The sequence below is a fragment of the Saccostrea echinata genome, unplaced genomic scaffold (assembly GCF_033153115.1).
Source record: "Saccostrea echinata isolate AGI-Se365-2 ecotype Australia unplaced genomic scaffold, CSIRO_AGI_Sech_v1 ptg000044l, whole genome shotgun sequence".
Classification (NCBI taxonomy): Eukaryota; Metazoa; Mollusca; class Bivalvia; order Ostreida; family Ostreidae; genus Saccostrea; species Saccostrea echinata.
In genome coordinates, this window is record NW_026889793.1 from 1,596,590 (window position 1) to 1,668,678 (window position 72,089).

The following is a 72,089-nucleotide window of genomic DNA, read 5'->3' on the forward strand; positions in this document are numbered from 1 at the left end:
TCACCATATACCGGTGAAGGGCTTCAAATTAAAACCTCTACTCGGCACTCAGGGCCATTGAGCAGTTAGGGTTCTTGGCCTCGGTTTTTAAGGTCTCATCTGAAAGACCTGCACATTTCACTCCAAAGTGACGTGCGCTTGGCGTAGGAGGAGTTGCTACCTATTTTAATTTTTTTTTATCGACTTACAGTACTGACCAGACACAATCTTACAGAAAGCAAACCCAAAGCGCACCCCGGGTTTGCTCTCTGGGATCACTTGGGCTGACCCCCAGCGAACCCGGAGCGCACCCAAAGCGCACCCGTAGGGGACCTAGAGCAGACCCGGAGCGAAAGCAGAAAGCCAAACCCCAAATTCAGTAGCCGTCCCAGAAAGCAAACGCGCGTTTGGTGTTGCGTAACAAAGCTGTTAATCAGGATTAGCGATTAACCAATCAGCGCGTAGACCAATCAACATGCCAAACAGGTCTGTCAATCAGGATAAGTGATAAATTGCTTTGACCAATCAGTGCATCGACTAATCAACATACCATATTGACTGGGTATATTTTCATATTTTTTTCTTATTTTTATTTCTAAAATCCATTCATACATTATATAGTTTAATTCTCCAGGTAGCATGTTACATGTATATTTACATATTTATTTATTTTCTTTATTTTTTATTTTTAAAATCCATTAATATACAAATATACATTGCGTAAATTTATCAGACAATACTTTAATGCATAAAAGAAAAAAAGAAGATAATAATGATTATTACAGTTGTTACTAAAAAAAAAAAAAAGAAAAGAAAATAACTGCATAGCCTTCGACAAATTTAAGAATTTCATTATCTCAAGATACAGTACAAGAACATATGCGTGCTTTCATTTTATTAAGTTATTTTTAATATTTCAATTTACATGTACTTTTACATTTATCCTGATCAACATCAAAATAAGCGATCTTCTTAATCGAGCAAGAAAAAAAAAAGTAAATGTACATTGTACAGTATAAATGAACATGTAAGTCAAATCGTAAATTAGAAAAAAAGAATCTCATTTTTTTTAACTACTATATTATTTTGATTTATCTTTTACCAAAAAATAATGTTAAGCTCGATTTAAATACATGTATATAGGGAGATATTCTCTTGTCAATTGCAAAATCATACATACAGACCTTATGTTTATGAATTTTTGTAAAAACTCACGGCAAAGGGGCGGCAATCGCCGCCCCAATAATTTTGCAAAAAAAGAAAAGAAAAAAAAATTACATGAGAAATACAAAATTCGTAATGGAAAATCTGTGGTCGATGGAGCGGTAAAAATAACGTTGATATGTGGCCAATGGAGCGGCGAGGTGTGAAAGCTATTGTTTACACAGACGCAAATTGTGTTGTACATGTAATACCTGTGCCTGGCGTATGTAAACATTGACCATAGTATCCATCGCACGACATGAAAGTTTGCTACAAATTCTCCCTCATGCCCACAGCTAGCAATGTTTTTGGAAATTCTATTTTTTGGAGGGCGGGGGGGGGGGGGGGGGGTTAGGGGATTCTATATAAGTTTCCGATTTTTTTTTCTCAAATACTGAAATTTGCCCGAGATCGACCTAACAGCAACAAAAAGTGTGTGTGAAAAGGGGTTGGGGTTGTAGGGGGAGGGGAGGGGGGAGGGGATGGCAGCGTCTATATAAATAAATATTCACGTATCGAAACTTAAGCAAAAAAACTATTCTCAGAAAAAGTAGAGAAATCGGGCAAATATTGCACCCCCCTCCTCCTTTCTGACACCTTCTCCCGCGTATAACAGGCCTGTTCATTGTATAATGTATTTGTCGTGTCATACATATTTCTGCATTTCAAAAATGGAGGGATTATAATGAAGGATTAATCACCCTGTTCATTTCAAATTTTATAATTATGCATTATACAATGAATACATTGTACATTATAAACAATGAATATTATACAATAATAGACAATTGTATGTATTGTAATCATTTCCTCGTCATAAACCCTTCGAAGTTCTTTCTATGCCGTCTCGGGGAAGAAAATCACTAGGTCCTAGCTTTTAAAATATTCTGCTTTTGTTTTATTTATTAAAGTACATGTAACTTAAAACACAAAAAAACACTTTTTGTTGCATGTTTAATTGTTCTTTTTAAATTAGAAAATACCTTTAGGCCATTGACTTAATAAATGAAAAAAAAAATATCAAGACTTTGGCCGAAATTTTAATTATTAAGTTTATGTCGCAAAAAGTTTGCTAGCCCCCCCCCCTTTTTTTTCGATCCAGTGCGCCTCCCCAATATCAAGTACAGGTACTTGCCGACGCCCCTGCAACTTGCAAGTCAGTCCAAAAACCTCAAAAGTGCTTATCACTTCTTTCACGTAGAAGCATATACACAGGTGTACATTTACACGAACCTCTTACATGTAAAATGTACTATAATCGCATGTAATTTTCGAAATACTTTATTCAAAAAAAAAAAAAAAAAAAAAAAAAAAATAGACGCGTACGTTTTCTACTTGTTCATGAAAAGTACACGAATAATATCAACATTAGTAAATTGAACTTCAAGATACCTTTATACGAAAACGTACATGCATTTTTTTTTCATTACATACAGGTACCTGTATTTGAATTTTTTAATTGTCAAAATTGTTTAATTTTAACACTTATAATGATTGCATCCCGGATTTTTTAATTGTTTAATCCACTCTCGCTCAAAGTGACAATTATACGTTGAATGTACGGTGGAATTCTCGAACATTTATCAATGTTCTCCATATTGTAACTTCTATGTACATATATATGTATCGATCGCCATAAAAACAACAATGATCGATTTAACTACTGTGTTTGGAATATACAATGGGAGGTGCTTACTGGCGGCAAGATTAAAACGGGGTCTGCTTCACGCATGAGTGAGTAAAGCGAACCCGGAAAGCGAACGCTGGGTTCGCTCTAGTGGACCCTGAGCTGACCCCGATCGAAAGCAGAGCGAACCCGAAGCACACCCAGGGCGCACCTAGAGCGGTCCCAAAAATTCTGAAGACTGACCCGAAACGGACCCCGAGCGAACCCAGGAAGCGAACCCGGGGTTTCGCTTCGGGTTCGCTCTGGTGTTAGGTTGTGTCCGGTCGATACTGTAGGTCAGTCGCGGCCGAGATTCGAACACACGACCTTCCGATCACGGAGCGAGCGCTCTACCGACTGAGCTACCATGACGGTCTCGTGTATAATGAAAAAAATATGAAAATTATAAATGAGAAAGTTCAGAATAGAAATGCGAGAAAGCAGAAAAACAACTCGCCAGTATTGTCAGTACGTGCTAAATGATGTGTGCAGACCAAACAAATTGAACATATACGTTAAAACGTAACCACTAATAATAACAGAGTTCGTATCCTGTTACAAACACAGGTGCTTGACTTGATGTTAAGAAGGATGTCGTTGTCATTGAATTCTTAAAATATTCATGTACATTCGAATCATTAAATGAAAGTTATTTTTTAATAAAAATAGACATTTTAAAATTATAAACAATGCATCTCTGTATCCAGACCCCTTTAAGACACGAAAAAAGCGAGATATTCAAGTTGCAAGTGAATGCAGAGGTAATATAATTAATTAATTAAATAAATAAATTTATGTACATGTATTTCTAATTCTTTATATATTTTGCATTAAAAGTAAATAATATTTATATTATTATTCTCTTTTTAACAATTTTTTTGCCTTTATTTCTTTCAGACTACTTTGTATTCTGGATAAAGTCCATTCATACCTACTGTGGTTCTGACAATGAAAACGACCCAGAACCCATTGTTCAGATTGTAGCGACACATTGGGAAGATGAAAACAGAAAGTTTCAGGTAAAAAAATATGTAGCTAATAAAACCGTTTTGTCAATTAAACGAATTCGAAATGCGCGAAAAATTTTACCAAGTTCGTTGCTGAATTTTATTTTCTATAGGATTATTCAGCGGTAAAGCTTAAGCTCATTCAATTTAGTTTGATTATATCAAGGATTAATCACCCTGTTTATTATATTTACATTAAATACGACCAGCATTGGTATTGAAAGCTGGTCGTAGAGACGTATTATATGATCATTTTAAAATTTGTTGTCCACTCGAATACATATATTTGTAAATCAAGATCCCTTATTGTTTGCTATTTGTGAAGACATTTCTTTTTCAATCAAATACATATTTATTGCGAATTCCATATTTTATGTATGGAATTTCCCGAAATAGCACCAGGAGACTGTTATATAGAAGGAAAATGGCTGATCTTTACATAAAATAAATCGGCTTTTCGTAATAAATTCCAAATAATGTCTCTAGAGAGAGAATATGCACATATATACTTAAAGTAAAATATTGATTTCTCATTGCAGAATAAAAATGACTTCATGGAGAGTCTGCGACGCCAGTTTAATGAATCATCTAAACTACCACAGTACATCAGGACAGATAACTGTCACAGCGTACAGTTTGATTCTCCTCTGAATGATTTAGAGAGATGTTTCTTCCTATAGCTTCCTATCAACGATGGGAAGAAAACATTCCAAAAGAATGGTCTTTTTTTGGAATAGAATGTAATCAGAGAAAACTTTCAGAAAGAATCATTAAGATTTCAGAAATAAAAACAACATATCCAGAGACTACAATCAATGGAGAGAAAAGTTCTGATAAAAGAGTGAAGGGAAAAGATGATATGTTACGATATTATCACGATGCCGGAAAAGTTCTACATTTTCATGAAAATGGTTTGAATCAAGACGTAATTATTGACGTGCAATGGTTTATTGATGCCTTCAAACATATCATCACTGACGAGCTTCATTTTAAAGGTATTCCGGTGGCTCAGGGGGACTGGGATGAATATTACAAAACTGGAAATCTGCGAGACCGACTTCTGATAGAGATCTGGAAATATAAAGATAAAGAGTTACTTGGAAACCTTATGAAAGAAAACAAAAGATTCCATATTATATTGAGGGTTTTTGAGAAAGATACACGATATCTACAACATCATAAAAAATCACTTCTCAGTTTTATGCAAAGACTTGGTTTGCTAGTTATTGGTAAAGAATCCTACTATGTTCCGTGCATGAATCGAAAAGAAGTGGAAGAAGAACTTTCAAACCTGATTAACAATTCGGAAAGTAAATCATCGATCATTGTTTATCAATTTGAATTTTTGCCATTTTTCTTGTATTTTAGCCTTGTGGTAGCATGTATGCAAGAAAAGGATTGGAAAGTATGTGAAAATAATGGTACATCTTGCCTCTTCAGAGACGCTGCTTTGTTTTCATACATGTAGTACTACATTGTCTTATCTGTCACAGAAGATTCCACACAGCTTCAAGTATTTCATCCTATGCCGGGATGTACTTTGAAAAGGGTAAACACATGTAGCATTCAAGAAAGAATAGAGGGGATTTTAAATAACTTGATGGGAGCCTTTCACAAAAAATTACACTTCGTAAGAGGCTTTAGATGTCGAATGAACAAAGACAAAACGATTGCTATTGATATCAGGGGACATTTCTTACAAGAAAAAGACATTCCAAAAAAAGACCGTAAATTATGTGTCCTTTGCATTCGATTTCTGATCGGCATATCATAAATACCACCGAGTTTACTAGATATTGGAAATTGTAGAGAAAATTATATCTCCATTGATTAATTGAAGAGCAGACCATTTTCACTTATTGTAATTAAAGTTTTCAAAGTTCATAATTATTGTAAGAGATATCCTCACAGACGTTTTCTCATTATACATGTAGTATACGTAAGAATGGGACAATGTTACAAATGTGAATTAGGTATTCATTAGTTCACGAAAACCAACTCTTGGAAGAATATTAGATTAAGACCTAGGATTCTAAAAACGTGCTTTAGTTAATTGTAAAATATTTTGCAGAGAATCTATATTTTGCTTCAACCATACTTCTCGCAAGTACCAAAACTAGTCAAAATCCTTATTTGTCGTTCAGCTAATCAAAAAGTCTGTTTCAATATGTAGAATGTGTATAGAAGATATAAATAAGTAATTGTGTAATTCATGATAAAAAAAAGTTTCTTTTAGATTTTATTAAAAATGTGATTTGGATTAATAAATGTAGCATAATGGAAATCTACAGGGAATTAAACATGAAAATGAATATCATTTTTTGTTAAAATAAAATACAGTAAATCACTTTTTATTCCGAGAACTTTTTTCGCGTAATTACGCGAGACGGTTTGCTCGCGAAAATTTCGTTCTTTGGTAATATAGGATATTTACAGAAATAACCAGCATTCGTGATTTTTTTTTTAATTCCAAATACCTATCTGGCGAAAATAAGGTGTTGCGAAAATTTTGCGATCTACGCAATAAGAATTGCAAAAACCGAAACTTTCTGAGAAAATAAATATTTACTTTGAAAGCATTAATAGGTGCATTAGGCCGAAGTACGTACATTTATTATAATAAGGTTCATTTAGAGAGCTTCTCTGTTATCTTGTCAGAAAAAAAAGAGAAAACAAATTTATTGTTCTTACCTTCAGATTTGTTCTTCATTGGTTTAAGGAAGTACACATTCATAGGTATATGAGGAATAATACAAATTTCTTATATATACAATTGTACGCTTTTTTTTTTTTTACAATTAAAAATATTATACTCAGTGTAGATGGATAAGATGAATTGAGCAAATAAAGTTTATCATTATACTAATTACATAATATGTTTACATGAAATTTGAAATATTTCATCCATGAGCATTACAAGAATATTACATGTTTTGGGAATAACATGTGAAATTGATACTCCGCGAAAATCATTGTTAACCAAAGCGAAGTCGAGGTCAACATTCTGGCCTGCAGTTTGTCGTATTTGATCAAGAGGATCGAACTCTAAGAGGATCTTACCCTAAAGAATCATAGATATGACGTCAATGACATATTTCATCTTGTATAATTTATTATATATTTTTTTTAATCCCATTCATTACAGCGCGGATAACTCAGTAATGACGCAAGGGCAATACAAGTAAGACAAAATAAGGCTATAAATAGTTCTCATTAGTCATTTTTTTGTATTATTTCATCATTTCAGACTTAATATTTTCACATGTTTATTGTTTAAACGCTTCTTGTTTTAATTTTGTTAAGAACAATATCCTTATTTCCATTTTATTTCATTATACGTTTTATTTTTTGCCAAGAAAAAAATGTTATAGTTGAAAAGTTAAAGTATGTTTATGGGTTAAAATATGAGAAATACTCAGAGGTCCGTTGCATGAAAAGTGTATCATAAACCTACTTTTTTGAAAGTGAAAGATAGCACCACACTCATAGATCTGTGTATAGCAGGTGATTTTACCTTCCAATCAGTGTTTTTTTTTCGCCATCTGCGTGAAAGTCTTCTTTAAAGTCGCATTGATATTCCTGCAATTCTACATTAATATGTCTTGTTTTATGTCATTTTTGTTCTAATGTTTTAATTCATATAAAGTCTAAAATGGTAAATTGGATTTATTGTTATTGATAAAAGAAATATGTAAGATTTTAATGAAATATATGGAGATAACAGTATTCAAGCTCAAAAGTTAATTAAACAATACAAATTTTGGAGCAGAGCAAACACAGACCTCTAAAACATCAGAGGTGGGATCAGGTGCCATGGAAGAATGAGCATCTCCTTCCGACCGGTCACACCCGCCGTGTGCTCCTTGTCATGATCGGGAAATGATGGAAAAATCCGTCGACAATTCAGTGTGTAAATAATGGCTTAACAATCAGTTTGAAAAACGTCAGTCATCATTTGACTTGATGATAAATTGTATGGGCTGAGAAGGTCCTTGTATTGACCTTAGACTTTCGAAATAACCATTGTTAATTTACAATACTTCGTCGATATATCTAAATGTCGAGTTGAAGGCCACAGCAAATGTTTTTTTTTTTTTCAACATATAATAATTTGAACAAATCCTGCTTCATATGAATACATATATAGGTGTGCTAATAATGAGGCGCAATTGGTACCCATGGGAATTCCAATAGATTGTTGGAAGACCCGGTCTTCCAAAACCACATAGATATTGTCGATCAGAAACTCGATCATCTTTTTAATGTTAACTTCGGAGTACTTGTGTGTACAATCAGAATGTTTGTAACAAAATAATTTTGCAAATGACCAATGACGAGGTAAGTAAATTTACGAGTTCCATTTTTATTGAAAAAGCAGCTGTCAACGATGTCAGAAAGTCTGGACTTTAATCTATCGTGGGAAATTGTTGTATATAAATTTGAGAAGCCATAAGTGTTTATGTTGTTGATTTTTGTAAAATTTTGTGAATTCATATTCCTTGGAATTTTTAAATATCCACATCTGATTTACACCACATTTTGAATATATTGTTGCACAATACTCCTGAAGTTTCTCCTTCAGTACTGTTAATAACAAAAAATTGCTCTGAAATTTTTGAAAATGTATTTTTGATGTTATGGAGGAACAAAAAGGTGCATTAAATATAATTATCGTTAAGCAAAATAACTGATATACTCTAAATATAGTGAATAAATATTTTGACATTAACGTGTTTTCTTTTGTTTTAAAGATATTAGGTTCTGTAAATTGGGATGTTATAGAGTATTTTTTTCGTGATAAATTTTGAATAAGGTGTTAATATTTTGTTTTTTTTTACTTTGGTTCATTTAGTTATTTTTTTCCGAATTACCAATAAAAACAAAAAGAGTGCAACAATATATGAATACGAATTTTGATATTCCTGGTGTGCTTTAAATGCTGCATTAAGATTTATAAAGTTGACAGGTGTACATCCCATTGCAAAAAATGAAAATCTTCAACTTTTGTGTACATGGTGACTTTGCGGATCACTGTAACATACAAATGCTTTACTGAACAAAGCAATCAATCAATCGCTTTGCTGATCATGGTAACCAATCATATACTCGCTCTGTGTTCTTTCACATCTCAAAGAAGGGAGAAAAGAATCGCAGTGTGGGAAAGATGAAATCAACGCGATAATAGGAGACAACATAAACCAAAATTGTTTTAAAGATTCTGCTTCTATTATTGATAGTCATGGCGTCTTTGAAAACTGAGCTTTTCACTTTGTGAATGCATTGTCCGGGTACATGTATTTTCTTTACAGCCATGAATGTTATGGCGGACTCATGTCCCCTTCATGTATGGTGTTTTTTTTTTTAGTTTTGTTATTATTTATTAGAAAATTATGAATATCCAATTAGATATCTGTCGAATGTACAGAAATGTTTAAATACGTTCTCTGTTGAAGCATTTTTAGCTAACCTGAGTCGAAGGCCTTGAAGATTTTTTAAATCAAATTTTTTCCGTTGTCTGTCGTTGTCGCTGTTGTTCTCGTTGCCTTTGTCGTCGTTAGCTTTTTACAATTTCATCATCCTAAGAATGACTGAATCAATTTTAACCAAACTTTGCACTGATTACCCTTGGTTAAAGTGAATTTACTGTATGAGTACTTGAAATAGCGGTCTTCATATTTTAACGGCTTTGGCGCTGACAACGATGTGCTAATTCATGAATACCACTAATAAATCATTTATAAATACAATGTATGGCACGTCTGTGTGTGGTGTTAATTCATGAATAGCCAACAATTCAATACCCAGTGATTGCGCTAAATTTTGAAGACGCCAAGTTATGTACACATACAGTATATTGTTGAAAAGAAGGGCCAAACCCTCTTACTAGTGGATAATTCGTGAAAATTCGGTGGCATCATATGATAATCTTCCTCTCTAGAACCGCTAGAACAGAAAAAAAGATAAAACTTATGCGAAAGCTTTATTACACAATGAAAAATTGAATTTGTCGTTATCATGGCCCTCGGATGTAGGACGGGGCCACAACAGGGAGTCAAATTTTTACATAGGAATATATAGAAAATATATTTAAAAAATCTTCTCAAGAATGTCAAAGCCATTATTAGTCATAATAATGTAGAAGTATCTTCCTATAGTGAAGATTAAAATTTGTTCAAAGCATGACCCTAGGGGCTAGGACGGGGCACAACAGTGGATAAAAGTTTTATATAGGAATATATAGGAAAATCTTTAAAAAATATTCATCCCAAGCACGGCTTAGATATTATTACTCATATTGAAACAGAAGTATCCTCAGGTAGTTTCGATTCAAGCTTGTTTAAATTTTGTCTCCTGAGGTTGGGCAGGGCCAAAACAGGGGATAAAAGTTTTACATAGGGATATTTAGGAAAAAATCTTTTAATTAAAATTATTCTTTTCATGAAGAGCAGAGCAATGATTAGTCATATTCATATAGAAATATTCTCAGGTAATTAAGTTACAAGATTTTTTTTAAATGGTGACCCCTGGGGGTAGAGTGGAACCACAACAGGAATTTTTTTACAGATAGAAATTTATTTAAAAATTTTCTTCTCACGAACAGTAAAATCATGATCAGTCCCATTTATATGGAATCATCCTCAGTTAGTGTAGATTAAGGGGAATTTAAACATGCCTTTTACTTACATTCTTCACTTTGCTGTAGAACAAAGGGAGGCAACTCTGCAATAGAAAAGTTCGAAATATCAAATAATAATAATAATAATAATAATTTTAAAAAATGCATTTTATACACTTTCAATGTTCAACACAGAAAAAAACATACCATGGCTGTATCCCACATATAATCAATCCTGGGATAATTCTGAAGTTGACTACTAAGAACAAAAAAGGGGGTTTAGAGAAGGTAAGAACTACGAACGCTAAATCTCGATTCCCGCCTACATTTTAAACACATTCAAAAAATTCAATAAAAATGGCAATTTGGCCATTTAAACTTATTTGAATGCAAAAAAGAGTTCATTAGTAATTGATTAATAATTTTTAAACAGTGTCAAAAAGATACTTGCTCTTATTTTACAAGTCTTTTAATATAGAGGGGTTTAGAAAAAATTATTCATTGAAATCAGGCTTTTAACATCATCAAAATTTTTCAAGTACGCATTGAATTGCATAAATGACCCTTTAATCTTTCCGTATATTTAACTTATGTTGAATTCAACATATATGATTGATAAAGTTAATTTTCATCTGTTATCTCATTCGAAATTGGTAATAAATTAACTAATTTGCATGGGTTTTTTTTTTGTCTGTAGACATACGTTCCCCCAACGGAAACAAAAACAAAAACAAAACAAAACTTTGGTATGAATTTGTGAAAAACAATTTATAATACATGTAAAAAAAAAGAATTTTTGTTTCACACGGGGGGTGGGGAGGGATCTTTAAAAATAATTCTTTTTTCTTGATTTCTATAGTGAAAGGCACACTTTTCATCAAAACTGTATAGGTATTTCTCTTTGTTTTCCCAAATAAGTTATTTTTTATGAAAATATACATAAGTATCTACATAAATATAAAAAAAAATCATTCAAATACGATATTTTTTTGACTTGGAGGTAGGCGGCAGCACAATATTATCGTTCGCAGTTCTTTAAATGCATATAAATTATACCTGCGAAGTTGAGCACTATTTTTGCATAGGATACATCTAAGTTCCTGGAAACATCTTTCTTGTCCACAAAGATGATTTTGTCTGATATACAACCACAGACAATTATGTTGAAGATGTCGTAAGAGTGGAGGAGGTCAGTAGAACTAAGCATCCCAAATGAAATGTTGAGCACCTTACTCGCCTCCCCTGTCTTGGACAATCACAGATCAGTGCCAGCAATCAGACAGCAAATGTTCAATTCCAAAAGCTGAAAGGAAAAGGGAAAGTTTTATTGACCGTACACCAGTTTGGCGATAGATCATGCTGATAGATGCTGATAGATGAAAGCAGTAAAAAAATGCAAAATGGTACAAACTTAAGAGACGACTGAATTTATACCTTTAGTGAAGGCTACTGTACAGCGATATATTGTTGACAGCTTTATCATATGTTTTCTGAATACTCGTTTTGTTGCCTGAATTATAATGTTCTAAGTGCCAAAATGTTCAAAAATGAGTTATGCAAATCGTTTGAATCAGCTCGCTGAGATCTATCTACATATGAAATTCCTTTGTTCCTATGGACAAAAATAAAGAAGATATTAAAAATATTTTTCTTTCTATCTCCATTTGATGCAAAAAATTTTAGAATGCTCTATTTTCATACATTTGTAACGCCCAATCATAATGCTTACGATTAGTCACGTCATCTTATCAGTTGAAAAATTGATGAGGAGGGGGATGTCATTGTGAAAGTAATTAAACTTATTCACATTAACTGTTTAAAAATACCATAAGAAATAAAGAAGTATATTTTTTTAATTTAATGTGAGGACTTTATAAAAACTTGATTAGTGAAGCATTGGATGACTGTCACCTGAGTATCACGAGATGCAGAAGCTATTACCATTTAAGTACCACAAGAACTGGACATCTAGTATCACAAAATTAGCTTTGAGAGAATTATGCAGCCTGATTCCTAGACTTTCAGGCATATCGTATAATAAATTTAAAAACATCAATAACTTAGCCCCAACCTGGGGCATGATTTCTGGATATAGGTGACACAAATTTTAAAATTGTAGAAATGGAGAAATACTGTTTAAAATACACACTTTATGACCAATGGCTCCAGACTGGGCCCAAATGCTGGGTCAATTAAACATGAATTTTACAGTTTTGGTTATGGTTCAGATGTGTAACGTTTGCCTTAAACATGTACATGAGTAAAGAAAATTTTTTCATTGTGTAATGCATTTTCAATTAACGTCCAATTTAGTCCCACCCTGGGGTCTGAACCAGGGATTAACATTTTTTAGAAGGCTAAGTATTTATTATAAACATGTAAAAAAAAAATTGCCTGTTTATGCCTATCATATAATATATATTTTTAATATATGCCAATGTATGACCACCATAAGGCCTGAAAACATGGACCCAGGTGACTTGGTTTCTACACCTTTGGTAAAAGATTGAGTATGAATTATAATTGAGTAAATCATTTGCCTGGTAGATGTCAATTGAAACAGAGGAAAGGTTTTGAAGATGCCTTAAAAATTTTCTCCTTCCTTCATTCCTATCATGAAAATTCGCAATTTTATAATTTTTTTTCAATTGATGATATATACGAATGCAACAAAATTGCTTGAATTTGGTATAGTTTATCTGAAGAAAAACTGAAAATGTTTAACAGTTTACGTTGGAGGAAATAAAAACAGCACTTCACACTTGAGAGTCACAGGTGACTTAATTTTTTTTTTTTGGTTGAACATTCAGAACTTATCCATTTTTAAATTACTTTTTAGGCTAGCGCTTTAAAGAAAATCCAGATATTTTTTTTCTTTCTTTCCTTTTGTTACCATTTCTATTGTTAAGCGTTTTTTTTTAAAATGAAAAACATCAAAGAATCAATTTAATTTATTGTCAAAAATTCAATAAATTGCATTAGAAACATTTTCTTTACTATTTTCATATCAATATTAGGTTCAAGAATTAAAACATTTCATCAATTTTCTTCAATGATAAACGTTCTATCTCCATTAGCATTTTCATTTTAAATAAAGTGCACAAAAATGTTTGATAAAATGTTCTATCAGCATTTTTTATGTATTTTTTTTTTTTATATTTGTGCTCAAATTTACTAAACATTAATTTCATTTTGCCGTAGTTTAGCACATTTTAGGTATTTATGCCTTATCTGAAGGTCCTAAGGGCTAGGAAAAAAAGGATATTGGTCCCGGAACTTTAACTTCAATTTCCCAAAATTTTGCAAAATCCACTTAGAACATTATAATTCTTAGACGACGATTTGTCTCTGCTAATGATTGAATTTGTTCACTTCTGACTGGCAACTGGTCTGATTTTTTTTTAAAAAAAGACTCCCATTGTAAGTGATCCCACCACATCTGAAAATGAGCCTCTGAAAAAAAATCAACTTTTTAAGCATTTTTAAATTTAATTCACATTCATAATTGTTAAATAATTGTTAGCCAACTAGAATTACAGACATAAAGTAACAACAATTTTGAGGAATGATGCATATCTCTCCCACTAAGTTGTCTGAATTACATGGAGTACGTGTACATGTACCCCTTCCCCAGAATCGCAGTCATTTACACTTTCAGAGAAATCCACTGGCAAACTCTTTATTACCAATGTTTCCTGCGATAATTTATTACATAACCATTTATGGCATATATGACCCGTATGGTTGGTTCCAGTAATATTGCAGGTAAATATACGATAACCAATTTCGGTTGTTCCAGTAGCACTGCAGGTAAATATATAGGCACCCGTATGGATGGTTCCAGTAATGTTCACAAGATGAAACACTTCCTTTAAGTTTGGCTTAATGGTGGCTTATAGGTCCTTAATGATGGTTTAATGGTTGTCTTTAAGTCACCATTAAGCACCTTTAAGCTACATTTAAGTAATAAATACACCACCATTAAGTAACCATTAAGCCATCTCAAAGCCCTTAATGGATGCTTAAAGGTAGCTTAATGGTGGCTTAATGGTGGCTTATAGGTGCTTAATGGTAGCTTCTAGACAATCATTAAGTCACCATTAAGCCACCATTAAGCCAGACTTATAGGTGCTTAATGTCCAAACTCCATTAAGCTACCATTAAACCACCTTTAAGCCACCATTAAGTCACCATTACGCAGTTGATAAAACTGCTTTTACGGGTTAAATATTATTTTTATAATGATTTCTTCACAAAAATTATAAATGTCGAGTTTATACATTTGTTAATTCAGCGAAAATAATGTAAAAGAAAGAAAATTAAAAAAAAAAAAAATAAATGAAAAAAAAAAAGCACTCCCAACAGGATTCGATCCTACGACCTTTAGATTGGAGGGCGAACGCTTTAATTACTGAGCTATCGAAGCTGTTGAAACTGAAGTGAAATATAAAACCTTTATTTTTAACAAAACTTGTTTGGAATGTACATGTATTTTTTTTCTGATGTTTATATTTATTAATCAATAATACGAATAATTATATTTATATATATGTATATATTTTAGAAATAAAAATTTTGATAAAGTTTTATTTTACGTTAATATTTCTTAACCTTGGACCGGATTTCGGTGTGATGGTGTGAAACAACTTTTTGATTTTAAGTAACTGAATTCCTCGTTCTGTTATTCGCCGATTTATAAGCATGAAAAGATTGAAATTCCACAGATATAACAAAATTTTGTTATTAAAAAGGAATATATCATCGAAAGAGAACGATTGGGGAAAAAAAAACAGATTATAGTTCTTTTAATATGCTGCGGATATTTACGATTTTTGACAATCTTTGCGTAACAATTAAGTTATAAAATATTTTTGTTACATATCTTCAGTTTTAATTCTTTTTATATCATTATGGGTATCAAAATAATTGTCTTTTTGTGTACAATCATAATTTCTAATTTGTTATATGCTTGCGTTAATTTTAAGTTTTGTAAAAAATAGATCATCAAAATCTATCACTGTACGTTCCCGTGTATAGTTTCCTGTTAATTGACCGGGGACTGGTGGGGACCCCTAATTAAGGTCTATTGTCTAACTAGTCGATATACTGTACACTGATTATTTTACCCCGCTTCTCAATGTGTATAAATCTGGTCGGATACCCTGTTTAATCTGATCGGCTGTTCTTCTGAAAATTGATTTTGAAATAACAATCAGTGAAGACCGACTATATTTTGATCAATTCTTACTTCTGCATTATTTTAAATAAATTCTTACTTCTGCATTATTTTAAATAAATTCTTACTTCTGCATTATTTTAAATAAATTCTTCTGCAGTATTTTAAAAGAAAGGGAAAAATAATGGCACTTAACCACGAATTAATTCAAATTATTCATGAATTAATTCAAAGATTGGCAATATAATCTATACCTATATTTTTTTTTATATCTTAAACTTTTCTCTACCCAAAGAAAAATTAAGAGACAGAGATATTCCAGAAGAAAATGACTCTAATTACATTTCCTATGAATTCGGCAGTGGAACGTGGCTCTCCAAACACAAAAGAAAAATATGTGATTTTTTTTATAAAAATTAATATATATTTTTTATTTATGGATAAAAATAATTTTAAAACAAGTATTCGAACAAACTGATTTTAGGGAGCGAAAATTTTAAGGCATCTGATGAAGCTGTTCTCAGTTCCCGAGTTTAACCGCATTGACAAAGATGTTAGAAATAGCGAGAAAAAAATTATGAATTGAATAAGTATTTGCGGAAATGATACTGAAACAACTTCAAACTTAACAAGTTAGTTTAAAGACTTGATACTGGATGCGTTAAGGTGGTTTAATTAAGTTTGGACATTAAGTCACCATTAAGCTGCAGCTTAAAGGTGGCTTAATGGTAGCTTATTGAAGTTTGGACATTAAGCACCTAGAAGCTGCAGCTTAATGGTGGCTTAATGGTGGCTTAAAGGAATTAACTTCTATAAGCCACCATTAAGCTACCATTAAGCCACCATTAAGCGATTGCTTAAAGATGGTCTTTCGTCCTGTGGTTGCAGGTAAATGAACGGTGAATGTATGGGTGGTCCCAGTGGTACTGCAGGTAGATATAACAGTCATCTGTATGGTTGGTTCCAGTGGTATTGCGGGTAAATTTGCCACAGTATAAATAATCAGCTAAAATAAAGATTTCAACCTTTGTGAATTATAAGATTTACTTAATATCTAATAAAAAATATTTTTTCAACATATTAGGAACATGTGGAAAAAACAGATAAAGTAAAACATGCTTATAACGAACACGCTTATAATGAATTGACGCTTATAGCGAAATGATTTTTCGTTCCCTGTGACTTCATAATAAATTGTTAACTTAACAGATATAACGAACCCTTGTAAGGGAACCTGACAATTGATGAGTTACCGTTTAATTTTGTTTGTTCCCCTTTGATGACTTGAAGAATTATGACTTTGAACTAAGGACTTTAATTTTTAAACGGAACCAGACTACATATGCTGGTAGGGGACTAAAATTGCTGATGAAATAGTCCTCAGAATGTTTCCTTATTTTTAGAGAGTTTGACGTATACCAAAGAGACCATGGATAATATACGCTGTCCTCACCTTTATTGTCCTGTACCAGCAATTACATTGTATATGGTATACCCGAGTCTCTATTATTAGCTCGTCTGAGGCAAGAGCTGAAAGAGCTATGATTTGGCCATTTGTGCTTTGTAGCATTTGCATTAACGTTGGCTTAATATCTCCTTGAACTTTTAGCTAATTTTATCAAATTTTTCACAGAGTGTCCTTGGGCCAAGGGCTTTCATATTTATTGGAAATTCCTTTCCACAGGGGGAGATAAGTAGGGAAATATTGATAAAAAGGTATTTTGAATAAAAATATGAGAAGCACTTGGCAGCTAAGCTCAAATCCTACACATTAATGTGAGGATATATTCTAGATTAAAAATTGCGTTTACGTGTTTTCGTGTTTTGTTTATCAGAATTCCCATTACAATGTAAGAAGGGATTGTATTTAAAAATTCATGAAATTTTCACCTAATAAGAAGACAGCATCACTAAGTGATGGTATCATTTCAATTTAAATTGAGAATCTTATTTGGAAAGCAAGGTCAAGTCAAGGTCATTGTGTTTTTCCTCGACATTAATGATAAAAAATTTCTGTTGCCTATCATGTTTTGCCCATTTCCACTTAAAAGTGTTATCTGTTTATCTTTTGGCATAAAGAGATAATGCCACAAGATCGTTCAGTTAACACTATCAGACTGAGATAATCTCTTTTACTAGATATACCAGCTGACCCGAATTTCTTCTAATTTTGTAAGTTTTTAAGGAATCTTCTTTATTTTTTTATCTTTCTTACATTCAACTTTTTCTTATATTCACATCTTCTAAAGACTTCATAAATCGATATACAGTATCAACCAGACCCAACCAGACAGATAGCAGTCCCAGAACAGTCCAGGGACTGCTTTCTGGGACTGCTAAAGCAGTCACAAAGCAGTCCCACAGCGGTCCCAGCACTGTCCCACAGCAGTCCCTTTGACCTACTTTACAAAAAAGTGAATAATGCCAACATACATCATTGAGATTTAAGAGGTAAGTCTTTGCTATTTAGCATGTGCATTGATTGTCATAAAACATCATGAAAAATACCAGTGTAACAATTCACTGGACCCTGACCTTTGACCGACTTGCAAAAAACACCCCGGACAGTTTAATTTATCTTAAGTCTTTTGAATTTTGAGAGGCGGGGTGTTGCTAATTAGCATTTATACATATCTATGAGCTCATGATACTGTACTTTGAAACTGTATGATATTCAGCTACCACACAAACTGATATTTAAATACTATGAAAATTCATCGGGATCGGTATCACGCAGTGGATCGTGTAGACTGTCAATTGTAGTAAAGACTTTGAAACACGTATTAATACATGTAAAATGATATGTAATTATTTATAATAATTCAATTCAATTATTCATCTTAGGGTTGGGAATAACATTTTTATTTGTAAGATTCTCTCGCAGTCTTAAACTATGCCTGGATGCTTTTTTCTGTATGAACTATTATGCTAGTAGCAAATAAATAGTTAAAAGTAACTACTCTTAGATTTATTCACATCTTTAACGAAGCTACAAAGCAAGAGACAAATGCGTTCCTTGGAACAATCTAGTTATACATGCACCTGTCTTAATATTGCCTGACTGTACTTTATGACATAAAAACCTGTACATCAGCACTGAATAAAATCTACTTCAAGACAATTAATTTTACGGACAGACAGACGGACAGTATAATTCAAATTTTTCTTCCTTTTCTATGAAATTGATATTTTCTCTGTGAAAATCAGTTTTCCATACAAACTTATTGCAAATTCCAAATTATGAATTCCTTAAGCTTTTTTAATACATTCATTATTATACGGTCAGATTTCCATCATTGATCTTCAACCTCCTATCATTTTAAACATTGACTCATAGAATTTTCTACGACCGGACGAAAATAATGCTTAATAGTATACCTTTCCAAAAAAAGCACAGATTAAGCATAGGGTAGATTGGAGCATCAATTTCAAAATTTTGATGGTCTTGTCACTCCACTACTAATTGAATTAAGCTTGTAGAAAATAGGGCACCATAAAGGAGTAGGGAAGCTGCTTCGGGAATATATCTAATAGTTTCCGTTAAATTGAGAACTAGTTCTTGTTTTGATTAATCGTCTTTATCAATGTTTGTGATCAATTTTATTGCCGTGTACTTTGTGCAACATTATGCATTGAAATATTGATCGAATCAGATACTGTACTTGTTGCAGCAACACCCATTCATTGTTGATCAAGGCAAATGAATGATACAGAGATATATTGCAAAACTCAACTAAATGCATCGTACCTATCGACTGAATTGCTTTAAACTTACCTACACTCATATCTGCAAAAAAAAAAAAAAAAAAAAAAAAAAAAAAAAAAAAAAAAGATTAGCTAAAAACGATATCAATCAATGTTTATTAAACCAAACTTATTTAACGATATGCACTCTATCTTGTTTTTAGATCGATAGAGGTCAACAACGCAAAATTTTCTAAATATTATTTAAGGAGAAGATAAATAGATGATGTATAGTATGGCATGTCAAACGTTGCAATATTTGATATTTTCTATTTGTATTTTTTTTCCCCATTTGCATTGTATAATTAATTTTCCATTTGTACCGTATAATTTGTATTCTATAAATTTCTATCATTATTTTGTAATGTTCAATTTTGGTTTAACATGTTTAATTTTTCATTGGTATTGTATGATTTTTTTGTATTATATAATATTCCATTTCTACTTTATAACTACCAGGTGTATTGTATATTTTTTTTTATTTGTTTCGTATATTTTTTTTATTTCCATTCAAAGATTTTCTATCTGTATTGTAAAATTTTCTATTTGTAATGTTATTGTTTCATTTGTACATGTATTGTATATTTTTCCACTTTTATTCTATAATTTTTAATTTCTATTGTATGAGTTTTACTTGTATTCTTTAATTTTCCATTTGTATTTTTCAAATTTTCAATTTGTATTTTCATTTTTTTTTTAATTTATTTTGTGTAATTTTCCTTTGTATTCCATAATTTTCCATTTATATTGTATAATTTTCCATGTGTATTGTATAATTATTTCGTCTTTATTGTACAATTTTTATTTGAATCAATTATTTCTTTTTATTTGTATTCTATAATTTTCCATTTGTAATTTATTTTGTCTGTCAGGAAAATTATACAATACAAATGGAAAATAAAAGAATACAATTGGAAAATTATAGAATACAAATGAAAAAAATACATCATAGAATTCACTGGAAAACTATACAATACAAATGAAAAATTATACAAAACAAATGAAAAGAAAAATATGCTATACAAATTGAAAATATCAAACACAAATAGAAAATTATAGAATACAAATAAAAATCATACAATACAAATAAAAATCATACAATACAAATTTAAAACATACATTTGAAATAGAAAATTAAAATACAAATGGAGATGATCAAATATAGCCACGTTTGACATGCCAAAGTATAGAAAATGATTTTTTTTTCTAGACATAGATAAACTTTGTGAATACAAATGTTATCAAAGATAATAAAAATAATTACAAAATAATTGGAAAGCCGTGAAGTGTGAAATAATTTACGTGTATGTTGGTAAGTCGGATAAGGCTGAAGATTATTTTTATTAAATGTAAGCTAGTTTCATGTGTTGGTCAATCTTTGTAATTCAATCAAAACAATGTTTCTAGCATGATTGTCAAAGAAAATGAAGGAATTTTAATTGCATACCTGCATATAATTCTTATCGTGGACAAAACGAAATATAATAGTAGTTGCAAATTTTTGACCAATCGAACAAAATGTAATTGGCTTGGAAATGCAGATTAAATGTAATTGAGACTAATTTGTTTTCTAAAAACAAATGGCGTTCTAGAAGTAGCTAATTCAAATAATTTGAGATGAGCATAAAAAGAAAAGTGTTATATAGAATATTATACATAATAATAATAATAATAATAATAACTAGATGAGATCTCGTTGCGAGCAACGAGTAGGTCTTCCGTCCGATTTTTCGATGAGATGAGATATGACTTTGACTATAATCTTTGTTAAAAGATAATAATATATAGACTTCCCTATTTAGATTTCATTCTTTTGATTGATATAACATTATCAAAGAGCTATAAATGACATGCTTTTGGCCCTTCTGAGCCCCTAGTTTGAGGGTTCAGCCCCTTTTTCTTGATATCAATCGAAAGGTCTTGTGATTTTGAAGACTTTTTGTTCAACAACTATTCAGAGATTTCTTTTCGTTGTGGAGATATGCTGAATGGAAATATTTAGGGACCACCCCTCCTGGTCCTTAATGGGGCCGTTTGACATAAATTGAAAGGGTGCATATTGTTTAGAACATTATTCTGACCATCTTTTGTTCAGTATTGCTTATCAAAATATTCTCTTTTTTCGAGATATAAAGCATCAAAGATTTAGCATTCTGGCCCCTTGTAACTCCTTATTACGTAACATATGATCACAATTTTAAAACATATAGTTGTAAATCGTTAAGATGACCATTTTTGCTTCAGTAAGTTGTAACAAAATATTGATCGTTCAAGAGTTATACATGAAAGACTATTGGCCCCTCTTAGTCCCTAATTTGAGGGATCAGCCCCTTTTCCTTTTTGTTCAACAACTATTCAGAAATCTATTTTCGTTTTCGAGATACGATGTATTGAAATATTTAGGGGCCAGCCCTTCAAGTCCTTAATGGGGCCGTTTTGCAAAAATTGAAAGGTTTCATCTTCTTTAGAACATTATTCTGAACATCTTTTGTTCAATATTGCTTTTCAAAATATTCCGCCTTTTTTAGATATAAAGCGTCAAAGATTTAGCATTCTGGCCCTTTATTACGTAACATATGATCAAAATATTAAAACATATAGTTGCAAATCGATAAGACGAACATTTTTGCTTCAGTAATTTATTACAAAATATTGATCGTTCAAGAGTTATACATGAAAGACTTTTGGCCCCTCTGAGCCCCTAATTTAAGGGATCAGCCTTTTTTCTTGAAATCAAATGAAAGATCTTGTGATTTTGAAGACTTTTTGTTCAACAACTATTCAGAGATTTCTTTTCGTTGTGGAGATATGCTGATTGAAAATATTTAGGGGCCACCACTCCAAGTCCTTAATGGGGACGTTTCACAAAAACTGAAAGGGAACATATTGTTTAGAACATTATTCTGAACATCTTTTGTTCAGTATTGCTTATCAAAATATTCTCCCTTTTCGAGATATAAAGCATCAAAGATTTAGCATTCTGGCCCCTTGTAACTCCTTATTATGTAACATATGATCACAATTTTAAAACATATAGTTGCAAATCGTTGAGATGACCATTTTTGCTTCAGTAAGTTGTAACAAAATATTGATCGTTCAAGAGTTATACATGAAAGACTATTGGCCCCTCTTAGTCCCTAATTTGAGGGATCAGCCCCTTTTTTTGATATCAAATGAAAGATCTTGTGATTTTGAAGACTTTGTTCAACAACTATTCAGAAATCTATCTTCGTTTTCGAGATATGATGAATTGAAATATTTAGGGGTCAGCCCTTCAAGTCCTTAATGGGGCCGTTTTGCAAAAATTGAAAGGTTGCATATTGTTTAGAACATTATTCTGAACATCTTTTGTTCAATATTGCTTTTCAAAATATTCCCCTTTTTGAGATATAAAGCGTCAAAGATTTAGAATTCTGGCCCCTTTTGGCCCCTTATTACGTAACATATGATCAAAATTTTAAAACATATAGTTGCAAATCGATAAGATGAACATTTTTGCTTCAGTAATTTATTACAAAATATTGATTGTTCAAGAGTTACACATAAAAGTCTTTTGGTCCCTCTGAGCCCCTAATTTAAGGGATCAGCCCTTTTTTCTTGATATCAAATGAAAGATCTTGTGATTTTGAAGACTTTTTGTTCAACAACTATTCAGAAATCTATTTTCGTTTTCGAGATATGCTGAATTGAAATATTTAGGGGCCAGCCCTTCAAGTCCTTAATGGGGCTCTTTTGCAAAAATGGAAAGGTTGCATATCGTTTAGAACATTATTCTGAACATCTTTTGTTCAATATTGCTTTTCAAAATATTCCCCCTTTTTGAGATATAAAGCGTCAAAGATTTAGAATTCTGGCCCCTTTTGGCCCCTTATTACGTAACATATGATCACAATTTTAAAACATACAGTTGCAAATTGATAAGATGAACATTTTTGCTTCAGTAATTTATTACAAAATATTGATCGTTCAAGAGTTATACTTAAAAGACTTTTGGCCCTTCTGAGACCCTAATTTGAGGGATCAGCCCTTTTTTCTCGATATCAAATGAAAGGTCTTATCATTTTACACATCTTTTGTACTACATGTTTTAACAAAATATTTACAGGTAAAAAGATATAAAAGAAAACGTGTCAAATTTTGCGAGATGTTTGTGAGCCTATTTTTCGAGCCCAGGTGAGCTTCAACGCCATTTCAGCTGGAAAGATATAGATGCCCAATTGCACATCTACAATCTTTCCTCTATCTTCACTGAAAATCTTAACTCTATAGCTTTAGTCTTTTAGGAGGAGTTTCCAGGACAAGCCGACCCTCTGAAAATCAGAAAATCGTCCATATCTCACGACCGGAAGTGACGTCATCAAAAAACAAAAAAACCTATCAAGATCAATTGAATATCTTTTACATCTGAAAGTTTGGTATAAAACGGCCCAGCCGTTTCTGAGAAATCGCGTGCACAAAATCGGTTGGAAGAAAAATAATAATAATAATAATAATAATAATAGGGAAAAAGAAACCGAACGAAAACAATAAGGTCTTCCGTTGGAGACGGAAGACCTTAATAATAATAATAAACGTTGGGTCATTAATTTATTAAATTTTATTAAGAACTATACGTACATTAATCTCATTTTTTTTTTCTTAAAAAAATCCCGTCACATAAATTCCCACTACAATTTCCTTATTTTTGATTGGTTGTCTTTATCAATGATAGTGATCAACTTATTGCTCGTACTTTGCGCTACACCATGTACATGTATTACGTGCTGATCTGAACGCGGAGACTAAGAATATCAACCAAATGCATCATATCAATCATTAAAATCTCACCGACACGCATGCCTACTGAAGGGGGAAGGTAAAGGGTACTCATTTTTTTCCCCAGAATTTCTTAAGAATTAAAATTCAACAATGTGAATGTATGGCATGTGTTTTGGCCTTTTACAAAGGAAACTTCTTTTGATGTTTTTTTTGTAATTAAGCGAGTATACCTGTAAAATTCTTGGCTCGATTTCAGGGTTTATCAATCTAACTAATAAAGGAGTACTTTATCTCAAATTCTTTCTACGTATATTGTTTTTAAGCCTCTATAAAATTCTGTGCAAACAATTTTTTTCAAAATTACTGTAGTACAAGTAATTGCTTTTCAAAAAAGCTTGCCTGACTAAATCAATCAATATCTATGGAACGTATAAGCAAAGGAAGTGCTAAACGTTCTCGTCATCAAAGAGCTACATAGCTGCGATACTTCATTACAAGATTACAAGATGTACAATTGACTTCAAATGTTATAACCAAACATTACAGATTAACGAATATGAAAGACATGCCACTGTTTGGTCATTTATTTTTTTAGCCTCAGGGCTGACTAGTTACGTTGGGATGAAACTGCAAGTGCACTTGCGTAGATTGGAATTCTGGGGAAAATAGTTTGACGAGTCGTTCTAAAGAAATTTATATTATTCTCTTACCAGAGGGCGCGCTTCTTCATGAACACTTTCTGGTAAATGACAGATTGATGAGACGGCCTCTATTTATAGACTGGTCTGTTCTCCGTCGTTCTCGACGACAAAGTAAATAATGAACAGTTTTAAGTAGGATAATTATCTTGAAGTGTTTGAGACAAAAATGTATCAATACTGCTCTAGACCGAGAAGGATAGCGAGGGCGGGGTACAAATATATGAGTCTATATGAATTTGATCACAAATCTCATCTAAAGGTACTTCGTATATATGGTTTACATACATGGTGTAGGCTAATTTAGGTGTGACGAAATTAGAGCCAACATTTAGAATTTTTTTTGAAAATTTTGACCCTAGTACATGTATTATAGTAGTACTATTTTGAAATTCTCTAATTGAAAAAAAATGCTCGGATTAGATCTTTCAAATGTAATGTCAGAAATAGTTACACGCTAATGTATAAAGTAAACATAGATGATAAGTCACATTTCAATTCCATAAAAGATTTTCTTTGTTTTTTTTTTCTTTTCAGTAGGTTGATTTTGGAAATACGATCTTTAAATCCAAGTTAAACTCATTTCTGAGGCAAATTTCTTACATGAGCTTATGAACAACCTTAGAAAACTTCGTACATTAAGTTACAGTTCAGGGTGAAGAAAAAAAAATGACCAAACGCATATTTATCAACCCACACTAAAAATACAGGAAATGAAAATAGATTTCTATGTCTCAGCATATATCTTCAGATACTGTCTAATTAACTGTCAAATATCTCGTTGTTATCTCAATTAACAAAAAAGTTATGCCTAAAAATGATGCTAAAATTGTCAGGAGTGCAACATCTTTTTTGTGACATTTTGATATATCAATATTTTGTGGAGAGCTGTGAAATAAATAGTATTGCTTTATGTTGAAAATAAAGACTTTCCTGATAATATTCAAAGTATTGAGCTTTAAACGTGGACTGTAGTCACTTTAGTTTAATCAAATTGTGGTCAAGGCTGATGTTTAAAAAATGTTATACCATGTCAGGAGTGCAACAAAAACATCTAGTGTTGCCAAAAAACAATTCTGAAAGAAAATTAAGACAAAAAAGAATTTTCGAAGTGTAAAACAATAACTGATATGAATTTTAAAGCTTAAAAATGTTATTTAAATCACAAGAAGCATTAATGATAGTCAAGTATATGTGCTAGCCCAAAAATGTCAGCAGTGCAACATTTTATATTTTGCTCCCAAGCATGAAAAAAAAAAACTATCATCATTATATGATTATTGGATTTTTATTTTGGAAAACAAGGACACAAAGAACATTTTTACCAAATAGATTTATCAATTACAGGATATGTCTGTGCTTCAGATCTATATTTCTATGGCCAGGAGTGCAACACATTTTTTAAAAGATTCAAGTTGTCTGACGAAAACAGTTCTATTCATGCTGAGAAGTATTCATTAATTAATAATGATCTTTTTGTTAAATCAATACAAAATTATTGACAGTTTTATTACTAAAATTCTTCCTTTTTCAATTTTTTCAATTGAGATGTGTTTGTATCTTTTGCGATTTTTTAAATGAACGTTAAAAATAAACACACTAAAAATTGTCATAAAATTCAAGTAATTCCTCCTCAACTTCACTGAAACAACAGAACAAATTCTTTCACTTCACAATTCTTTTTTAAAGGCCCCAATGCTTTTGGTCAGGATTGTAACAAATATGTTAGAATTATAAATCATCCAATAAGAATAAAAATACTCAGGGTCATTGAGCAGTGAGGGATCTTTTTCGTGTCAGCACCTACTGCGACTCGGTACCTCGGTTTTCACAGTCTCAGCCGAAGGACCGGTCTCCACGGCCCACAGTGGGATTCGAACCGGTGACATAAGGATCAATAGCTTTCTCCGGGACTCTAGAGCAGACGCTCTATCCACTGCGCCATGCGGGCGACTAATCCCATAGTGAAAATACTCATATTACAGTAAAACGTCATTGATTCAATACGGTAAAAACTTCAATACTATGATTCACGAAAGGTATGATAATTAACTATTGTAAATTATTGTTCACTATAGTTTTTAAGGTAGCTCGCGGTTTTCTTGAGGTCACTATAGGATTGGACGTAGAAAACCTAATGTGTTTACAATATCAAACTACAAACAGCTACAAAGCATCTTTAGCAGTATAAAATAAAAAATTCATTGAAGCTAGTATGTGTTCAGTACAAATATTAATTTACATGTAATCAAAAATAAATAACGTATTAAGGTATTCAATGTATAATGACTCTCTTTTGTGCCTAATAAATGAATGGTCCGATATTTTTAATCATGGGAGCATTTTTAAGGTGTTATTAAATAAAAATACTCCACCGAAGGAATTTACAAAATTTTGATTATTATCAAATAAATTTCACCTTGAATTTTACATTGAAGTCTATGGGCAGTGCAGGTTTTGTTAAGGTTTTATTAAGTTATTGTAAAAAGTAATTTGAATTTCATACAGATCTCTTGATGGAAATATGCATAAACTCTCTATTTATTAAAATATGAAATAAAATAAATCATATACCACAGATATTTTGACAAAATTAAAATTTTCTTTTTTTTCGTCAAGGGCAGATAACTCTTTAAAAACTTTTAAGGTGCAAAATGGCCAGCTTCTTCCATAGTATCTGTCATATGAATTTTGTTCATTTCCCTTTCATCCTTATCTAGCAATGCATTTTTAACTAGTTTAAAATGTCTAAAAATGGTTCAGAATCCATTCATTATACACTGAATACCTTAATAAATTTAGAGCTTTCTTTATGGTGGGAAATGCGAAGTTAAATAAATTCTATTTTTTCAAAGTACATGTGAAATGCAATACCGGTACGAGTTTATATTCACTGTTTTATCTTTAATCATATCAATTGCAATTCATGATACTTTCTTACATTTATAATCAAAAAACTGGCACATTTTGAAACAGATTAAAATAATTTAGAATCGGTTTGCACATACAATGGAACCGATTTCACGCTATTTTTTTTTTTTTTTTTTTTTTTTTTTTTTTTTTACATATACAATGTATTTGTTTTCCAATTATCTCCGCATTGCTTGAAATTTTTGGAAAAAATTTTCTTCACTATGTTTCATAAAATATTAGTTGAAAATATTACCACGCCGTTGGCAATCTATACAATTTATGTATTATCAATCAACAAAAAATGAATTATCGAATTGCATGTTTTATTTGAACTTACTTTGTGAACAAACGTATTTTTAGTTGCAAGAAATTGAGCTAGAAGACATATAAATATTTTTTACGGAATGATATTCTATATGATCTTCAAATTAACCGCGTTAAATATAATAAAATTTGTATGCTTCGTTTTAAAATTTTAAACTGCGTTTACCGGCGTAAAAAGAGCATTTTACTATATACTTAATTGAAATAGCGTCACCTGTGTTCTGAGCAACATGGTGCATCTGAAATACAATTACAACATAACCCCGCAGAAGAATAAAAAAAAAGAAAGAAAAAAAAAAGAAACAATAGGATCTAGCTGACAATATTTCAGTTTGTGTTTTTAGACAGACAGTAAACCCGCCAGCTAGCTTAAATGTCACAAAATTCAGAGTCTTACATGCATACATACTGCGTTTCATTTGCTATCACAAAGATAGTACTTTCTTTTATCTTTCCATTATGTACATGTACTGAATATACATGTGCTAAAATATAGAAATCTAACCAAATATTTTATATCCGGGAAAACCTTTGGAGAACTAGAGAGCAGCGATGAGTATCAAAGATCTCTCCGTGTTCAGCTGTGTGATACAGTCCCTACGTCTTGTAAAAAATATAAGAATTCAAGATATCGAAGTGCTGACGGCTTATGCAATAATCTCTGCAATCCAACATGGGGTATGGCACTGCAGGCCCATGCGCGGTATTTAAACCCATCTATGATGATGGTAAGAATGAAATTTGATAACCATTTTCTTATCGTATTTGTCATAAAAGCAGAATATTAATTGATAAGACAATATTACGATTTGCATTTTTTTTTTTTTTGTTACAAAAATCGACATTTTATTTGAGACCAAAGATTGAAATGTTGACCATAGCTAATTTATTGAATTTGAAAAGGATATGACAGTCCGCGTCAAAGAGGTAGAAATGGAGGTACACTTTCCAGTCTAACAGAGATCAATAACAAAGTATTGGCCGGGGATATGTTGACACCTCCAGACAGCAAGCGGAATTTGATGTTGTTCACCTTCGGCCAATTTATAGACCACGACTTGACTTTCACGCCCATTGTTATTGGTAAATAATGAGATATTACTCTTAATTCTCAAATTTACTGATCTTCCAGTAAATTTTGATTCTGACCCATACTTGTCATTCAGAAAAAATGTTATTCTGTTCTTCATATTAAATCAGATCAAATTTGAAATGCATGAAAAAAATATTTTACAATTTACACTGGGGAATATCGTTGCAGTTTATTTTTTCTCATCTAAAAAAGTAGAAAGATTTGAATTGTCTGAACCTGTGTACGTTTCATTTATGGTAATTGATTTTATAGGAGAAAATGGAAGTCCTCTTGATTGTTGTGGAGTTGATGCTTCGGAGTAAGTTGGTTCGATAAACTTTGTTCACATAAAACTATTGCAAAACACACACATACACACTGGGACAGAGAAAACAAAAAGAAGGAAGCATTAAATTGACTGAATGGTGCAGGTTTATACGGTTTTTCGACTTGACAAAAAATCATCATTACTTGTTGATGCTGTTCATTCTATTTTTTATTTTTTTTTTGCTTTGGGAAACAAAACCATCTATCAGTTTATTTTATACTTCTATTGATCATCGACATTGTTGTACTATACTCAGGAGACCGTTCCTTCGGCATCTTGTTAATGTAGATTTTTATACTTGGATATCTCAAAGTAAACTATAAATTTTATTTCCTTTTATAGCTCTGAGTGTTATGTGATAGAAATTCCAACAGACGATGCTCGATTTCCAAGCAGAATATGTATGGATTTTTCTCGATCAATACCGACTCCACATGACAAAGGCTGCAGCATAGGTACTTAACTGAGATTAAAAAGTTTTATAAATTTAAAGAAATATCCTTAGGAATAGCTGCAATAGCCATACAACCCATGATATTGTTATACTGAATAATTAAAAAGAGAAAAGAATAACGGCATTTACAATATGTGTATTGATTATAGATATTTTCTGAACCTTTGTAAAATAACTTATTGTTTCTGCATTCCTTATAGGCCCTAGGCAACAGGTGAACCGACTATCTTCCTTTATTGATGCAGGAATGTTATATGGAGACTCTAAACGATTTAATGAAAATCTTAATGGACATGTTGGTATGATATTATTGAAAAATCAAAACATAACTTTCCTTTAACGTTAAACTTGAAAATATCAGCATGAATGTTTTGGGCAACATAATTGACCTAGAAGGAATTTTATATTATTGATATTTTAATTATATGATGTCATTTCCTGCCGTCAGGAACCATGAGGACGTCATCAGGTGACATACTTCCTCCTGGAGGAGCCTGTCAGACATCTCAAATAGAAGATTTCTGTCAACTGGCCGGTAATGAATTGAAACGGATCTTTATTCAGTTTCTAAAGGGATGATTTTCATAAGATCCATCATAGCCTTGATATTGTGATGCATCTAAAAATATTTACATCCCATGAATATTTTCTCCTTTATTACTAAAGAAAACCATTGCCGTTTATCAGTTCATGAACAACACTAGGCATAGCACCTATACAGATTTCTTGATCAGTGGCTGTTCCATCAATGAAACGTACTTTGACGTACATATCAATAATACAATAATTAATCTTTTTAATCCTACTTTAAATGATTATTTGTATAGATATAAATATAAACAATAAAATGTCTTTCTTTGGTTGTTAGTACGGGAATTAACGTCGCAGCTATTGCAGAAAAAAATTTACATAACCCGCTTACGCGGGTTATGTATTTTTTCTGCAACAGCTGCGACATTAATTCCCGTACTAACAACCAAAGAAAGCATTTTATTGTTTAATTAAAATAAATCTTTAACTGGTTGTGTGTTTTCAACGGATACTTCAAATAACCAGCCCTACTTCAAATAATTAAATGTTATTTCCTATGAAATAACTCCTGCATAAAAAAACAGTGCTCTCACTTCATTTCATGATATTGTATGAAAAGTATCAGGGAACATGTTATTTCATATAACAGTGAACTTTCTTTAACTAAATGTATATAATTTCTAGGTGACGAACGATCAAATGAATTCCCTTCTTTGGGTGGTCTCCATGCCGTATTCCTTCGCCTTCAAAATATCATAGCAAACAAATTACGACAAATAACTGGACTATCTAGTCAAGATGTGTTTTTGGAGACCAAGAAGATTATGGGCGCCTTTATGCAACAAGTGACGTACAGGGAGTACCTTCCAGCCATTTTAGGAAAAGATACTAGGAAAAAATTGTCTCTGAACCTTCGACAAAAAGGTTATTGGAATAGATATGATCCTAAGGTGAACCCCACTGTTAAGAACGTCATTGCTACTGCAGCACTTCGATATGGACACTCACAGGTAACTTATAGTTGAGATAACTTCATGATTCCTTCGAGAATAATATATATAAACGTGTTTGCAATTGCGTCCTGCACGATGTGGAATGCACCATTTTTTTGTTTTAATCAAAGTTCCTTCTTATTAAATAATGTCTGAAATTCCGAATAAAGATGTCTAGTCTTTTCTTTATGTTTATTTATTGTTATTATTTTTAAAATATTTTTATTTTTGAGGTTGTGCAAGAAAATACGAACAACTAAATTTTTCCAGTTTGCAGATTCCCCCAGAGCTAGGCTATATGACGAGGATGTTTGCCACATCTAGAGTATTTAAATCGGAAGATGTCTTCATGGATCCCCAAGGACAAAACATTCCAGATTTGGCGCGATTTTTATTAGCCACGCCCTCAAGAAAGATTGATAGGTAAATAACCTTACTTCACTTTAACTCTTATGCACACGTTTAGGATTGATAAACAATAATAACAAATAATGAAACAATGTATTAAGACTTTTTTGAGATATTAACATTTTGTTTATCAAAATTATCAGATTACGTAAATGAACAAATATCCTATCTTTGAAACATAAATTTTAATTCAAAGCTCTACAAAAGTTCATAAATAATCATGCTTGAACACATCGGAGACATGGATTCTAGAGTCAACCGTTTTTACTTCCCTTTCAGACAAATTGAAAATGCCGCCAGAAATGAATTATTTCGTGATATAAATGGAGTAACGTTTGACTTAATGTCATTCAACGTTCAAAGAGGGCGGGACCACGGTTTACCTGCCTACAATGAATGGCGGAAGTGGTGTAAACTTCCGGTAGCAAACACTTTTTCCGAATTACAAGATCATAATTCTGACACGATTGCAAGATTGCAAAATGTTTTTGAGTATGTGTTTCTATATATTTATAACGATGTCCAGTCAAATCTATTTGTTAAGAATAATAGTGCATTTTGAATATTTGAGTTAGAACATCAAATAAACTACAGCTTCTGGAAAGAGAAAAAGAAGAACTCTTCACTTCTCTTCAGGAAATATGTCTATTGAAATGTTCATAAGAATGTTGGTGTTTCTTTTTGCAGCCACGTTGATGACATCGATGTGTTCGTTGGAGGTATTTCAGAAATACCTCGCGCAGACGCAGTTGTAGGTCCACTTTTCGAATGTTTACTAGGATGGCAGTTCAGAGACCTAAGGTTTGGGGACAGATATTGGTACGAAAAGAGGGGGATAGAGGGATTCTCTAGAGGTATACACAAGTATTTTATTTGGGATAAATGTTAGATAGGGCCGAATAAGACTACTAAATTAATCTTTGCTAAATGATTAAATACGGTTTCCTGTATATTAATTAATATATCGTGGATACAGTTGCAACGTGAACTCTTGGAGGTTACCATATCTTGCATGTACAATGTAAATATCCCACAGCTACACAGAAAAAGATGGAACAATGTTTACATGTGCTTTTAGGAAATAGAAAAAATATAATGCACTGTTACACCCAAAATGTATGGTCTCAACTTGATAAACATTTTTAAACCAAGTTAAACTTTTGAAGTTTTCGTGCGTTTATAAATCCTATTAGTGTTTTGCTCATTTACTTGTAAATATGTCAGTTAACAAATAAGTAAACTGCATGTCAAAGCAAATATACAGCTAAATATTTGACAAACATGATTTTTGATAGGTCAACTCAGAGAAATAAGAAAAATGACGTTATCTAAGATTCTTTGTGAGACGCTGAATCTGGATACAATTCAGGAAGAAGTTTTCAACCTCGTAGGATCAAAGTAAGTATCAGGGGTTGATCCCACTACTGCATTTATATACGTAAAATTGATCAAATGAACACTGGTGTAGTGCAAATACACCAAGAAGGCGCGTTTGTGTATTAGAAAACTTAAGATTCATAATAGATAATTTAGTTTCTGATTTTGATAAATTCACCAATTTCATACATATTTACAACATATGTAATGAACTTCGGAGGAGGGCTAGCGGGGGTAGGGAGTGGGGTTAAAGATTAACTTACCGTCTGGTATTGAATAGCTTTGAGTCACTTTGAAACCAGCTTCATTTGTATTTCTTGAGGTATTGACAAATAAGTTGATGTAACAGGAATTTTAACAAGCTCGATCGAAGTCAGCCTTTTGTAAATTCTAGGGTCGATATAATGATCCTACAGTGGCTGCAACGTTATTGTTGACAAACCAATCGTGTAGAATCGTTCGTGTAACGTGCGTGATCGTTCGTGTAACGTGCTAGATCGTGCGTGTATCAGACTCAATCGTGCGTTAAGAAACGTGTAAATTTCGTTTTTTAAGTTTTTTATGGGAATGTTATTTGTTATACAAGCATTTCGAATGTCTGATTTTTTTCAATCCAAATAAAATGAGTGAAACACGATTTACATAATTGAAAGCAGAACGAACTATTTATCGCTTGGTAATAAGCAATATAGTAAGTCGTACAACATTATGTTCTCGTCAAATCGCGTGATTTTTTTGTGATACACCGTACTGAGATGTTTAAATATTTTTTTTTCTCTGATGTTAATTACATGTATGTTTACTGCTAATTGTGGTCAAGATATTTTTAAAATCAATAGATCAAAAATAGATATTTTTACAAATAAATAAATAAACAATTCTCAACTCTTACATAAATATTTAGTCGGCGAATGTACTGTACATGTACACGAGATGAATGCAGGGGTTTCGTTCTCTGGAGCTTACTTTGGACTATTTTTATAATTTCTGCAAATAAAAGATTTTTTAAATAATTGTTGATTTTAGAGATTCACAAATGGAAACATGGATATAACATATAATTTAATTCATTTCATGCCATGTTTTTCAAACTTATCGCTTTCTGGATATTATGAAATCCAATTCAATCAAAACTCACGGTCCACCTACATGTACATGTACATTTTCTAATAGAACGAAAAAAATATCAGTTTTCTTAAGTTGGAGAATTACGTAAATAATTATTTGTTATCTAAAAAAATTAATAAAGTCTTACATGTATTTAGTTCCAGAAATATCCATTTCTATTTTTTTTTTCAAAGTCGATGTAATAATATCAATAATTATTTGAAATCTAAAATAAGTATTAAGCCTTATTTCGTTTTGAAATAGCCATTCCTAAAGAATTTGAACTATTTTGCGTAAAGAATCGTGCGTTTGCGTTAGCAATCGTGTAAGATCGTGTAACGTGTAGAATCGTGTGCGTGAGGGATCGTTCGTGTAACAGGTTTCATCGTACATGTACCTTAATCGTGCGGAATCGTTCGTGTAACGTGATCGTTCGTGTAAGTTGTCAACAATAACGTTGCAGCCACTGTATTTGAAATACAACCTATCGCTGTGTCGTATTTTGACTAAAAAAAGATTTATAAAAACGTTCTTGAGTAAAGTTTAATTTTTGTTAGAGATATTTCATTCCAATTCTTAGGCCTTTTAATTTTAAACTACATGTAACAGCAGATTACTCCCTCCTAATAAGTTTAACAACGGATCACTCCGTCATCCTTAACAATGCAAAGTGCTCAGTGCGGGATGCTTTTAAAATCCTCCTTGGCAGCTTATCCCACCTCTGGAATTTCCAGGGATCCGTATTTTTCCCCTGTTCACTGATTTGTATTGTTTTTAGGTTTTTTGAGATCGATCACAGTTCTTTATCTTCGCCTATTTTACTTCTTAACGCAACATTCATTTACCAATCCAAACTACAACAGACTATATTAAATTAGATTAAAAGGATCTTTAATAATATTATTAAGTTTTTCTTGTATATCTATGCATACTTTTACAAAATTAACAAAATTTTTACTTTTTTGCAGAAATCCCCTTGTTAAGTGTTCTTCATTGCCCTTTATAGACCTTTCAGAGTGGAAGAAATCCCCCTTTCCCTTCATTTACTGGAGAAAATTTCTGAGTTCAGTGGGACTTTATAATTAACATCCACAAGAACCTGTACTGAATGACGAGAAGCAGGCTTAGACTTCTTGAGTTGAATCAAAATTTTTATTGTGAATAAATAGAAATGACTTGGTTTTTTTTTTTTTTATATTTTCATACATATAATTTTGCAGCATATCCTTATTGGTTATATCAGATAATATATACATGTGTATTTATATTTTATATTGAGCAAAATAATATGCATTTTTTCTTACTTTTATGCATATCAATCTGTTGAATTAGGGAATCCTTCATAGCAACATCATATAAATGTAAGGGCCAAATGTAATAACTACAAACGAATGTGTTTAAATAATTCCATGACATTTGTTTACTTAATTCGTTCAGATTCGTTCAGATAACTTGAATTTGGCATTGCATAATGACTCCAACAAACAGTTTCTAGGAAAAGTATGACATTGTTTCAAGATTATTATAACTTTTTTTTTAAAATTCATTGATTATCATTTTTAAATAATAAATAGTGAAACAATTGCCTTGTCTTTTTGTCATTTTTCTACTGTCTTTTTTTATAAGTGTGTCAGAATAAGGTACTGTCTGAATCAATTCAGCATGTCAACATATCTTACCTGTTTAAATCATTCCAGCGTGTCAACATAATGTGCCTGTCTTATCACTTCAGGGTGTCTAGCTAACATATCCGTTTGAGACAAACCAGCTGCAGCGCGTCAACATAACGAACTCTAAAGCAGTTAAGCGTGTCAACATAGCATATCTTTCTAAATCACTCCAGCGTGTAAACACAACTTGCCTCTCTGACTCGCCTCGATCGTGTCACCAAACTTTGATTCACTTGCGTCTGGGTTTTGATTATAGACAGGATTTCTTATAAAAGTTTATCATAGATAAACTTATTGCACAGCTATTGATTATTTCCAAATTGTAAGCAAACAAATATATGGATAATGGAACAGATATATAGAGAGAGACAATTTTCCAATACACTTGTGCAAAAATTCCGCAAAGAAAGTGATTATGCCCTACATCATTCAGTACACTTCAATTTAAGCCTTACGTTTTTTATTTTATTTGCAATCTCTGAGAAAGATCTTGAACGTAATATAAATTATATCTTTGGTCGTATTTTAACTACATGTAGTATATTTCTACAAATTTTTAGGCCTTGTTCTTATAATATTTTGAATACAGATTACTCCGTTTACCAAGACAATACAAAGTGCTCACAATTTATTTCATTCCATAATGATTTACATTACTAGGACAAAGGGCTCAAGGGGGGCTCACGGAGGGTGTGACTGGACGACAGGGAATGCTTTTCCCTACTAGGTACCTGATTTCACTTCTGGTGTGTCAGTGGTCCGTTTTTGTCCTGTTAACGATTCACATTCTTTATTAGATTTTGGGATTTCTGTGATTCATCACTGATCGTTATCTTCATCTTCTACATTTGATAAAAGAAGAGGGTCTTCTAAATTAAATGTTTTGTGTATAAATATATTAACGTTTAAAAACTCATATAATAAAGTGTGCACCTGATACTTAAGAGGCTTGAAAAGACATTGGCATAATGATTTGTTATTATTTTTCCACAGTTTCGATTGAGTAGTGCTGATACATGTGTATACATTTATTCAGGAATAAGGACATTAGATGACAAAATTTTCAAATGTCGGGGTTGCATAGAATGATTCTGCAGAGATGAGCTTGGGCTCCCTTTATTTTCATACTAATCTTATTTGACGGAAAACCAAATATAAAAGTGTAGTAATAGTTTGCCTTCTAATGATTTAACATAAATGAATAACTTGACAAAAATTGGATTGGGTAAACACAACACTAGTCCCTAAAATGTAGAATTATCAAAAAGATAAATGTATTAATCCAAAATATGAGCACATATTTAGTTTTTGAGTGGAATTCTAATATATCCTTCAAATCGTTTTTTTTTTATTTTTGAAAATGAGTAGTTTATTATTGAATGTATGGTAACTCTTTTATGGTTTGTCACATCTTTATACAAGTAAGCCACACATAATCAACTGCATTCTGTTAAAACATGAGTGGCGTATAAGGGTGGTATAGTTACCTAAATAACAAAACTTATCTTGGTGCATGTTGCTTTTTCCTTGGTTGCTCTCAGTATGAAGTGGATAATCTTAATTTGGGTGATTCTAAAAGTTCCTTTAGGAGTATATTAAGGCTATATGATACCCAAGGTAAGTAGAAAGTTGAGTATTTTTTTTAAACATCATGTATTGTTTTGTTTTAAGATTCAGATGAATTTGTAACAAACAAATGAAAAACATGGTGGAATGAAACAAAATGTACATTCCTGTTGGGATATTCTATTTCTTTATGTTTTTACACTGAATTTTAGTGTACATATACACGAATAAATTCGAAGATAATGAAAAAGGCAGGTTTTGTTAAAAAAATTCGTGAATATTTTGTCTTTTATGAATAATAAAGCCTGTGAAAACTGTTTTAGAAATTCCTATAGCATATATCTTTTTTAAAATTTTAATGTGAAATCATTTACCTCATTGGGTTATTAATTTTCATTGTTTTGTGGATTGAAAAGACTAACGAATTTGTATTCACATTGAAATGTTAACATTTCAAAACAATAGAACACTACACTTATTCAACCACGAAATCAAATCCCTTCGAGTCTACAATTTTTCCTTAAAACCTTGAAAATTGGATCCTACAAAAATAAGGGACTTTACATTATGACCTTAACAAAGGCAGCCATTACATGTAGGAGCACTGACACTTTAAAGGGGCCTGAACACAGTTGCATTATTCCCATTTTTAAAAATGTCTATTTTTATTTAAAAAATAACTTCAGTTGAATGATTTGAACTTGCATGAATATTCTAGGAATTCAGTGACAACGACATTCATATAACATCATGTCAAAAACCTGTGTTTGTAAACAGGACACGAGCTCTATTGTTGTTAGTTGATTTCGCTTTCTTGCATTTCTACTCTGAACCTTCTGGTTTATAATTTTCATATTCTTCATTTGGAGAAGGAGGACCTTATGCTGAAAAAATCTTGTCATTTATTTTTTTCATATTTTGTATATTTCTAATTTAGTATGTCCCACATATCCTAAAGCAGTTACATCATTAGGTTTCTTACCTTATTTTAGAGATATTGAGTGACAAATACTATGCCCCACAGTGTCTATGTAGAGTTTTGATTCTCCATGTTTCCGGGCCTATTACTCTGTCCATAATTGATTTTTTCAGCATAGATAAAAAATATGTCAGTGGGCATTTATCTTTTGAAATATTTCAGAGTATGAATAGGGTTTAAAATTCGAAAAAGCAAGTTTCTTCTGTCACACTTCATCTGGATAGGGATAATTATGTACTTTTCAAGACAACGTAAACACAAAAAACTTAATTTGCAAAAAACTCTATCATTCAATATTCATAAATTTACGTTGAAATGTAAGTCGTTGATTTTATTGATTAAGTGTAAAAATATCGAATAGTGCTCAATATTGCACAGGACATCGTCAAACAAGACATAAGTATGACAAAAACGTGTCATATTTACATTTCTCGAGTACAGGAAAAACCAACTATGACGTAATACGTAAGCTACATAAGATTTCCGTCATCAGCAATGCAAAGATAATTTTTGTGTTCTCCATTTCTCAAAATATTTCATCATATACTGAATATGACCTGTTTTTGCATAATAACACTTCCAGTGTATTCACCGAGTATGATCTTGATGTACTAACAGATAGTGTATGGCGTCACCGACTTGTTGGACGCACAGTGTAGGGAAACAGGGGAGTGGAACAAAATATTCCGTAATTTATTAATGTTTACAAGAATGCTAAGAGCCATTCTCTGTAATGACTTGAACTTTTATATAGGAGCTGTGGCACGCATAGTCTCAGAATTTCTCCAAACTCTCTATGATAAAAGTCTTTCATACCGTAAACTCCAAACTGGCAAAAAATGGTTGCTATGTGTCATGGTTACCATAGCAACATGTCCTAAAGTTTGAAAAATGGCATTTTTCAACATCTTCAGAGTCCCACAGTTAACGTTTGCAGCAAAGCAAACAAGTGGCAATGACTGTTTCTGAAAGTTGAAGGCCTGGTGTCTTAAATGCATGATAAACATGTTTGGTAAATCATCTATAACATACGTTACTATGGAAACAACGTATTCAAAAGTAATAATTTTGTTCATTTGATTTTATAAAGTCATACATTTAAGAATAAAAACAATTATAGGTTGAAATGCAAGCAAATAATAGAGAAGAGATCCTTGTAACATATACCAAGGACAAAATATGATATTTCTTATAGGTTGGCAATGGTTGCCATGGTTTTAATACCACGAAGGGATTTTAAATTTACTCTCTTAGTGTTTTAATCTTATCCTATCTTTTTAAAAAGCATATTTATATATAACGGTTGATCAATTTTTAAAGGCCTTGGTGTGACCCTAATTTTCACATTTCAAAAAATTCAATTTCAATTCTTTAAATAGTGCGTTGCTATGGAAATAAGGCGAAAAAACATGCATAAATATCTGAAAAACACTCTGTTTCCTTGGATACGTACCGTTGTATGTAGATTCCCAAAACTTTTATGATTGATATATGTGAACAACTAACCTGACTTTCAATTTTGACTATCACCCAATTTCTAATTGGATGCAAAAAGCTGGCACATAGGGTCTAATATTGACAAAAACTTAACAAAATCGAACATTTTTTCTTCTTGGTAACCATAGCAACAGTGTTGTATTTTTCAACAACCTTTATCAATATATGATATTCAACATTAGTTCTACGAGATAAGTACTATTCAAGGTGATTCAAATAATATTTTTCTTGATTAAAAGGTTAGTAAATTCCTAAAGCAGCAAAAAAATATCACTTTAAACAACTAGTACGTTGTTTCCATGGTTACGCTGCAAAGTAACAATTAATCTCATTTTTTCTTATATTGTCGGTGTTGCAAGGTCCTAAGGATGCATATGTGCCAGTCATGAATTTTATTGCTTTTCCTCACGATAGTAGCATTAACCCAATCATAGCAACAGATTTTGCATGGTGACACTGTGTTACCATGGCAACCACAAAAGTTATTTTTAGCATAATATTGCCAATACCTAATTACATGAGATCAAATATGTTTCATTGTTTTTCTTACGTTGTTGATTGAGTTTGATCATGTAACATCTATCATTTGTGACTATAGAGCGTTTTTCAGCTTTTTTCAGCATCTAAAATGTATTCCAAATGTACCCATGGTTACCACTTACTTAGAGACAAATTCTAAATAGTTTCTTTATAGCATAAGTGGCAACAAGGTGTCATGTTTTTGGGAGAATGGTTTGTTTGTTTTTCTTAGTCTTTATTAAGGCTTAATAAAGATTTAAAGTAGCTGAAAATCTCAATTTTTGCAACTTTTCTGGCTGTTACCATGGCAACTAAGATACATACCAACGAAATTTTATTTGATATATGTTTCTGGTGTCAAGTTGTAATAATGGGCAAAGTTTCATCAAAATCGGTGACCATGCGTGGCAAAGAAGTTTAAGTGGTTACAGAGAATCGCTATTAAAACTTTTTTAAAAAATTATTTTTATATAACATGGTAATAAAAAAAAAAAAAATTGCCAAAATTGTTTATACAACTGGGCCCGGTTTTTCAAAAGGTGGTTAACTCTAACCTGGTGTTAACCTGTTGTTAACTTGTGCGTTAAATTTGACCACATGGTTAAGTGTTTTTCAAAAGTTTGTTAGCGTTTAACCATGTGTTAACAATGCGTTAACTTTAATCCACCCTTAGTACCTGTGTTAAAATTTAACACAGTGGTTAAAATACTAACAGAGTGATTCAAAATGGCCGTTAGACTGGCACTTCAGCCACCTCAGAGGAAAAAAAGATGCTTTAGAGCTGCTGCTGACCCCTTGCAAGGCTGGTCAGATGAGGAGTTGCATAAACGGTACCGTTTTAGCCGACGGGGGATTGCATTTATAGTAGAGTTGTTGTCGGAAGACTTGGAAAGGGCCACAAAACGCAGCCATGCCCTGTCTGTGGAGCAACAGATTCTAATGGCCCTACGCTTTTATGCTAGTGGCAGTTTTCTGCAAGTTATTGGTGACACAATAGGCAAGTATATTAAATAATTCTAAAATTATGATAAATGAACATAAAACTTGCAATCTTTTTGTGGTTTTCATCTTCGTTCGTCAAGTATATCTAAGTTGTCTACTTTCCTGTAAATCGGGCACTAACACTGACTAGCTAAGGAAAATTTAATGTTGCGGTGACTTTATCAACGCTTCCACTTTCTTATCTTTAACATACTCTGTAGGATTTGAGAAGAGTACAGTATCTAAGACTGTTAAAGATGTCACCAATGCAATTGCTGACAAGGCAGGGCAATTTATCAAATGGCCGGTTACTCAGAGTGCAAGGGCGACGATAAAGACTGCATTTTACCAACAAGCCAGATTTCCCAATGTCATCGGTTGTATAGACGGCACACATGTCAGAATTGTAGCACCCTCCAATGATGAGAACGCCTATGTCAACAGGAAAGGGTATCATAGTCTCAACATCCAAGCTGTCTGCGATCACGAAGGTAAATAATAACGAGAGGCCTTGACCTTGTACTCCTTGCATCATTTAAAATATTAAACGTTTTCAGTGTTCTAAGACATAATTCTTAATTTTTGTGACAGATATTCTTACTTTCATGAGTAAAACCTATAAAAAAAAATAAAATAAAATTGATTGATAAATATTTTGATCACTATTTGTGACATTTTTATCAATGATATTATGATGAGAAAGATTTATGTCCCTTCGTGAAAATGAAGGGGTGGATCTAATAGAAAATTTTACGTCTAGGTGCTTTAACAGCTGTTTAAAAGACAAGTTAAGTTCAAGTTACAACTTCATAAACACTAAACAACAGAATAACTTTACTCCAAGTTTTATAGTACATGCACCTTTTCAATTAAGTGATATAGTTAGTGTGTAATATTATATTTCTATTTATTTTCATGTAAAATATATATATATTTTTTTTTACATAAAAGGAATTTAATACAAAAAAATGTTACTATATTTCATGTAATTTAGTTTTAAATTTTAAATGAACTGAAAAAAAAGAAAGTGCTAAAGTGATAGAGCAATGTGTATAATTACAGATGAATCCATTTAACAATTGGTAAAAAAGAAATTTACAATTGTATCTGTATCTTACATCTCAAATTATATTATCAAAAAAGATTATTATAGTTCACGTATGTAATGAATTAAAAGTGGAAGTCCTGATTTAAATGATTTTATGAAAAAAATGTAATGATTACCCTGCTCAAACCTGATTTTTTTTTTTTTTTTTTTTTTTTTTTTTTTTTTTTTTTTTTTTTTGTACAATATTCTATGCATTCATTTATAGTGAATGCATATGTATGTTTTTTAAATTAAAGAAAACATCATATTTGTTACAGGAAGATTTACCAATGTGAATGCTTCATGGCCTGGATCCGTGCATGATGCTCACATCTTTAGAACATCCCAGGTAAATAAGAATAGTAAACAAAGATGATTGAAGCATATTTTAATTTGTCATATGCATTTATTTTTGATGATCAACTGCTGTTATACAGGGTTTGCAAGTTTTCTAAGTTTTACTTATTGAACTGTTTTAAGTGATGCTTGCATGTCACATGCATGCATGTATTTACTCTTAACATGCTTAATAAAATAAGATTAATGTGGTTAATAGAGAATTTAATGAACAGATTAAATTAGGTCAAGAGGGTTTTTTTTTTTTTAATTTTAATTCCATTGTGCATTAAATATTCATTACAATTGAATTAAAAAAAAACAAACAGATAAGGACTTACATGGAAGATGAAGATAAAGGAGGATTTGATCATGGTATTCTCCTTGGAGATAGTGGCTATGCCTGCCGCCCTTTTTTATTGACCCCTTACCTCAACCCCCAGAATGAGGCACAGGAGAGGTTCAACAGAGCCCATGGACGAACGCGCAGCCAAATTGAAAGAGCTTTTGGACGCCTCAAAAGAAAGTTTCATGTATTACACTCAGAGGTATACAATAATATTAATTTAATCTGCATGCTTAAAAAAGAATTCTTAGAGTTTTGAATTTATTTATCAAGTTTTATAACTTCCCTTCACCCCCCCCCCCCCCCCACACTTCTTTTTCTGAAAAAGAAGCAAATTCAGAGATTTGTGGTCCCCTTGCTATAAGATTCTAATTATTGGGCCAATTGGCAAATTGTTATTTTAAAAGTTATCCGTAAAGTATATTTTTTTTAAGAAGTAGGTAAAACTTCAAGTTCAACTGGTCATGAAGGTCACCAAAAATCAAAGTGTTTTTCATGGGCAATTCACATGTAAAATATTAAACCTTATCTTCTTTAGATTAATTTTCAGAACAGATCAGTTAAACATTACTTTCAATGAAAAAGAGACTCTCCATAATACATATTACATTTATTCATTGCATTATTTTCAGGTACGCATGAAACCACACAGAGTTTGTAAAATTGTAATTGCATGTGCAGTTTTGCACAACATCTCGCTTACTCTTGGTGAGCCAGAAGATGAGGAGGAGCCAGATCAAGAGGATATTCAGCCTCCCCAGCCTCCCTACCAAGGACAACAAGATGGAAGGGGTATTAGAGATTACGTTACACGACACTATTTCTCAAGAGCATAGACTGTTTAACAATTTACCTGCTCTTACAATGTAGGCATTGCTATGATAAAGAAAACATACATGTCATATAATGATATTTTATAATTTAATCAACAATTGTACAGTAAATAAAAGTATTAACAATGTATAATTCTCACAATACAGTGTAATAGACTTTTAACAGCTATAACTATTAAAACAATGAAATAGATCATCAACATTTCAAAAGTGCCCCATTGGTTAAATAACTCACCCTGAGGTCAAATCTTCACAAAGAAAAAGAAGTTTCATCACATCCTTAATGTACCCCCTTAGCAAGAGGTCCATAGGCCACAAAGGTTACATGTCACAAAATATGGATGCTTCATCATATACTAGTCAATTTATCATGTTACATAACTACTTGCAACACAATTTCTGTTCTTACATAAAATATATCAAAAAGTAGAGTATACAATCGGAGAGGTCTTGAAACAGGTAATGCACGTCAAATGTACATGTACTAAATGAAACAGGTAATGCACTTGTCAAATATAAATGCCCTATCATAAAAATTTATCACCAAAGTTAAAATTTTTGAAAATTAGGTCATAGACGTCAAGGTCAAAAATCATGGCATGCTTGGAAACATCTTGTCACAGGTAATGCACATGTTAAATATGAAAGCCCTATCTTTTCTCAATCAAAAGTAGTACTTAGCAAGGATAATTTTTTTTTAAAAGTAGGTCAAACTTCAAGATCAAGGTCACAGGTCATAAATCAAAGTAAATTTGGAAAGGTCTTGTCACAGGTAATAAACATGTGAAATATGAAAGCTCTATCTCTTTTCATTCAAAAGTTATGACCAAGGTTAAAGTTTTTGTGACAGACAGACCGACAGATATATGAGATTTAATGTCCCCTTAATTTCGTGAAGGGGGGGGGGGGCAATTAGAAAATTACTACAGGAAAGGGACAAAACTCTTTTCAATCAGTAACTTGTGATTAAAATATTTATGAATTAAATGTAATGATCCATGCATACTTAATCTTAATCTAAGGACTTTTTTTTTAATTATGTATTAATGTTATCTATAGAAATGCTTTTATTTCCAAAATAACAAAGAGTACAGGGTTTGACATTTACTTTTACGATGATGGGCCCATATATTTGCTTCATTGACTAGACCATATATACATGTCATAGTTTATGATAACAAAGAAAACATTGATGTAAGTGGCAGCTCCTCATCCTCTTTCTTTGCTTTCTTTATCAGAATTTGAAGCAATTCAATCTGCAGATTATTTTTTTCTAGTTCTTTTTCAAGGACAGCACACTGCAGAGTATATACATCCTCTGCACTTTTTTTCTGAGGCTTGGTCCTAAAATCACATACACATTTTTGTTAAAAATTCCTGACCATTATCATAAATAACTTTTGGTCTCATTTTCTTTTCAAATTGTGCATTTTTTCATTTTTAGTTCATATTTTATATAATTGATAAAATTAAAACATCATCTACAATACATGAAATATTACAGGAGTGTTCATTTAAATTCAAAGAGAGAGAGAGAGTCATTTGTTTGTGCAGCTCGACAGTGAATGGGCAGATTTTTTGCTAATCATGTTGACATAAATGTTTGTTGATAGAATTTTGATATTTACATGTATCTTAATTAATATTCCAGCTCGATCACTTCATATTGTTTTAAAAAAAATTCTTTGATATTTTGGATAAATATACTTAACTTAAAAAAGGGTTATTATCTAAAATTACACGTCAAATACATGAATGTTTGAAATGAAATTTTCAGTGTGATTGCATGTCAGATTTGCATATATTCAACAATTCATATTGTACATTAAATGAATTTATAAGAGAAAATGTGGAGTTGTTGCCCTTTAAAAAGATTTTTGTTCATAATAATTAATGATTATTAGTGATTAGTAATTAGTGATTAATTATATGTCTACTGTGATATTGTCTACATATATTTGCTCTGTTCTTTTTCTGTAATTAAATCCATTAATTAATATTTTTGTCCATTTATATAATGTTTAAACATGTACACATATGTTAATTGTTTCAAGACAATACTCAGTACCTTTAAAAATTCAAAAGAAATCAGTTGTAAACAAATAACAATTATGATAAATAAACATTAGTGGATAAATTTTGATTCTAACAGCTTACTTCTCTTTCTTTGACTTATTTGTGCTTCTATTATCTTCAAGAACAGTGTCACTCATCTCTGGCAGTGCTTTTTATAAAAAAAAAAAATCACAATGTAAAAATTACTATGAGTACATATATTCAGAAAGATAATGTACAAAAATATTCACCCCATGTTGATGACAGAATGCTATTAAACAATAATACTTATATTTGTTATATCACATACTTGCATTGCTGCTGCCAATGGCTGGGCTCCCTGATCTTGGTACTTGAGAGCACCTGGTGACAGATGATGCTAAGAAAATATTGCAATATAATTATGATGGTGTTAAAAGATAGCATATAGTCGAGACAAATGATAATCTGCTTAAAAAAAGTGAATGGCAAATTATTTCTGAAATTAGATTTTTTTTTTTTTTAAATTCTTTTCACATACCTGGATTACTGTTGGTACAGCTGCTGAAAACTGCAGGGACTTCTACTTCAATAACACATGGTGGATTCAATCCAGTTTTAGGAGATTGTAACTGACTCTCATTTGTCAGATCTATTTAAAATTTAAAAGAACGTTAAGTGGAATTTTCCATGTCTAGATAACATAAAACTTGATAATACAAAATTACATTGTATATATAACTATATTTTAAGTTATCATAAAAAAAGGTATTTAAGGACAGGTGTATGATACAAACTTTTCTCTTCATATAATTTGATAAAAGACTAGAATATGATTGGGAAAAAAGAAAAGAAAAGCATTAAAGAAATTAAATCAATTCGAAAATATTGGAGAAGGGGGGGGGGGGTACACAGAAGTGCTTTATATTAATGTTATACTTTTTTTTAAAAATATATACATATATATTATATGTAATCCATTTTTCCCTTCATTTATGTTTTTTTAACTTATCGGTTATCAACTTTTGGTCTGCCTTCTTGTTGTACATGTATATAGGTAAATGATTTTACGAACAAGTTATCTAAATGTGCGTTTAGTTCATACTTTAAGGGAATCCCCTTTATGGAACCCTCAAAACCACTCTTTTCCGTTTTACTAAAGAAAAAGCCCGCGAACAAGTTATGATATGCTTTAGTATAGTTTACGTATAACTAGACGAACGTTATATATTATAAATTTATTTTAGAAAGCTGACTGGACTAATATAATGTTAATGTTTATTTACTACTCTATTTGTCACAATCAAACGCTCCGTCATCATGGGGGAAACCCGGGAATCGCTTCTGACCATGCTGTTAAAAAAAAATAGCTTTTATAAATGAGGCGTGAAGGTAAAGTACAGCTTGTTGAATACGTTTTTACATTGAATACTGATCCTTATTTAAGTTTTTATTAGTTTACGATTCGGAAGGACATTATCTGCACTAAACATATGCGAAAACAGTTTCTTGTTTGAAAAGTACGATTGGAAGGGGTCAAGGCCGTTCTTAATATAGCCTTATGTAAACAAATTATCGTTGATGTGTGGCTGGATTTTTATCAAACAGACATTCTGTTTTTCAATAAATACTCTTAGGATTTTCAGCATAAGAAAAGACATTATCATAAAGAATGAACTTTCAAGTTACTATATTCAGCTCTCACGAACGTCCAACTGTTATTGTAAGCAGACGACATTTTTTATTTCACATAGAAATGACAATGTGGTAGAAATATTGAAAGAATAAAACTAGACGTGTGAATTAAAGTGATTTTTTGCATGGAAAATATTTATTGGACCTAATATTTAATCTCTGTTGAGAAACAGATTGTTTTTAAAAATATTGTGAGTTGCAAAGGTAGGGGTTTGAGATAGAACTGGGTAGGGGCCTAGTTTACAACTTGTTTTATTTCTAAACACATTTTATAATGTAATTCATAAAATATTACACCTGTTTTATCACAGATAGAAGTTTCAATTCCTCCAGGAATTCCTACAAAGGAACTGGAGTCCTTGTAAAGATCCACAATGTCTGAGACTGTCTGGGAGAGGGGGGTAGGTGGTGGGCCTCCTCCAGTCCTTTGTGACTCCCTGCGGTGTTCAGCAAACTTCTGTTTAGCATCCCGACACATATTTCTCCATTTGTCTTTCACCTCGGTAACAGTCCTGTGAGCTGTGCCCACGGCATTGACTTTTTCGGTTATGTTTTTCCACACCGCTTGCTTTTTCTGATTTGTAACCGTGTTAGAGTGTTTACTTTCCAATATAGGATTTTGTTTTACTTCATTATGAATGGTGCTAATCTCCATAATGCTGAAATTCTGGCTTCTAGCCCGCTTAGGTTTAGAGCAGAAGTCAGTGCTCTCCATGTTTACATAGGAAGTAGAAGTGCATTATGGGTAACCAAGTGATTACCAAGTGATTAACTCAGTTAACACAGTGTTAGTTAACCATTGCGTTAAATTGCTTTTGATCAACACAATTTAACCACTGCGTTAGCTAATCACTTGATTAGGATTTAACACATTGTTAACCTAACCACTGTGTTAAATTTAACCACCTTTTGAAAAACCGGGCCCTGATGTTTTACAGGTTTTGCAATTATATAAACGGATACTATGAAATAGCTAAACAGAGTCATGTGAGATGTGTACTTCATCCCCTTATTACACAACAAAATTTCTACTTTAATTAATTGCTATCGATAAAGTTTACTTTGTGGAAGTGCAAGGATATTGTCAATCAAACGCGTTCCGAGATTCGTAGTTTTAAAAATTTCAAGATAAAAGAAGTTTCTAAGCACGCTGTTAATGTATTTAGATGTGAAATGCTCTAGCAAAATATAAGTCGTGATATTATTAAGAAAATTTTTACAAAATATCAACTTCAAATCTGTGTCCCAGCCCCTTTCACACATGTTCAAATAATCATAAATTTTCACTAGATAAACAGTATTATATTTTTTTCATAATGATGCTATCCCCTCTCACTTTTAATAATATTTGTTAAATAGCAACATAAATTATTATTACTACTTTCTAGTTTCACAATTTTCAGGTGTTTTTAATTGTAATACGATTTTGAAAATATGTCCCCGACCTCTGTCCAGTTTACTGCATCTAGTATCAAAACTTGATTTATAGTTATTAAATGATTTAATTTATAGACATGTTTATTATAAGATCCGCTCTTAAAATTAAATTTCCAATTGTCTCAGAAAAAAGTGAAATAAGAACGAGAGAATATCATGCCGATTTTTAATTGTGTTCCTCAAGTTCTTCAAATAAATGAAAGTATGGTGTTTGGCAGACTGCTCTGTATATAAAAAAAGACAGATAAGAAGAAAAAATATATTTATGAATATGAAAAAGTGATAGCTGATCATAATGATTTGTTTTGTCTTGCCGTTTGAAAAAAATTAGGCCATAGACGGCAGTATTGAAAAAACAAAACAAAAACAACAGTGAGATGATTGAGTTTTGAAAATTTTGCGTAGGGTTTAGATTTGTCAAAGGATGAAAACTGTTTTGTATATTAGTAAGTACGTAGTGTATATGTATTTTCTTTACTCATTATTTCCATCTTAGGACAGTAAAAATCACGTGCTGCAAATCCTTTCAAAGCTTTTGTATTCTTTTAGTTTGATTATTAAGGATATGGCTGCATATTTATAATCACAGTAAGAAAAAGGTCATGTGAATTTTTCACCACGGTGCGCACCATACACAGGTAAATCGGGTATTTAAAAATAAGGTGAATGTCATCAAAGGACGCCATTAAAAGTATTGGAAACATCCACTGCTCGTCAGATGACGGATAACAAAAGTACTTCGTTCTAGAGAAGTAGAGATATATATTCATGAGGTAAATGAATGAAAAGAGATATAGGTTTTAAAATATTGAAAGTATAACTTTTAAAAGATAAACAAAAATCTAGTTTCATTTTGAATGGAACAATGGTTATATGTACCCTCAGAGCATTTTTAGTGATAATTATAACAAAGAAATAAAGAATAATTGACTCTTGTTAAAACAACGGGACGCTATCTTCTTAACATTTATATTGTATTATAGATAGATACATAGATTACACTTGAGAAAATTGTTAAAATAGCCACAAAAACAAGATTTGAAGTTAAAGTTTTCTCACATTTTCGGTATAATGTCATGACATATATTGATATAGCATTTCAGACCGATATATTATGAAAGCGTTTTTAGAAACTTATTTAGTCTGAAAAGTATGGAAACTTTGAACTTAGGGACGCGTTTGTTTTGAATCCTAACTTTGTACTTTAACGAAGTAAAACTTATCCTTAAAATTCAAGAATAGTGGACAACTCTGTTTATTTATGAAAAAATATTAAAACTATAATCCAGAGAATTTAAAGTAGAAATATGAAACAGCAAAACTAACACACCAGTGTTGTCAGTTCGTGTTTAATGATATACTCAGAGTTAACAAATCGAACACACCCGACAAAAAGTAAACATTAATCATAACTGAGCTCGTAACCATTTTTACAAACACAGTGTGTTTGAAGCATTGATATTAAGAAAGTAAATTGTTAAATAGAAATTTGAAATTTAAGCAAAAAAGCAATGCGACTGTGTCTAGGCCACTTTAATCACAAATAACCACTAATCTAACGAAGTGTTAATGGATAAAGGTCAAATTTACTCCACACACAAGTCTTTGTATTTTATGTTTCCAGACAAACTTTACCTGGTTATATAACTATATGTAAAGAGCTAAATATTAATATTATTTTTGAAGTCATATACATATATGTTAAGAAAAATGAAATTACAAAAAATGTTTCAAATGATTATTTTCTCATAACCAAAGAATCAATGGTTAATTTGGTTCTTTTCTAAGACTAGCTATACATTAAGAGAAAAGTGAATAAATTTGGAAAAGGCATACAAACATTGAAAGAACTCTGATCCATGGTCACGTGGTTATTCAGCAGGAAAAACTATTTCCTACAATGTTTCCTAGAAACTGGCCTGAGAAAGTAAATAAATAGATAAATAAATAAATTAAATCTCTGTATAAAATACTAGGAAAAGAATCAATCAATTTTCTTTCATTTTGATTCTCTAAAAGGTAGGGATGTCAAATCGGTCAATTTTTGATAATCGGTTACTTGGACGTTTTTCCGATCGAGTACGTGGGGACTCGGTAAAAAATGTAAATACAAGTGTGTTAATTTTCTTGAGCCCCGTTTAGCTCTGTTAAACCCCAAAGCTGTTTTTATCACGTTTATAAATGTATATCAACATCGATTCCAACGGAAATGATTTTTTGGTGCTAAATTTATTTATCAAACACAAAAGACACAATTAATATATACATAAAAAAATTACATATTACAGTTCTTGTTAAGGACCTATTTCATCAAAAGGAGGACAATCTGTTACGCATGTTTATGAGGATTAGACTAGCTAAAGAGAAGGAATGGCCGTTGTTGAGATCGCTAGTCTAATATCCGTATACACTAAACTTACTACACAAACTGACTTTCAACATTTTTCTTGAATTTTTAGTTATTTCTAAATATTTCTTCACTTTTGAAGTCTATGCATGTCCAATTGCACTGCCGTATATTAACTAAATAATTTTAAAATGATTTGAAGATAATAGACCATCGATGTTCACTGAAAACAATTATGGAAGCCATCCAAAAATTAAGTCCCACAATAGGTGAGAACAGCTGGGTGATTGGTCACTAATTACTGTATATACTCAGCCACAGGCGATAAAGGGTGTTTTACATGTGTAGATGACGACATGCAAATTACCGTATGCATACTTATCTTATTTTGATGAGTTTTTGATAAAAATATGTACTTTGAAATAAGAAGCTTTTTCTCGAGTATTTAAACTTCATCTATAGCCGCATTTTAAATCATAATATTTTTGATATGATTCGCATGCTGCATTTACCTGCATTCTGATGATAAGTGTTTTAGAGCATTTTTAAAATTATTATTATTGTACATAGGCTTTACTTGACGCGATAATTGGAATTGCTTACATTTTAGAAACGTTACACAAAAAGAGAACTATTTAAAGATGTACTTATATTCCTTACGGTAATATTTTCTTATGAAGCACATTTCATTGGAGCCCTGAATTCTGTTCATTTGTTAATTGAGTACGACATTGAAGCAGTTCTCTCTCTCTCTCTCTCTCTCTCTCTCTCTCTCTCTCTGCCTCTATCCATCTCTTAACCCTTTAGCTACTAGAAATTTTGCATTTTTTTCTGCAAAACTGCCTAAAAATTTCAAATTGAAATTTTAACATTTTCTAGTCACTTTTACATGAAGGAACCCATACATTTTCTGAAAGGTAAAATCTTAAAGTATTTAATTATGCAGAGTAAAATGACGTCGTGGTTGCCATGGCAACGAATGAGACCCATAATTGCCAAAATATGTGCCCCCCTCCCTTTTACATCACAGAAATAGAAACAAATTTACAAATAATGTTTCCATAACAGAGGATTTAGTGATACTACCGGTATTAAAACAAAGCATGCAAACAATTAGTTTTTAGTTATACATGTATTGGTCAATTTTATTTGATGGAAAGAGTTTATACAATTTCACAATGTCCGTGTATTAGACTTTGGCTTCATACAGCTGTCTGATTGTCGTAATTATAAGCAATTTACAAATCGCTTTCCCTCGTACAGTTTTTACATGACTTCAATAAAATATGGTACACTTTTAGAGTGTACTAAGATACACAATTCTTTATTTTAGCTTTTTTTTTTATTTCAATGAACAGTGTTACCATGGTTACAAAATAGCAATTTTGAGAACGGGACTTCCTAACAAAACACGGGTTTACTATATTCAGCAATTTTTCAAATCACTTTCCCTCCTACAGTTTTTGCCTGACTTCAATAAAATTTGGTACACATGTAAAAAACACTAAGATACAAAATTCAATATTTTAGTATTTTTATTTCAATGAACAGTGTTGCCAGGGTTACAAAAATAGCAATTTTGAGAAGAAAACTTTCTAACAAAACATGGGTATACTATATTCAACGCCATCATACACATTAAAATTACAAATATTAACGTTACAAAAATTGACATACATTAAACGTTGGTCGAAGGGAGAGGAGGAGGGATATTGCTGAACATTGTATCTAATTCGTTTGTTAAATGTTGATTTGATGTCCGCGGAATCATGCGAGAAAATATCTCGCCTTAAATACCCGATTTTTTTTTCTTTTTGGAAAACCCATGTGTTTTAGAAGAAACGATATTAAAGCCCAGTCGTTTTTGACACCAAATGGACCCCCATTTACTTTAAGTAGAGTTTTATCACTTAATAAAATCACTTGCCTAGTTCCAGAGACCTGCATCTGAGAATTCACAACACCCTGATATGTACTCGAACATCCAATATCACTAGTTCATCATTAAGTTTTAACAGAAGGCCATGGGGAGAGTATGGCAAAGAACTACGCACTCTAACTCTGGATTCCAGCCTAAATTTTATACCCCTTTATTCAATAAAAATGACAATTTTGCCATTACTTTTTTTTTATATTGCAAACAAGAGTTCACTAGTGATTGAATTATATTACTGTCATATTGTAATTTTTGAATTTACCGGATGGAAGTAAATACAAAATTACAATATTACAACTTGTCATATTGTAATTTTTAGCTCACCTGAGCCGAAGGCTCAAGTGAGCTTTTCTGATCAAAGAGTGTCCGGCGTCCGTCCGTCGTCTGTAGTCCGTAAACTTTTCACATTTTTGACTTCTCAAGAACCACTGGGCCAATTTCAACCAAACTTGCCACAAAGCATCCTTGGGTGCATTTAAGTTTGTTCACAGGAAGTGTCGTGCCCTCTTTCAAGGGGAGATAATAAAGAATTCATGAAAATTTGGTGGCTTCTTTTAAATATCTTCTCAAGAACAACTGGACCAGAAAGATTGAAACTTGTGTGAATGCTTCATGACATACTGTAGATTCAAAATTGTTCATATGATGACCCCCTGGGTAGGGCAGGACCGCAAGAGGGGGTCGAAGTTTTACATAGGAATAAATAGGAAATGTCTTTAAAAATCTTCTGTAGAAGAGCAAAGCCATGATTAGTCATATTATAATAGAAGTATCCTCAGGTAGTATACATTCAACTTTGTTCCAATCATGACCCCTGGGAGTAGGGCAGAGCCAAAACAAGGGGGTCAAAGTTCACCATAGGAATATATATTGGAAATATCTTTAAAAATCTTCTTCTCAAGAACAGCAAAGCCATGATTAGTCATATTATAATAGAAGTATCCTCAGGTAGTATACATTCAACTTTGTTCCAATCATGACCCCTGGGAGTAGGGCAGAGCCAAAACAAGGGGGTCAAAGTTCACCATAGGAATATATATTGGAAATATCTTTAAAAATCTTCTTCTCAAGAACAGCAAAGCCATGATTAGTCATATTATAATAGAAGTATCCTCAGGTAGTATACATTCAACTTTGTTCCAATCATGACCCCTGGGAGTAGGGCAGGGCCACAACAGCGGGTCAAAGTTCACCATAGGAACATATTGGAAATATCTTTAAAAATCTACTTCTCAAGAACAGCCATTATTAGTTATATTAATATAGAAGTATCCTCAAGTAGTGTAGATTCAAGCTTGTTCAAATCAAGACCCCCACAGATAGGGCAGGGCCACAACAGTGGGTCAGAGTTTTACATAGAAATATAGAGGTGTAATGGTTAAGGCGCATTCAAGTAAAATGCATTGAAGACCTGAAATAATAGAATGACCTGGCAACCCTTGGAATGGACTAGCCGAACCAAAGTGTATATAAGCCAGAGCTTTGGGAAAGTCAGGCAATCAGAAGATAGCAGAGGAAGTTGGATGCTGAATCAGCAATAAAGAAGTTAAAGTATTCCATCCCTAATACCAACAGATTCAATGAAATTGAATACACAACAGATATGTAGGTGTTTAATACTCAGTATATTTAGACATAATTCCCATTTATTACTATTGCCATGTAAGGGTGGGATGTGTCCTAATTTATGACCTTGAATTTTGGTAAGGGTTATCTCCATCTGTTTTTATTTGAAAAATTCAATTATAAAAAACTTATCTGGTAAAAAAAAAGGTTTTCAATTGTTATTCTATTTCTAATGTTTTATGCATCTTTCCCCCACAGTATTTATTAATATTCTTTTTAATGTTTTTATTTGAATATTTATTTATAAAAGAAAAATCGCTTGTCCCCTTAGACTTCAATGCAATCTTTGTTAATTAATTACTGCTTAGTTAATTACATTTTTGAAACTTTCTCTTGATAAATCCTTTTCTACTATAAAATGCTTTTACATAGGAAATATCTTAAAAATCTTCTTCTTAAGAACCACTAAGCCATTAATAGTCATATTTATATAGAAGTAACCTTAGGTATTGTAGAATCAAGTTTGTTCAAATCATGGGGGCACAACAGAGGGTCAATTAAGTTCATGGCTCTTAATCACAACTCTTTTTATAAGGGGTTTAGAAGATGTATATCCATTGAAATCAGGCTTTAAAACATCAAGAGATTTTCAAATAGTACTCAGATTTTAAAGTACTCATAGACATGTATAAACATTTTTTCCATATGTTTAACTCATGTAATTCATCTGTAAACATACCCCCCACCCCCATCCTCAGGAACAACAAGAGCTTTGGTATGAATTTGTTAAATAATAATTCAAAATTGCTGTTAAAAGGAAAGGGAGATGTTTTGAAAATATTTTCCGTTGATTTCTATAGTGAAAAATACAAGTTTTTCCAAAATTATAGAGCGTAGGCATAGTTTCCAAATACTTTTGATTGTACTTTCATTAACATTTCTCCATACTTTTAGAAAATAGTAAAATGGTGGTTTTTATATTCAAAAGCGCATTTTGTTATTTTCGCGCGATGTTCTTGCAAATATTTTACATACTCCCTCCGCTTTATTTTTGTTGTAGCAGTAGATTCAACTTTTCAGTTTCTTCAATACACATACTTGTAATCCTTGCTAATCTGTAAAGGATTAGGCAATGAGGGAGAATTTATTAGTTTATCCGCGTTAACTGCGTTATCTATCCTGTCGCTTTAATAAAAATGCACCTTTCCTTTCAAAGTACATCAAGTACTAAAAAAAAGATATATATATATATTTTTTTTTTCATTTTTCAATAATAAATCTGAAGATTAGGAAAATGGTAAGGATGATATTTGATTATTTGATTAATGATTTCTACTACATGAAGGACTGACACAAAATTCGACAGGGATTTCTGATATAATGGTTGCACGCAATCGAGGCGTTGGGTGAAAGTCTATTACTACATGTATATATCTCCCAAAGCTATGGAAAATTCCTTTTATTACATTTTTATGGCTCAAAACGTGTCGTACACTAACTCTTCTTTACCAATAATTCATTTAAAAAAAAATAATAAATCTGTTCCATATATCAAAAGAGCCAGTTTGTTTTACACTGAGCTCATGAACGATTTCATTGTGCATGTAAAACGTCAAATGACGTCATAGTACATTTTGTGTATTTTACTCGTAAAAGTTCCAATATTCAACAACAAATATCTCTGTAACGGATGCATGTACCTTATAATGTCCGGAAAAAAAAATGTAGGGCATATTCCCAGCTTTCAGGTTATGACATTCATTTTTTATTTTATTGTGTTTGTAATTTAGATAAAGCCAACAGAAGATAGCAGAAAAGCAGTCATGTATGCGTAGTTTTATCAACTTCCTGCAATGATATGCAATATTCAATTCAAGTTTATGATAATTTCTCAACATCGCACAGAAAAATTTTGAGTAGAAAAAATGTTTAGTTTCTTCTCTAGTTTCAGAAAATAAAAATTGTTTTGTTGTAACCCGAATATTTAGAAAACGCCAACAGTTAAATATCTGTGATGCTGAAAATGCGTCCAAATGCGTCTCTAGGGGTTAAAGGGTTAAAGATGTTAAATTCTTTCAACTAGGTCGTGAATAGAATAAGACAAAGAAACCATGGATATTCTTTTAATTATATATTATTTGATAAAATAATTATTGTATCGTTTTCTTTTAGAATTTTTAAAAATTAATTATATAGAATAATCCAAATTTCTATACATAACAATCCCATTTTTATTTTTTACACTTTTAATTTCTTTGTAGGACTTGACATTTGAATGCCCACATCTAATTTCTTTTTTTCTTTTCCAGCACGTGATTATCATAATAATATGGATATGGCAGTCGAATCTTGTCCCCCAAACCTGACAGAGACATTGAAAGCATCTACAAGACTGGGTTGTGGTCATGACAAGTATGGTAATGATCAGTATACATGTCTCCCAAACATAGAGAAGACTGGTCTGGTAGAATTATGTTACAATGGAATCATGGGGATAGTAGAAAGAGGTGAGTGATATTAAAGGAAAACCTGTCATAATGTTTGAATTTTATCAGGCACATTTTTAAATTACGAAAATACATCTTTGGACGCCAAATAAAAATTTTAAAGCGTTGTCAAGAGGGACAGTCCATGAACGGGGAAACCCATTCCTGCGTTTATCATGTATACAAAAAGGACACATCACTGTTTTAATGAGATACTGTATGCAAGGTTATTTTTGTCTTGTTTAATTTTTACCATTTTACTTTTGCACATAATTTTGGCCTTTTTTTTGAAAATCAGTACTGCTTAATTTTATATGACAATGCATAAACTATTACTTAGGCCCTTGTTGACTGTATATCTATTGAAATGACATAATTTCCTCGCTAGTCAATGCATTATGACGCCATGAATTGCGTCATTATTAACATATCATGAAAATTTCTTATAAAAATAACCAAAAATTTTATCTTTTTCATTATTTCGAATAAAACACAACCCCTAACCAAAAATGTGCAATTATAGAATGATAGATCTGTTTCTGAGGATTATAAAACACGTTTTATTTTTTTGATCGAGTGGTTAAGTCGTATTTTATTTCTTTTCTGAACGTTTTCAAATACACATGTGGTCTGCAAAATTCCAGAATATTAGAATTTCACAAGGCCTATTTTCCAATTTTTGGACTCTAAGAATTTAAAATAGTAACTGAAAGCATCAAGTTTCTACTTTATATTGATGTTTGAAATGGGACATAATGTGTTACTAAATAAATGTTTATGACAACATGACGATTTTATGCATAAAGTGAACCTTGCTCTTTCACCGAGCAAAATTTAAACCTTTTTGAAAAATTATCTGAGTTTATCCTAATTTATTTCCTTTAAACTTCTGAATCTTTATCAATATTTTTTAATTCGTTTTAGGTTATTGTTTGGAAACTGCAGAGGGTAAACTTTTTATGATCAATTGTTCCAAATTTGCTTTGGGCTGTCCAGATGTAGAGTTCCACAGTAACGAAATCTACAGATGTAAGAAACATTTCCTTTTAAATCTTTATCTATACTGACATTTTTACATTTATCGAAATATTGTTTTAATATATGATTAAATCACATCATATTATTATTGAATGACATCAGACCCTGCTTGCCAAAGAATTAGTGCAGAACATCGTTGTTTTCTTGCTGATCCATCATGTACAAATGCGTAAGTAACTGATATTTATTGATCAAATTACATTCTGCATGTAGTTAGTATTTGTTAACATATTTTATTCCGAATAGCATATTGGATATATCTACTGAAGAAACAACGGATCCATTCCTCCCCAAGTTTACAACAAATAATGTAATTTACAACACAACAGCAATGAATATTCAAACAACGACATTCCCAGAGAATGACTTTGCACATATCTGGGCAATAATGGGAAGTCTTGGTGCTGTATTGACTCTTGTGCTCTTGCTGATAATAGTTAGGGTTGTGTGGGAAAGAAAGCACAGACAGAAAGAACAAGAAAATGATGAATTTTCAAGTATTTCTTTTTTTAAAGGTTTTTAGTTTACAACAGAAAGTTTATTAATTAGTTTGATGAATGGTTTATTTTATAAGTAAAAAAAAAAAAAATCAAGTACTCTTAACTTTTAAAATAAAATTTCTTCTCTTCTATCAAAATATGCAATATTTTTAATTAACACTTAAAATATCAATTCAAAATTGTTTTATTAATTTTAAATATAATTATTATTTCTAAGTTGATAGAGAAACATTGTTGAAAAATACAGTACGAAAAATCGAAGGTAATTTAATTATAAGAATAATTTATTAATATTTTTGGAAAGTGGTTTAACGTAAAAGTATGTAATATAGGATAAATAATAGACTTTTTGTAGAATATTTAATCTATAGTAGCAGTTAAAGCATCGGGATTGGATGAAATGCAAAAAAGAAGAAAAATAAATGAAAACATAAAAATGATATAAATGGAATTTTCTTCACTTAATTAGGAACAATAAAGAAAGGAGAAACAGGCATCAATAGTGAACAAAAGAACAGTAAATATGTCAAAGAGTTTCATGTCAGAAGTGATAAAAAAGAAGGAGAGTATTTTATCGCGGAGGTTTTTTTCAATAATGAACCAGAGGAAAGGGAGAATGATGTCACAGAGACTGGAGTCAATATTGAACCACAGGAGAGGGAATGTGGTGTCACAGAAGCTTATGTCATTAGTGAACCAAAGGAGAGGGAGCATGGTGTCAAAGAGACTGATATCAATAATGAATCACAGGAAAGGGATCATGGTGTCATAGACACTAGTGTCCACAGTGAACCAAAGGAGAAAGGGCTTGAAAATCGAAGATTCATAAGTAAGAATTTATGAAATTGACACCTCATTATCTCAGTCTAAAATGAATAAAAGAGGAAAAAAAATGATGATTAATATATCTTAAAATTGGTAGACAATTTCTTAATTCCTGTTGATTGTTAATGTCATGATTTTATTCGCATTTCATGCGTACAGTGCATACGATGTCGAACCTTGCTTTCAGTTCGGTATATAACTACCAGATTGGATTTTTGCATGTTTTAATGGTATGGATACAGGCTGTAAAATTTTTATAATATTCTATATATGATACATTTATTTACTGAATTTAAAAACAGTACCAATATAGGGCCGCTATGAGAAGAAAAAAATATCACCGAAGCAAATATATATATATATATATATATATATATATATATATATATATATATATATATATATATATATATATATATATATATATAGATAGATAGATAGATAGATAGATAGATAGATAGATAATTATTTTAACAGTGTTTATCTGAGTAATAATAAACAACATTCATTGTAAAACTTATGAAAAAAATGAATGAGGGATTACATACCCATTAATAGAATGGGGATTATTCACAACTTTATATTTTGAAAAATCCCTAACAATCGAATACAACTTAATTACAAAGTAAATAGTCAGGCACAGATCTGATTTATTTTTGGAAAGGAGAGATGGGGTCGGGGTTGGGGGAAATTTTTGTTTATGGCAACTGTGTATTGTACAGTGCCCACTGTCCAATCCGACAACTGTGCAATCCGGCACACTGGACTTTCCGACCTGATATTTTATTCCCAAAAATTTCTTTATAATTTATATAGAATAAAACACTGTATATTCCGACCACTGCACATTCCGAATTCCGGCGATTTTTTGTCAACAAAAGTAGATAATTACTTTATGATTTACCCTGAGTAATCCGACATAATTACACTGGTGTACCGTAATAAGCCGCTGGCCAGGTAACATGAATGTCCCGTTTGGTCACAAGATTGGTCAACTTAGAGAGTAGTTAATTACACGTACGAGTTCGAAAGTGTTTATGTAAGCAATTATAAATGAACAGTTTTTGAATTAAAAATTAGGCAATTATTTCTCTTTGATGTTATATATACGTACGTCCCTGTTGTTATCAATTTTATTCTCGCCTTGGAAAAAATAGCATCCACGCGACAGAAAATAAAAAGAGTACATGATGTTTAGATCGCCTTTACCTTACAGAATAAAAAAGATTTTTAGCTTGAAATTAAAATCAAATATGCAGTCAGGGTCCTTCGTAAAGCCATGTTATGAAAAAAAAATGAGTACGGCGAACTACTGTGTAACATGTATACAATACACAATTTGAAAGGCAGCAACTTGTCTTATAGAAAACGTTTCATTTCCGGGTTAATATACACTGAATCAAGCGAGGCTGTGTACATAAAAGATTCGCCGAAAGCAAAAAATACCGCTTTCAGTTGCCCATTAAATTTAAAATATTACGTCTGTTTGATTAAAATTCAATCGCACAGTTTTAGAGTTACGTCCCGTGTGTATGAAAAGTCGCGTGACGGTATTAATAGCAGTCTATGTTGAGAAAAATCTGTAGAAAAAAAACAAACCATACCACTGTGTAGAGAAGGTAGACGAAATATTTACTTTAATATCGACTGTCAGTAAGTAAAAATTAAATTGCAACATCTCGAAATCTCGAAGCGATCGGCAGTTCCATGTTTTGTCCATTTAAAAAAAAAGAAAAACATCGTATATTACTACAGAGTTTACTAATGCTATATCACAAACGCTGTTTCTCAAAGAAATGCTAATCAGATATAATTTATACAGCGAAGAAACACACAATTATGCAAACACTTTGACAATTAAATACAAGTGTACTCTTAACCTAATGAAAAATGATTTTTTTTTTTGTATGAAGTCGTCTGACACTAATGATAATGCTCAGAAATATTCAACACTGGGTAATCCGACACACTGCCTAATCCGACATTGTTTTTATTTCCCGCAGCATGTCGGATAAGACAGGTTTCACTGTAATACAGAATTTGCATTTAGATCATTACCATGATTGTAATGGGAATTTAAACTATTAATTGAATCACGTAACAAAATCAATCCTTTTTTTAAATTTCAAAACACGGTAGTGGCGTAAATTACGTTTAACATATTATATATTTTACGTGTTATTAACTAGTATCAAATTTGGGATGGGGATCGACGATAATAAGTCTATTTCATTTTGAAGTACTTAAAATCAATTTGTAACAATAAACTATAAATATGCAATCTTAACATCTTTCTGAAGTGCATTCCTCGACAAAACAATGCAATATTTGACACACTCAGTATTAGGGTACTGATTGCACGATCTTGCGGTCGGCTCTAACAATGAAATCTAGCAAGGCTTAGAGTTTACTCGATCTAGCCGCATAAGAGTGCAAGTAAGATAAACTCGAGGTGATCGTGATTCCACATTCCAGATGGATGCTTTGCATATATTGTAAATCAAAGGGGAATTTACAATTTCCCATTCCTTCCCCTGAAATGTCAAAGACGTATGTGGCATCTAACCCATGATCCCTCATAAATGAGTTACTTTAGAAAACTCACTGACAGACCACATAAACAATGTTATCAATACAAGCCAATGTCGACATGATCTTGTTTTTTTTTATATAGCCAAACTTAAGATTTATCCGAGACTCAACGTTTTAATTGCTGGTAACTAAGACAATTAATGGGAGACAGTTTGAAAAATTGTGGTAACGAGAATGCGACAGCCCTTTTTATCTAGCTCTGAAGCCCTTGTTTCCAGCGCTTTCCCGCCTTGTGGTTCCTCACATGTACGTTCGCATTATTACTCTATGGTAGTAATCCTTTCTTAGACTCCATTAAGTTGTGACTTTACCAACTACCGGCGTTAGAGAAGTTCCAGTGCACTACGTTAATGAGCGATCACACGTTGATCCGTATCAAAATTTGATACTTTCACCATATGTTGAGAAGATCGTGAACGTTTTCTTTCATCAATATTCCACAGATAATTACATATATAGTATATGATTGGGCATACAGATTTCTCAAATTTAAGAGTATATTTCCCAAATCATGCTTGGTGTATCGGGGTAAAATAGAAATTTTGGCAAATACAATGAATTAAAGGGCGTTTTGAACTGTCATTTCAATGAAAAATAAACAAAACCAGGAAATTGAATATGATTTTATAGAATTTAATTAAACCGATTATTTTTCAAAGGATTCTAAATTTAATGCTTATTTTTTTTTTTCATATCTAAATCATAGCTGTAAAGTAAGAGAAGAATTAAATTTAAATTAGTAGGATTTTATTATAGAATTATTTATCATAAAAGAAAGAAAAAAAAACTAAAACAATGCTAATCTGTGGCAGGGCATAAAACACGGATCCCTGGAAATTCCAGAGATAGGTTCCTAGTCAAATATGGTGTAAAAACAAAGGCCTAACAATTGGTATGAAATATCACAGTTTTAATACGATTCATTGATAGGCTGTTTTTGCTAATAGTCACTATAGCAATCATAGAATTAATTAAATGCTGACTTTAAACAAGTTAGATATCTTGGCCCATAGCATCCAAAGGCTTAAGTACTAAGCTTTTCTGATCAAAGTTAATTTGCCATTCATCCGTCCTTCCATCACTCTATCATGAAAGAAAAAAAATGAAATTACATTACTTATGAGCGATTTACCTTTTTTTTCTCTACTGAAATGACGAAATTCATAATTTGTTTTTTAATCCCGCCTCTTCTTCTTCTTTTTTTTTTTTGACTAAGAAGGTCGCATACTAAAAATAATGTTATACACGTCTGGACAACTTCTAAGCTGACAATGGATCTCTTTTTCTAAGAATTGTGTATCATTTTTTTTTTTTTAGTTCTTATAATAAATGTGGATGCTTATTAAACTATATTCAATCAAAAACCATGTTTGACTTCTATATAAAAAGCATAATGTGAGGAACAATATTTTGTGGGGGAAGGTTTTTTTTAAAGAGGAGAATGATTTCTTTGGAAGTATTAACGATAATTTTATGTTTGATTTTCTTTTTTTCACGCAGGCTGCACACAGAGTTTTTTTGTGCGATGATATGTTTTATGATCGTTCCAAGTAATATATTTATGTAACTTTTACGAATTCTATCATCATATTGTGACAAATATAGCAAATATTTTGAGAAAGTCTGGAAAAAAAAATTCCCCAGTTTAAGCTTAAAATTAACACTTTATCTTAGTAATAACTAAAAATATTACATCAGAGACCTCCATTTTAAATTCTCTTTTCTGAATATATTTGATAACTTTGGCCATTCTGCTTAAGTTTAGTAAAAGCTTGAGACATAAAAATAATTTTATTGTTTGGAGAAACATGAATTTGACATTGTAGAAGGGTCAAATAATTGATTATGCGAAGTAATTTGCCATTTTTTCTCGTACACAATTTTAATGTGGTTATATAATACGACAATATTTGGGCTCTGATTAAATTGGAGGAAAAATGTTGGAGTAAAATTAAAAAAAAAAAAAAAATTTTGATTTTTTGATTTAAGACACAATTTCAGTACAAAAAGGTCACATTAAGTGCACAGTAGCTCCAAATAAGCGTATTGACTCCCGTTTTTCGTATTGATTTTTATTATATCTGTGTGAGTATATACAAATATATTCTCAACAAAAATTCTTAAGACGTTTAACCTCCTTAAGGTCAAAATCTAGTAAAAGAAATGAGTCTACAGATTTCTCAAATTTGAGAAATACATTCCTTTACTGATGCTGGTCAATTAAGGTGTATCTGGGAATAATTTGTAGGTAAACAAGACGAAAATTTATACTTTACACTGTCATTTTCAATGAAAAATTAAGAAAACTAGTTATAATTATGGAAGTTTTTTCCATATCAGACAAAAGAAATGTATCAAGATTGCCTACAGTCTCTCAGAAAACGATAATTTGTACATTTTAGAATCTTCTTTAAAATAAAAATAAATTGAATATATAGGTATCGGGATTACTTTTTACACTTTTTTTTCCAAATTGAATTCCAGGAAAATACCTTATTTTTACATTATATTTTAGAGCTGCAAGAATGGGAAAAAGAAAATTTAAATTGATTATGACCTCATTATGGATCTAGCACCAAAAAGAAAGTCTAAAGTCATATACTAGATCTTGACCTTGAATTATTATTTTCTTTAGAATAAATGAAAGTATGCTTAAAAGGAATCTATAACAAACTAAATTGAAAATTTGACGCGAGTTTTAAATAGTTTACGATAGTTCTCATCTCTATTAATGCGTTGGGAACCTTTTATTTTTCGGTGTTCTTTAATTTATAATACCCCTGAAGATCGCATGAGCTCTAGAGAGATATAGTGAGACTACAGCGAGACTGTTACTGGATAAAGCAAAATATTCACCGAAATGTAGATAAGAGTTGACAAGCACGTTGAGATATGGTAAGCATAGAAGTAATATTACGTTACAGTTTTCACCACTGTGTAATATCAGTGGAAATGCATCTGAGTCTCTCAAGAATGCATTCAAGTTTCGGCAATAAGTCTAATCATGACATTGTTTTTTTTCCAGTTATAAAGTATTATTATTAGTGGTTTTTTTTTTTTTTTGACAAACATGCTAACATAAGAACTATATTTCCTGACGTCATATTTAATTTACAGCTAAAAGAGGTACCAGCGTGAATGACTTGAATTGCGTTATAGATTACTACGAATAGTACGGGAATGTCAAGCATAGTAAAGAACACATTTTCCAATGGCAGTATCAAAACAATCATTTTTTTCATGCATTTCACAGTTGAAGCACAGTAAACATGTTCATTATTATCTATTATTTACGTAACACGCAATTGTTATATAAACGTACCGCATAGCGGGATTTGTTTTAGCTGGGTGCTAAATTTGGCTTATTTTAGCGGATTTGTAGTAGCCGGCTAAAATTTTAATTGCTTAATTTGCAGCCTTGCTTATAAGTAGTGAATACAAGAAAAATAACTTTGATCTAGCCTGTTGACCGTTCACGGTAGCTCAGTCGGTAGAGCGCTCGCTCCGTGATCGGGAGGTCGTGAGTTCGAATCTCGGCCGCGACAGACCTAAGTCGATAAAAAATAGGTAGCAACTGTTCCTTCGCCATGCGCTCGGCACTTTGGAGTGAAAGTTGCGGGTCTTTCGGATGAGACCTTAAAAACCGAGGCCCCGTGTCACGGCAGGCGTTGGCACGATAAAGATCCCTCACTGCTCAATGGCCCTGAGTGCCGAGTAAAGGTCAAAATTTGAAGCCCTTCACCGGTATATGGTGACGTCTCTATATGAGTGAAAAATTCTCGAATGGGACGTAAAACAATATACAATCAATCAATCAATCAATCTAGCCTGTTGTTAAACGTTATGTATTTCATCCGGTATTAATTCTTACTAAAACTCTTGCTTAAATAGGTATTCAAACGAATATTAAACGTATTGAAATTCATCTAAAATATGAATTCCCTCTCTTTTGCAACGTTGTTGAACTCTGTGTTGGCCAAAAATATTGCCAAACCTTTGAGCAAGCAAAACACCAAATTTTGCACCCGCTAAAGAAACCCCCTATACGGTACACGTAGATTTCTGGGTTTCTCAAATCATTCTGTAGGGCGATTTGTGTCTGTATTCCTTTGTTGTATTATCTATCAAAATAAATATCAGGTGGATTTCCTGGCCAAAGATAAGACACTGGTGTTCACGCGTATTGTTATGTAAAAGAAAACGTTCGTTGGCCATTTTAAATTTGAAATGCATCAGAGATGCTGCTCGTTTCCTTATCCTTAAAATACTGATGTGCTTTGCAAAACATTTTAAACATGACAGGAACTGCCTTGCATATGTATATTGTATGACTTTGAATTTCTAGTCAATAAAGAAACTGTAACAGATGAAAAATACACCAATATTATGCCAAGAGGTTAAAAACCACTTCCTATCTTATTGAGAGCATGGCTGTGACATCCTTCTTAATTATTTTCTCATTAGAAGCATACATTTATTTTCAATTTATTTTCAATTGTATCTATTGCAGTTCATTAAAGGCTGAACAGGATTTTGAGTTCAAAAAGGTCCTGTCAATCAATTGTTTTTATATTTTGTATATTACTAATTTAGAATGTCCTACAGATATTAAAGTAGTTCTAATTTCATCAGATGTCTTGATTCATTTAAGGGGAAGAAGGACCTTGAGCTGAAAAAATACCTGTCATTCAATTTTTTTCATATTTTGTATATTTCTTATTAAGTATGTCCCACATATCTTAAAGCAGAAATATCATTAGGTTTCTAACCTTATTTTAGAGATATTGATTGACAAATACTATGCCCTACAGTATCTATGTAGAGTTTTAGTTCTTCATGTTTCCGGGCCCATTACTCTGTCCATAATGGGATTTTTTAAGCAAAGATAAAAGATATGTAAGTGGACATGTATCTTTTAAAATATTTCATAGTATGAATAGGGTTTAAAATTCGAAAAAGCAAGTTTCTTCTATCACACTGCATCTGGATAGCGAAAATTACGTACTTTTTAAGACAACTTTAACAACAAAAACGTAATTTACCAAAAATTCTATCATTCAATATTTTTAAATTTACGTTGAAATGTAAGTCCTTCAAATTATTGATTAACTGTAAAAATTTCGAATGGTGAAGCTGACCTCAATATTGCACAGGACATCGTTAAAGAGGACATAAGCATGACAAAAACATGTCATGTTTACATTTCTCGAGTACGGGAAAAACCAACTATGACGTCACATGTAAGCTAAATAAGCGAAAGAAGATATACCTACTTAAGATTTCCGTCATCAGCCATGCAAAAATAATTTTTGTATTCCCCGTGTCTCAGAATATTTTATCATATACTGATTAAGACCTGTTTCAACAAAGTTACACCGCCCCTGTATTCACCGAGTATGATCTTGCTGTACTTACAGATCGTGTATGACGTCACCGACTTGCTGGACGTGCCGTTTAGGGAAACAGAGGAGTGGATCAATCTTTTTCATAATTTGTTAATGTTTACAAGAATTTTAAAACTTTTTATTTTTTTCATATAAGATGGTTATTAAAGTTAAAAAAATGTCAAAAAATTATATACAAGAACTGATGCTTTACACGCTTTGTTCTTATATAAACGGAGACTATGACGTAGTTATACAGAGTCATGTGACAATGAGTCCTTCTCCTCCTTAAGGAGGTTCGATCCTGAGCTTTTGAGCAGATTTTTGTCTGAACCTTTATTTCTTAAATTCTGCATCATATTTAAGTTCTTATATTAAATTTGGATTCTACTATGAAAATTAAACTATATTCAATTAAAAAAAGATTAAATTCTATACAATTAGGATTAAGCCAGGAACTATATTTTGTGGTGGAAGGCTTTTTTTAGAAGAAAATTATAAATTCTTCCCTTTTAAAGTATTTACAGTACTGTTTAAGTTTAGATTCCTTTTTTCCTTGCTAGTTGCACACAGAACTATCTTTTGCAGTGAAATATTTTATGCTGGTTCTGAAATATCTATTAAATTGATTTTTATGAATACTATCATCAAATTGTGACAAAGATAGTAAATATATTCAGGATGAAATTGAGCCAATTTTAACTGAAAATGATTACTTTTTTAGTAATATAAAAAAAATTACATCATAAACCCCCACTTTTTATTTTCTTTTCTGAAGATAACTTTGATCATCTGCTCAAATTCAGCAAAAGTTTAAGACTTAAAAATAATTTTCTTGCATGTGAAATTTTTAATGCCAGAAACTGACATTTCGTGAGTGCAGAAAGGTCAAATAATTGATTATGCGAAGCAATTCGAAACTTTTTCTTGGTCACAATTTTTTATGTGCCATTCAAGATAGAATAATAGTATATTTTGTTCCATGATTTATTTGGATAAAAAATATTAGAGGGAGAACCTCGAAGATATGATTTATGATTAAGACACAATATCAGTGCATAAAGGTCATATCAAATGTACCGTATCGCCAAAAGAAAAATATTGAACCTCCCCCCCCCCCACTTTTTTGTTTTGATTTTTAATTAGGTTATGTGTGTAGATACTAAAAAAATACCTGACAAAATATTCTTAAGGTATGTCACTCATTAGGTTTCGAGAAAGTTTGGTAACAACCTCTAACTTCAAAACTATTTATTACAATTTAATTTTTATGACATGTTTGAATTAAAAATGCAAATTATACAATTTCTTGTGGTGGAAGGATATTAAAAAGAAAATTCTTCAAATCTACAGATTTCTTTGATTTAATATCTAAGAACTTTAGCCCTAAATATTTTACTCGGAGAATTTTTTCCGTTATTATATGCTAGGAATATTAAATATAGGTTTATATTAATTATTTAAATCAAATTCAACCGATCAGCATATAAGTCATAAAAAGCTTGATGCAAGAAAATATTTTAAAGCCTATCTATTTTTTTTTAATACCTCGAATATGATATTTTTTAGTGCAAAAAGGTCACACAATACTTTACGCTCATTAATTTGAAGGATTTTTTAAATAGAAAATGTTATTCAAATTATTTTATATCATATAAGACTATGTTCAATGCTATGATTACATTTGATATATAATGATTAAGGTTAATGATTAAGTGATTAACCTTAAAGTTACAATTATTTTAGTCTAAAAAGGTCAAGTTAAATGTACCGTTGCTCAGTTAGATGCACACTGACCCTAGTTTTCTTTGCGATTTTGAGTCATGCTATATTAGTTGTTATCTTAAATATACCTTTCAAAAAAAAAAAAAAAAAAAAAAAAAAAAAAAAAAAAAAAAAAACACTTGATATAACTAATTTCACGAGTGACAAACCTTAAGACTTCAAATTTCAGGATCCAACCTCGTTAAGAGATATCGTTGCACAAATATTGCTCCGTACTGTATCTGTATGAAGTTTTGATTCTTTATGTTTACGGGCCAAATAGCGAGTCCATAGCGGGAATTTTTCAGTACAAATAAAAAGATATGTATGAGGACATGTATGTTTTCAAATAGTTTACAGTATAAATTGCGTTAAGCATTTTTAAAGAAATATTTTTATTCCACACTGCATATGGGTTGAATAAATTATATACTTTTTGGGACAACTTTAACGACAAAAAACTCATTTGAGAAAACATTCTGTCAATAAATATTTTGAAATTTACGACTAAATTAAAATCTTTCATTTAAAAAATTGACTGTAGAAATATTGAAATATTGAAAGGTGAAGCTTCCCCAGTATTGCACACGACATCGTTAAACACGACGTAAACGTGATAAAAAGTTGTATGTTTATATTTTATGGGTGCGAAAATAACAACTATGACGTCACACGAAAGCTTCTGCCAGCGACATAACATATAAATACCCCCCCCCCCCCCCCAAAAAAAAAATCTTCTTACATTCACGCAAAAATCATTATTGTGTTTCCTCTTTCACTAAAACCTCAAAGTGGGCTGACTATTATCGGTTTCATATATAATTTATAATAAAGTTGACCGTGTAATCAAGTGTACTTGATCTTGCTGCACTAACAGATTATTTATGACGTCACTGACTTGTTAGATGCGTAGTGTAGGGGATGTCGAGGAAAGGATCAATCTTTTTCACAATTTGTAAATATTGATATGAATTTCAAAAAAGTGAAATGTTTTCATATAAGATGAAAAAGCACAAAAAATTGTACAAATATACACAACTACTGGTGATTTTAATAATGTTTTAAGCATGTTTATTAATAGGGATTATAACATAGTCAATTGTGTCTGTGACATGTATTGTGTCCTGCATCTCCTTACGCCACGTGTAAAATGTAAACATGTAATAGGCCAACATTAGGGATGTCAACGAATAGTCGACTATTCGACCATCAGTCGAATGGACCGACGATCGAATAACGAAACGACATTCGAATAAATAAATTTCAATAAAAGAGTGATAAAGAGATGGAATTTTCATCCTAAAATTGAGAAACCGACAATCTTTCCTCGCACACAGTCAATAAGATAATTTTCCTCATTAAAAACTGCTGGCTTTAAATGTAGAAAATACAGTAATTATAAATTCTTTTCTTCCGCGAGTATTATTTGTCAATTAATGTGTTGTTTTGGTAATAAAATTATCTCGTTATGCTGATCTTTCTTTGTAAAATTATTAATTTGACTTGATCTCATACCATGTACCCATTATAGCCTTGACATATTTGGACACTAAGATAATTCTTATAAAATTAATATTATTTTACATATTCTAAAGACATTTTGATAGTTAGTACAAAAAGTTTATTCAAATATTTAACAATGCAAAATTATCACAGATTTACCGTGTATGCCCCCCCCCCCCCCCCCCCATCATTTTAATAAGATTTAAAAAAAATATATCGTACTGTCATTTTTTATGCTTCCTAAAAACCGACTTTACAGATCGATTTATGAACATGATTGACGGGGAAATCAAACATTTTAGGTCCATGTAAACATCTGTGTGTAACATTTGATGTTACTTTTTAATAAATTTAAGAAAAGGGGACTTCGGGTTAAATATGTCATGTACCATTGAAGATTGAAACAAAATTTTAGTTTCCGAAAAAGTTTCGAATATATTCGACTATCGTTCGAATAATGTAATTGAATGTTCGACTACAGAAAATAAATATTTTGACATCCCTAGCCAACATACTTTTCTTTTCACTCAATGATTGGACAATTGTTCGTGGTAAGATCCACTGTGCGAAGTACTAGCAACAACAGCCATATACAGTATAGGTTTCAAGTTGTCATTGTAGTAGATAATACTCATTTTTTGACCATCCTATTTAGCGACTTGGAAAAATAGTCGCTACTGAGGTCCTCTCTTCGCTGAAAATTATCCAAAAAGCGAACATCAAGTAGCCTGTCATTTTTAACAGCTCGTTCCCTTTCCTTTTTTAAATCATAAAAAAAAAACTGTCTAGAAACACATCTTTCATGGTATTCAAAA

At 31.6% G+C, this 72,089-nt stretch overlaps 2 protein-coding genes and 1 pseudogene across 2 annotated transcripts; 2 read left to right on the forward strand and 1 right to left on the reverse strand.

Annotated features, from left to right (window-relative positions):
• Positions 1-4,714: 4,714 nt before the first annotated feature.
• On the forward strand, positions 4,715-35,439 carry LOC133201436 (eosinophil peroxidase-like; annotated as a pseudogene).
• Positions 35,440-41,310: 5,871 nt separating this feature from the next.
• On the forward strand, positions 41,311-44,170 carry LOC133201437 (putative nuclease HARBI1). Its single transcript, XM_061337239.1, has 5 exons — positions 41,311-41,581; positions 41,787-42,056; positions 42,931-43,001; positions 43,318-43,536; positions 43,967-44,170. The coding sequence occupies exons 1-5, from the start codon at positions 41,311-41,313 to the stop codon at positions 44,168-44,170; spliced, it is 1,035 nt and encodes a 344-aa protein (XP_061193223.1).
• Positions 44,171-44,658: 488 nt separating this feature from the next.
• LOC133201438 (uncharacterized) lies at positions 44,659-48,611 on the reverse strand. Its single transcript, XM_061337240.1, has 5 exons — positions 48,194-48,611; positions 46,743-46,853; positions 46,533-46,601; positions 46,325-46,391; positions 44,659-45,511 (listed from the first exon to the last, which is right to left on the reverse strand). Exons 1-5 carry the CDS (start codon positions 48,609-48,611, stop codon positions 45,337-45,339), a joined length of 840 nt encoding a protein of 279 aa, XP_061193224.1. The 3' UTR covers positions 44,659-45,336.
• Between the last annotated feature and the right edge of the window lie 23,478 nt (positions 48,612-72,089).

Bases quoted from the DNA above. Each gene is read 5' to 3' on its own strand.
- LOC133201437 (XM_061337239.1), top strand. From the start codon at position 41,311: ATGGCCGTTAGACTGGCACTTCAGCCACCTCAGAGGAAAAAAAGATGC. The intron at 41,582-41,786 runs GCAAGTATATTA...CATACTCTGTAG, and splicing joins AGTTATTGGTGACACAATAG to GATTTGAGAAGAGTACAGTA. The intron at 43,537-43,966 runs GTATACAATAAT...CATTATTTTCAG, and splicing joins TTCATGTATTACACTCAGAG to GTACGCATGAAACCACACAG.
- LOC133201438 (XM_061337240.1), bottom strand. From the start codon at position 48,611: ATGGAGAGCACTGACTTCTGCTCTAAACCTAAGCGGGCTAGAAGCCAG. The intron at 46,602-46,742 runs GTATGTGAAAAG...ATATTTTCTTAG, and splicing joins CTGTACCAACAGTAATCCAG to CATCATCTGTCACCAGGTGC. The intron at 45,512-46,324 runs GTAAGCTGTTAG...ATGTGATTTTAG, and splicing joins AATAAGTCAAAGAAAGAGAA to GACCAAGCCTCAGAAAAAAA.